Raw genomic sequence first — 72,089 nt, 5'->3', positions numbered from 1 at the left:
TGATTACAGAGAATACCTAGTGATAATGAAGTTTTCTCTCACCTCCAATCTTTGGCATGGTGCTTATACTACCTTCGATTAAGTCCTCTATGGTGGAACCCCACCTAAAAGGAATGCCAGGATGGTGGGAAAATGGCTATTTGATTATCACATGGGATCACTGCACATAGGAGATGAATATAAATGTTGTGAACCCTGCCCCCAAGAAGCTTATACTCTTACCTTTTGGCCTGAGTAGCTTGAATAATAGATTTTCCATTTACTGGACAAAGACAGTGATATGAGCAAGTTTGAGAGTGAAATCAAGAATTTGGATATATATACATGGGGGCATGATGTGGGTAAATGGATATATATAGGTCTAATATACAGGAGAAAATGTACGTATTTGGGAACTGCCAATGTCTAGAACCCGCCTTAAATTCATTAGATAAAGTGAGAATAGAAAAGGGAAGAGGTTTGAGAACTGACTCCTAGGAACACTTGAATGTTGAAGAGAAAAACCTAGTGCATGAGACTGGAGAAGCAGCCAGTCAGAGGGAAGGAAACCCAAAAGACAGAGCCAAGTGAAGAAGCTGTTTCAGGAAGGAAGACAGTGACCAACTGTGTCAATGCTGCTGACTTAGAATTTGCCTTTGGAGATTCTACTGTTGGTGAATTTACGGGGTCATAAGCCTGACAGTGAGTTGAAAGAGAGGAGAAGAATTGGAGGGAGCAAATATAGACAATTATTTCTAATGTTGTAGGGTATAGGGAAGCAGAGAACTCATGAAGTGGCTAGAAGAGGTAAGAGTAGGGGACTACGGACATTGGGGAGGGTATGTGCTATGGTGAGTGCTGTGAAATGTGTAAGCCTGACGATTCACAGACCTGTACCCCTGGGGCAAATAATACATTATATGTTAATAAAAATAACTAATAAAAAAAGAGTAGGGGATCCTAACTTCGTTTTTATGCTGATGCACTGACCTATGAGAGACAGAAACCCTGAAAACACATGTGAGAAAGAGGACAAATGCAGCAGTGCTGTCTGTCAACAGTTAAGAGAGGGGTTGGTCTTAGATAGGACCATTTATCCTTTGTAATGGGGAGGGAAGTCAGAGCAATGGGCCCAGATGCTGATATCTTGGTATATGGTGGTAAAAAATGGTGGCCTGGCAGTGCTTGTAGAAATTTGATTCTCACTGCCTGTTACTTTTTTCCCCCTGAATGAAATGTGAAGTCAGTTCAGTTGAGAGTGAGAGGTAGGGAGGAGGCCTAGAGACTTGAGGAAAAAACAGTAAGAATGAAATAGTGATCTAGGAAAAAGGAAGGAATTCTTCTTTCTTTTATTCTTCTATTGGTTTTTGTCGATCTTTTCCAAATGAACTCCCTTCACTGACCTTCCGGCAGGAGGTCTTCCCTAGAGAAAGGGCTTGAAAAACGTTGGCCTCATTAATTGACTAGAAGCTCTTTTCTTTATAGCCCTGGCCAAGGGGGTCATGGCTCAAGGCCATTTCAGAGACTTTAACTGATGAGATTACTCTCCCTTTTCAAATTTACCCACAACCCTTTCAATCTTTCTGTATTTTAAACTAGGAATTCAGCATACTTGCACATGAACCATATTCTACAAAAATATGTTTCTGTTGACATCAGATAAAAGTTGAGTTGTGAAATACATCTCTTTAGAGGATTAACCAAGCTTCCAAAAAGGCTCTTTGTTGTGGGATTTGCTACCAGATGGGAAACTCTAGGCTCTGGATGTTAACAGTATTCCGGTGATTGCAGAAAAATAGCTTCATTTTGTATAAGCAAAATGAACATATATATGTAAAACACGATGACATTGTAAGTAGATATGCAAATAAGAGTGGAAAAACATGGTTAAATTGCTTATGGTTTAGAGAAATGGAAATGGAAAAAGATTGCTTATTAATTAACTAGAACATACCTAGAAAATACTCTTTACTGCTTACTTTCCTCACATGGTTTGGGGTACTGTGCTGGCATGTAAAAGAATATCTGATGCAGACCCAACTCTCAAAGACGTTAGTATTGAAGAAAAGTGATCCTTGTATTAAAGAATTCAAAAACTGCTAAGTGACATAAGTTGTGGCTGCAAGTAGGAAGGCAATACAAATCTTGTTTGGGCCAGATGTTTTAGGGAAGGCTTGCTGGAGGAGGCAATCCTTATACTTCAGAGAACTCATTTCTTTGTGTGTGATTTTGCTTTGAGGGCTTAGATAAAGTGGGGATGCTCTGGCTTTCAACTCCTATCATGCTGGGCTGGCTCTCCAGTTGATTTTCTATGTGTGTAAATCATGTCCCTTCAACTAAAGTGTTTGTTATTCAACACAAAATGACAATCTACTAGGTTCCTTAGTGCCGTGGGTGACTTGGTGAACAATTGCGGTATCTACCATTGAGAAAATCATGGTGTAATGGACAAAGTCTGGTTCTTACACTTCCTCTTTGGTTTTTAATGTACCCACAGTAGGGTGTTTTCACTCCTTGCTGACCCATATACTAATCTTTCTACCCTCCAAGAAAAAATGTCTTCTATAGAAGATACTGGCATGAAATATATATCCAATGAGGCTCCTGAGCAGCTGCTCAGTGGGGAAAATTGAGGGGTTGCATGGGGTATTTGTTTTGAGTTTAGTGTTTGAGCAGGAGGTGATCTTCTTTCCAAAATGGGCTTCACTTCCTCCTGCCACTGCAGAAGATGTTGACAGATTTTCCTATACAAGATTCCAGGCTCTCAGGTATAAAAGGACAAGGGACGATGGCTGCACTTCCTTTAGCACATATTTATCAGTCATCTATGATGTGCTAGACACTAATTTAGACATGGAGGATGAATGAATGAATGACACAGGCAAAGACCCTACCTTCCAGAAGCTTATATTCTATTTGCACGAGACTGACAAAAAAAAGATTAACAGATAAATATATGACACATCATGCAGTGATTATTGTCATGAAGAAAAATAAAAATGCATAAAGCAGAATAAGGGGAACTGAGAGAAAGGAAAGGACAAGGTGTCTGTTTTAGATTGCGCAGGCAGAGAAAACTCCTCTGATAATGTGAAATTTAAGCAGAGACCTGAAGAAAGCAAGGAAGTGTGGAGCATGCCGATAGTAGGAGAAACTCATTCCAGATGGAGGGAACAGCAGTTGACTTCGTGAGGCTCAGAGATTTAGGACGGTACAAATGAGCAAGTATGAAGATTGAGGCCCTGCAGGAGGCTGGCATGAAAGCCCTACATGTAGTACTCACAGAAACCAAAGACAGTTGGATCCAGAACATTCTCTTTAGGCACCCAGACTACAAGTTTCCTCCTGCCTCATGAAGAGAACATGATCTCCTACAGAGTTCTGCCTTTGTCATTCTCAAAAAGCCCTATTGTCATTTTCATGAAGTCTTGTTGCTGTTATTACCCTCCTGCTTATAACCCTAGCACAGGTGCACTTGGGAATACATCACACTGCTTTTTTGACCCTCAGAGTCCTGGAGAATCTGGTTTCTACTTCTCACCTCAGTGGTTGGTCACCCCCTCCTTGTGCTTGGCCATGATAGTCACATTTCCTCCATCATGGCAGTATCTTCTCTGCTTCAGCTCTTTTCTTTCTGTTGCTCCATTTGAACCCTCATCACCAAGCAAACTCAATAACTTACTTCTGCTTCAGGTCTCACTGTCAACCTCACCTTCTCAGAAAGACCTTCTTGGACCACGCCATTTAAGGTAGCCAAACTCCCTCTCAACATCACTTTATTTTGTTCCTTCATAGCTCTTAATGTTCACAAAATCATGAATTATCTTACTTACTTGTTTATTAAACCTCAGATCTGTGGGAGCAACCTGTCTATCAGTATTAGTATTTAGTAGTAACCTGATGACTTGTCAGGGTGCCTGCCATAAAGGAATATCCTTACATTAACTATAAATATTGGTTACATGAGAGAATTAATATAGATACTCTGAGTTCAGTTGACCTTGCCTAAAGACTGTGGTCAAGATTCTGGTGGGTAAAAGTAGGCAAGCAGTATCCTTGAAGAATTTTACCTTACCAAGTCTTCTGTCTCGGTTCTACATTCTACCTTCCAAGTTTGATCCATTGACCCATTTCTATTTCAATGGAGAGAAATAATTTGGTTCCGAATATTTTTATTTTAATGTCTAACTCTAGTGTGTCTGAATGAATTAATGCAGACCCACTGTGGAATTGCTTGGGGGGAAAGGTACTGGCATCTTGAAGCTGTGAGACTCAGATTTTGTTTAAACGAAGCATTGTTCAGACTATTCATCATATGACAATATGAGAAATGATTGCTCCAGCCTCTGTTGTCAGGTGGCCTGATTCCTAATTCACTGAGCTGTGGGGGTGGGGGGGTGGGGGGGAAGGCTACACCTATGTGGAGAGAATTGAACTATGAATGCACTGGTTTCTCTGGAATCAGGTGAAAAAATGAACTCTGATTTTGTGTTTATTCAGGGGCTGAGAAAGAAGACAGCTATAACATAATCCCTTGGAGAAAGACTTTCGACTTGACGACTTTCTCACTTCTGTGAGCTGTGAAGTGGGGACTTATCCCAGCCTGTCCCACTGCCCCAGGCCCTTCTCCCTTCAGTTCAGGGTGGGGTCAATTGACTGGCAGGAGCTGGGACTTTCACCAGCGGGGGTGGGAGAGGAACAGAGCCCAGGAGAAGAGGGTGGTCTGCTTTAAAAGCATGTGAGAGGAAGTAAATTGCGATTCATCTTTCAGTTATCCTATTGACAGGAAAAAATTGCTACATTAGAAAATCACCTGTTCGTAAATACCAAGATGAATATAAAATAACTTATGGAGACAAGCAGAGCTTCTGTTTCAGTGCAGGCAAAGAGCTATGCAGGGAACACAGATATCCTCAATTGTAGCTCTCTCTCGCCTGCATATTATAATGATGAGAACAGCCATTTAATCAGCTCTAGGAAACAACTACAAGAACAAACAGTAATAGAAGACACACTATCTGATTCTTTCTTTCTTACTTATTTTCTTTCTTTTTCTTTTTTTTTTTTTTTTTGAGGTGAAAGCTCTTCAGCTTCTCGTTACCTTTGCCAAATGGTGTTTAAGCTTAAAGTTTTGTCATTATCATAGCTCAATTTTGGTTAACCCTAGGGCCTTCCCTCCTCATCTATTGCTGTAGATTACTGTACTGTCTGATATAGTAGCCACTGGCCACATATGTCTACATAAACTTAAATTAATTAAAATTTAATAGAATTAAAAATTCATTTGCTTTTAACACTACCCCCATTTCAAGTGCACTATAGCCACAAATGGCTACTGGCTATTGTACTGAACAAGGCAGATATAGAATATTCCCACATCACTAAAAATTTTATTGGGATAACACTGCTTGAGAAACTAAAGGCATATGTTGGAAGGCAGTATAATCTAGGAGAGGTTTTCAATGTGTTTTTTGCCTAGAAAATAATTTCTTGAACAAAGTTATGTCTGAAATGTCAATATATACAAATGACCGTACAGAGCTACTCTCGCTGAAGCCAGAGTGGAAGGTTCTAGATCCCTACTTATTTGCCACTTCCATCCCCATCCCAATACCTGGCGGATGACCGCAGAGCACAGGTTGAAAACCATTAGTACAGAATGTCATCCTGGAAGTGAGCTGACCTGAATTTGAATTTTGGCTCTTTTCTTACCAGCTTTGTGAACTTGGCAGTTCTTGGAAATTTCTGAGAGTTCAATGTTTTTGTCTATAACATATACCAATGATCTCAGAAGGCTGTGAGGGCGGGTTTAGTTTTCTTATTTCTCAGATGGGGAACTGCAGCTTGGCAAGGCTACATGCCCCCCCAGGCAGCCACTCTGCCAGGGAAGGCCAGACCCTGACCAAACCCACTCCTTTCTCACAGCTATTTTACTCTACTGCTCTACAATTTCCTCATCAAGTTGAAAGTTTTCAAGCCAAACCACTTTTTAAAAACCAGCTGTCTAGATGTCACTTGTGATTTTTTTTATTTCTTGGATCAATGTGGGTGAGTACTTCCAAAGCATTTAAACAGAAGTTGCCACCCTTGAACTAGCAAACCGTGTTTGAGTCAGATCTCCTCTGATGCTCTCCCTGCTTCTTTATATGCTTCATGCCCCTCTCTGCAGAGGGTGGAAAGGAAAACTGATGGTCAAACAAAACTCCCTAATTACTAAAAAACGAAGGGTTATTTTTCAAAAATACTCATTTTCAGTGGTGGAATTAGAAACCAACCTGAACGTGTGTTTGGAAAACAGGCTCCTGTTTCATAAGGCTGAGCACAAACACAGCTTGCCTGTGACCTCAATCATCCCTAACAACAGATATCCACGCAGAGAAAGTTTTGACAGATGCAACATAAAGTTTGATGGTTTTCAATACTGAAGTGACTATTACATGATTTTAGAGTCGGATATCCAGGAATTGCAGGAACTTCATGATTATCAGTAAATCTAGGTAGTAACTGAGGGACTGCCTTTTGATACCCTCTAGTTCCTCCTTTCCCTATCCCCAGGTGAAAATCTCTATCCTATAGTGAACTTGGATACTTTGTCACTGGAAAAGTGCAACTTGCTGGCAGGAAGCTCTTGGTGGAGCCTGAAAGTGGCACTCGAGAAGAAGCCAGGAGACTGGGCTTATTCTTATTTTCAGTGTGGGACTTCGGACAAGACTTTCAACATCTCAGTCATTCAGTTACCTCTTCTGTACTTTGAGGACATTGGTTGAAGTGATTGCTCAGCTCTGTCACTTACCATCTTGTCCTTTTGTTATAATCAAATTAGCTCACTGTTAGTAGAAAATAGTAAATAGTAAAGAAATACTTCTCTGTTGGAGCTGGTATCTTCACACTTCCTGTGTTTCTCCTGGGCCTGTGTGCAAGTATTTCTGAGGTTCTTAGACCTGTTTCTGAGGACCGACCAGGCAAAAATGTGTGTGGGGAAACAGATAGCAGGGGTAGCCAAAACATCCTGAGAACAGGGAGTCAGAGAGATGCCTATGTCGCTCTTAGTTCTCCTGTATTGCATAACCACCAATCTGCTCAGACCTCCATGCTATCTTTGAGTCAGATGGAGAGAGCAGAGGCAAAGCTAACTTGTCCTCCTACTTCCATGCTCCTAAGTACAACTGATTTTGTACTCTACTTCTGGATACCTTTCCTAGATTACAACTCTGGTTATAAAACTCTTCCCTTCCAAACCTTCAGCAATTCCTCTGTGACCACAAAATGAAACTTCAACTATGTTGTATACATTTAACATGCATTCTACTTTACTTACACTCTAAATGCCTAGAATTCTTTGGCTTTCCTCGGTGTGTAAAAAGTCTGTATTCCTTGCCACAGCTCATCTCTCCAAGTCATCAAGAAGAGGAGGCTAGAATTATCTTTCTTTAATTTGATCCAATGCTCCTTCCTCTATACCCTCAGCCTCCAGACAATAACTATTTTTGAATCAATGAAATAAGTATCAATCTTTAACATCTTAGTATGAAATACTTTATTAAATTATCTAGCCTGGCCCCAAAGTGTCACAGGATAGGAGATGGGGGCAGGAGTCTTTGACAGGGCACTGCCAAGAAGGGTATGGCCAGCAAGACACTGGGTGAATGGATCCTGTGTGCCCCAGGTATGTGCTGAGAGTTGGGGGACAGGACATGGCACTCAATGTGAGTAGAACAGTGTCATAAGGAAAGAAGGGAGGCGAGCTATCTTTCATAAAGCAATACTTCTCCTATGTGGAACACTGCTTGCCCAAGACATTTTAAATCGTTACTTTGCTGAGTGCAGCTATAAGAGGGAATTTCTAGGCAGAGAAGCAGAAGAATTGGGGAAAAATCCTTCCAATCATGTATAGACAATTTTGATGCAGTATCATCTCCTGGGGTCTTTAAAGAAAAAAAGTGTTTGTTTTCATGATTAAAATCAAATGAGTCTTTATTTAGGGTTTTCAGAAGCTTATGTTGGTTCAAATTCTAGAAAGAAAAGAGAACTAGAACTTCCCCAGGACTGAGCAGAGAAATGGGTGCATGGAGTTTCAAGTCACGCTGGGAAAATATTGGGGAAGTTTACTCTTCTAAATCTTAAGGATTGTTTAACTTCTTTTCCTTCCTATCGGCTGGCTATGTAAATGTTACGGATTATATGGAAGGTTTTTTTTTGTTTTTTTTTTTTTCTTTTTTAAGATGTATTTGTTTATTTTAGAGAGAGAGAAAGAGCATGACTGGGAGAGAGAGAGACTCCCAAGTGGACTCTGCACTGAGTGCAGAATCTGATGCAGGGCTTGATCCTACATCCCCAAGATCATGACCTGAGCCAAAACCAAGAGTTGGATGCTTAACCAACTGTGCCACCCAGGCAACCTGAAGGTTATTCTGATTGAACCTTGTAGAGTCCTTTCAAATAGATTAACAGTTAAGTGCAAGTGCTTTACAATGTTTTCTGGACTAGTTGATGAAGGAAGAGAAAGATACCTCCTAGTGCAGATGGAAGGAGTATATACTTTTTAAGTCTTTGTTATCTCTGTCATGAGTACTACTCCGATATAAAAACAAGGACCTCTTCATATCGTGAATTAGGGGACTTGGGCTTCATAATACAAGCAAAACAAAAATCAAAATTCCATCATCAACAAATTGCCCTATCAGTGGATGGCACCATTATCCACATCCTTTGTTAAGTGATGGGGATCAGGGTAGTTTACCCCAGAATGTGCCACTTTGCCACGTGGATTATTTTGAGCTGAAGTTGATTAAGGCCCAACATACTCAAGAAGAGTTTTTTTTTTTTTTAGTCTCCCCATTAACTGCCTAGAAGAATTTAGATTAAAGAGCCTGTATCAGGAAGAGAACTAAGACCAGAGATTTTTTTTTTTTTTTAACATGAGAAAGTCTTCTCACTTGGCACAGCAAACATTTGTTAACCAAACATTTACTCTTCTCATCTTCCTGTGAATTGTCTTCCTCTTATTTGAAGTCCCAGACTTTCTACCCCCTTCTGCTTAGCTCAAGATGTCATATAAATCTCAATTGCCTATCAGGAAGCCTCTCATGTCTTTGTGGAGCTCAAGTCCATATGTAATTAAATTGGCTTTTCTCTCATTAACCTGTTTTATAAAAATTTAATTATTAGGTCAAGCCAAAGAACCTAGAAGAGAAGACGGGGAAAGGTTTCTTCCCCTATATCCTCAGGACAATATTAATAATAATGCTAAATTTAGTGAAGTTTGGTGAAAGTGACTATTTTGGGGTTCTTTTTTTAAAGATTTATTCATTTGAAAGAAAGTGTGTATGTGTGCATGAATGTACACAGGTGAGGGTAAGTTGGGGAAGCACAGAAGGAGAAGGAGACAAAAAGATGCCATACTGAGTGGGGATCCTGATGTGGGACTTGATCCCAGGACCCCAAGATCATGACCTGAGCTGAAACCAAGAGTCAGACACTTAACTGACTGAGCCACCCAGGCGCCCACCCTGATCTGTGGCTCTTTATAAACTATTCTTCCCCTTTAGCTTGTTTTTAGGTCACAGTGATCATGCAGAGCTTTAAATTATTCCCAGTAGTAGTAGTGGTAGTAGTAGTTATCATAGTGGTGTTAGTACTGATAGCAATAACTACTCTTGCACTTGTGCTGCTGTGATTCTACTAAACCTACCATTGCTACTTCCCTCCAGTGCTAGTTTTGTTATGTCATTAACTGTGATGGTATAGTATATCAGGGATTTTAGATACACACATCTAATGCTTATGATCATTCTGTAAGGTGAGTACTGTAACTCTCATTTTATAAAAGAAGGAACCAAAGCTCAGAAAAGTTTGTGTACCCAAACTAGTGAGATTCTGAAGTGAAATTTGATTTTAGATGCATCTGTCTCCAAAGCCCACATTTCTGCATCATTCTTCGTCCCTCATTTGCTACTCACAGTATGGCCACAGCTCCATAATCCCTACCTATATAGAATATACATTAAGATATGCACAGCCCAGGGAGTGTGAACTTCAAAGAGCTATGCAGGAAGTCCAGATGGTTGCCCAAAAATGGTCTGTTTCCTTTGTGTTCACTGACTCTGGCTTGTCTCAAATGCTTCAAAGTTATCTTAATGTCATTTCAAAGGCAATTGAGGGAGCATCCATGGAGATAAATTGCGTCTGCAGCCTGTTGCTGAATGCATATTAAGTTCTATTCATGGATTTCCTAGCAACCGGAGCCCGATGACGCACGGAGTCAGTGAGCTTGCGTTATACTCATCTAGAGAAATTAAATCACTTGGATTTTATTATTAATATTTTTAGAAAGCCTCACTGGATTAGCTGTTTGAAACACGTTGTTATCTGAGTTACTATCAGCAGCTGGTTCTAGTCACATCGGAAGTCACTGAGGACTCTGTAATTTTCACAAATGCTCCAGTGAGAGATTATCTCCATTTTAATATTTTTGACAATTAAGGACTTAGTTGGGGAAAGAAGGAAATTAAAAAGAGAAAGGTTGGTCTAGCAGTTTGTGATCTTGGTTAAGTTCTCAAACTTGAGACAAACATATTAGAAATAAGCAGTAGGCACCCTGGTGAGAAGAGACAAGAGGCTAGGTAGTCGGGCTCATTTGCATGAAAGGGACATATTGAAACCAAAGAACATAACTTTAACAAACCTGGCTCTCTACAAGACATTCTATAAGGTTAAAGGCAGAATATTTTCACATAGGGTTCACTGAATACACTGTTTTACAGATTCAAAGAACATTCGAGTTTGTTTTTCATAGTTCTAAACAGCCAGGAGTGGTAAAGGTTTCTCACAAATTTTCCTCAAGAAAATTAATTTGTGCTCATTGGACATAAAAATCGAATATATATGTGATCTGCTATAGTAGTGTGAGCATGGCATGGAAAGGCATGGGTAGGGTAGATAACCTAAATGAGCATGATATATTTTAAAGCAGTCAATATGAGAAGATAAGATACTTAGCCCAATGATTCTACTTTGCTTAGATTTTTTTTTTTTTTTTTTTTACTAAGACGATTTTTAGAGCAGTTTTAGGTTCACAGCAATACTGAGGGGAAGGTTCAGAGATTTCCCATATATCACAAATTTCCCCCACATGTGCATAGCCTCCCCCATTATAAGCATCCCCCACCAAAGTGGTATCTGTTTGTTATGATTAATGAATCTACAATTATGCATGATAACCACCCAAAGTCCATAGTTTACATTATGCACCATTATATAGGTTTGGACAAATGTATATTGACATGTATCCATCACTATGGTATCATACAGAGTATTTCACTGTGCTCAGCCTATTCATCCCAACCCACTTTCCAAACTGATCTTTTTACTGATCTTTTACTGATCTTTTTACTGTCTCCATAGTTCCGCCTTTTCCAGAATGTCATATAGTTATGCTCACATAGTATTACCTAACCTTTTAGATTGGCCTCTTTCACTTAGTACTATGTATTTAAGGCCCTTCTACATCTCTTCATAGCATAATAGTCTATTTCCTTTTAGTGCTAAGTAATATTCCATTGTCTGGGTGTACCATAGTTTATCCCTTTCCCTAATGAAGTACATCTTGGTTGTTTTCAAGTTTGGAAATTACAAATAAAGCTGCCATAAAAATCTGTGTTTAAGTTTTTGTGTAGATATTTGTTCTCAACTCCTTTCAATAAACACCAAGGAGTATGATTGTTAGATATTATAAGAGTATGTTTAGTTTTCTAAGAGACTGCCAAACTGTCTTCCAAAGGGGCTGTACCATTTTGCATTTCTGCCAACAATGAACGAGAGTTCCTCTGGTCCCAAGTCCTCATTAGCATTTGGTGTTGTCAGTGTTCCAGATTTTGGCCATTCTAACAGGTATATAGTAGTAGCTCATTGTTGTTTTACTTTGCATTTCCTGGATGACATAAGTGGTGGAACATCTTTCCATATGCTTATTTGCCATCTGTATATCTCAGGTGTCTGTTATCTGAGGTGTCTGTTAAGGTCTTTGGCCCATTTTTTAATCACGTTGTTTGTTTTCTTATTCTGAGTTTAAAAGTTCTGTGTATATTTTACATAATAACCGTTGATAAAAGTAAGGCATAGTGCAAACCAGAATCAACAAAGGCACAGATATAAATTCTTCAGGATAATCTTTGATTTTGTCTTGTGCCCCAACCCATTTTGAGTTCAGATCATGGCTGACTGAGTGTGCCAGATATATGGACTGATGATGTGTGTAAGAGCTGAAGCCATTATTCATTAAAGCTTCTCACTCATAGTGTCGAGGGTATGAGCTGCCCTCTGCCTAAGTTCCCTCGCTACCACATTTAGAAGCCTGGTGAGCCCAAAAGGTTTCTTCAGAAGAGTGACCAATAAAATGTGCCCCAGAGAGCATCTACTAGGGCTACCATTATTGTGACGGGCTATCACAGAGCTTACTCTGCTCTTAATGAGAAGGATTCCAATTCTACATGTCACTTTTCCAGGTGATTTAAGTTCTATAAATGCAAAAATTTGGAAACCACTTCACTATAGCTGATACCCGTGGCTCATTCTCTCTTTTTGAAGAGTTTGGAATGAAGGCTTGCTTGTTTAAAGAAACGAACAGTTTTCAGACTTTCAAACACTCTGTCCTCTCCAGAATCACTGATTATGCATGGATTTCATTTCAGGGTTAGTATAACATTTCATATTAATGGCCACCTGTTGCCAGATGGGAAAGCAATGATGGTGCCCAATGAAGTATGCCCTTACCAGTGAAGCACATGGCTCATAGGACTGCTTTGGGAAAACAGACCTCTGAGTGTTTTCAGCAAAAATTAATTATTTTGGAATGAATCTGCCAGTTTTCCTCCAAGTTACTAAATGTCAATTAACTTAAAATAACTTTTCCTATGGACTTTGATATTAGTGCAAATCCATATGTATGTTTGTGTGTGTGTAAAATTAGATTTATATATTGAGATTTATATTTGATTGTTATGTATTTACATATACATATATATGTGTTTGTGTATATATATATTTTTTTAATTTCTTTTTTTGTTTGTTTGTTTTGAGTCTACAACTATCAAGAATATCGGCCCATTTCTGGCCATGTGCCAATTCAAAGGGACTTAAAAAAAAATCTCAGTGAGAGATTGATCTCACATAAAATGTAATTCTGGATCTGAGCCATTATAGGGGTTATCTTTACAGCTGTCCTGTGGCTTTTATTTGACAGTATGTATGGGAATAACTGAAATCATGATTCATTGCTGAAAGAAGGGAATCTAGGAGATGGAGTCCAGGTGGTCTTGCTGATGGCAAGAAAAACATGACCAGCATTTGCTAGCCAAAGCTGATGAAAAACACTAGGGGAAGTGGTGAAATCCAGTGTTTATTTGACTTCTAAAATATACCCAGACTTTTTGGAAAATATTTCTCAGTTTCAAAAAATCCTTTAGAATTAACTCAGAACTTCAGATCTTAATCTAGACCATACAAAATTCATTGTTGTTGTTTCTCTTTATATGTAGTACTACCATTCATTTGAATATATTGGTTGTTTTATAATTTCCATCCTCTAATTTTCGCATTGTTGACACACTGAAATGATTTCATTCCTTGTTTTAGTTTGTGAATACACAGAATTATGTGTTCTTAAAAAATTGTCAGGCGACTAATTTAAACATCTAATATTCACACACTGCTATTCTTTTACATCACGAAGTCCTTCAATAATCTTTGGTAATCTCTACATCTCTATTTAAAATTATAATTAGGTTATTGTGTTTTGCCATTTTCACCTTATGTTAGTTTTTATATCTCTTTGAATCATTATGACCCACACATATGAGATTAAAATATCTATATAGTATATGTTCAGGTTAATAAATCTTATTTGCTCAGTCATAATAAGGTTTTCTTAAAATAAGGATTAAATGGTAATATTCATATAGGGCTTAGTATTTTATCTCTCACAGTAGTGCTAAATAAACATATATTAATAGATAAACTGCCCTATTATTAATAATTTTTGTTGTTTAGTATTTTTATATTATAAATAGAACTTCACTGTCTTTAAATATTAACATTAAAGTAAATATTCTAGAATATTTCCTTGGGTTACAATTCCCCCCAAAGAAATACCAGGCAACAGACTCTGGTTGTTTTGACAGTTTTTGCTGTGCATGTTGTCTAATTTATTATAAATTCATTGTGCAATTAGTAATGTTCCTGTTCACGGTCCCATCAACTGTGGATTTTATAATATTTTATTTTTTTAACTCATCGGGCATGTTTTTGGACTACTAAGGAATTTTTCTCAAAGCATGGGAGATGAAGATTCTGAATGAGAATCACTAGGGATACTTGTTAAAAATTTCAGAAATCTAGCTTTCTTGCAGATCTTCTCAAAGTGTTTCTTGAGATGGGATCTGGAAATCCCCATGCTGAACAAACTTTCAAGGCAATTCTTAAGCACTCTAAAGCTTCAGAACTACTGCCTTACAATTATTTTAATTTGTGTTTCTTTAATGAGAGTACGGCTTAGCATAATATCCTAGACCTATAGGTACTGTAGGCAGCTGGCAAGTTTTCATAGTAGTAAACAAATCTCTCAAATCCTGCTCCTGCTCCATGATTTGTTGGCTGTGGTCTGATACATAGCTTTGAAGAGGACTGGATGTTAAAGAAATTCAAATGTTAATATTTTAGGGAACACACAGATTGCAGTTGCACCTGCTGTAGCTGTTACAGACCACCTCTTATTAGGACACCCACCTAAGCTAATGTTGAAAAATGAAATGGATGGTGTGGTCATGAGTTTGAAAGAACTGATTGGCTGTACCTTGGCAGAAGGAATAGTAGTTTCCTGGGAAAGAAACAGGAACCCAATATCCTAGATAAATAAAGTAAGACAATGAAATGAACAAAAGTCTTCTCATATTTTTATGAACAATGGTATATTGTAACCCACTCAGTCCACTTCAGTTTGCTTACCTCTAAAATTTACTCTATGCCTGAAACATCTTCATTTTTTTTAATAAGAGATCAATTGAAAAAAAGAAGAAAAAGAAAAAGTATAGAAGGACTGAGGAATAAGTGTGTGTGTGGGCAGGGTTGTGTGTGTCAGAAATAAAATTTAGCATTAACAAGTAGATTATCAGTGGACTCAGAAAAATGCTTAATGACTTCAAGAGATATAGATGAATAAGTGAGTTATAAAATCAATATATTATGCAACCCTATGGTAGGCACAGATAAAAAGTAGTGCTTTGCTTTCACATCTCATACAATCTTTCTCCCAAAATGTGTCCAGATAACAAACGTGTAGCGTTAAACCAAAACAGAATTAGATAGACATGGAGTAATAAACTACTGTTCCCAGCCTCTACAATCAAGAGGGAAGTGCATTTATTTAGAAGCCTTTTTCAGGAGGCCATTTTGAGAAAAGAGATTAAATTACGGAACAAGAATGAAGGATTTTTTTTTTTTTCCTTTTGCCTTTTCTAAGTAGAGCCTCACACAGAGAATCCAAGGGAATTAGCTTTTCTTCAACACTTAGTGTGGACAGGCACAGGGCTAGAGGCTTTAGTATATATTTTCTCCCTTAATTTTCTCAAAAAATTGTTGAGTAAGCAATAGCTCCCACATTTATAGCTTCCAAACAAGGTATAGAATCAGAGGTATTAGAGAACTGTGCACCTGTAGAGAGACACTTAACTCAATCCATTAGTCTGACCCTTAGAGCTTTTAATATATTTTCAATTTCTTACTATATCCCCCATCTGAATGAGTTTTCATGTCCTTTCATGCCCAGAAACTGCCATTATTACTAATGTGTGGAGTGGGTGTGTTCATGTGCCTGTGTTTTTGTCCCTAATGGATATTAATATGTTCATTTGGGGACAATTTTTCATCAATATCTTTATATCTAATTAAAATTTTCTACCAGGTCATTTTAGTGAGTCTATTGTATTCCTCTGCAGGTGCCATAACTTATTTAACCAGGAGAATTTTAAATATAGAATCAGTTGAAACTCAGTAGAAAAGTATATTTCTAGGGGCACCTGGGTGGCTCAGTGGGTTAGAGCCTCTGCCTTCAGCTCAGGTCATGATCCCAGGGTCCTGGGATCGAGCCCTGTATCGGGCTCTCTGCTCCGTGGGGAGCCTGCTTCCTCCTCTCTCTCTCTCTCTGCCTGCCTCTCTGCCTACTTGTGATCTCTCTCTCTCTGTCAAATAAATAAATAATCTAAAAAAAAAAAAAAAAAGAAAAGTATATTTCTGAACAGGGCATGGGCATCTCTTGGTCTGAATCTGTGTCCTCCACCACTGACTTTTGTTAGACTAGGGACTGGTCACACAGCATTTCAGTTTACCCATTTCTAAAACACCTGTTGACTACTCATCTCCCTTAGAGAGATAGGATAATGTTTTATAGCCATATTCTCAAGCAAGAGATAAAAATTCAGACTGTATAAATAACAGTGATTTAAGCTTATACAATTTTAGACACAGAATTGATTTGAAAAATGATCTAGACTACCATCTTATTTTCTAGACAAGATGACAGAGACCCAGGATATTTATGCTCCTTGTCTAGCGTTAGGATGGTGGAACCAAGATTAGAACCTGGTTCTCAAACTTCATTTTGATGCTCATTACACTTTGTTCCTACAGTTTTCCCAAGAGATTCCTTTTTTTGGACAGTAAAATGATAACATTTGTGCCTAGCATTTGTATTGTATTTTCAAACTCACTATCTTCTCTGATTGAATTTTTTTACTCCTCTAAGGTAAACCTCATGACCCTCCTTTTTTCCACCATGTATTAAGGTAAAGAGGGATAAAAAACTATGTCGAGGCAACATAGATAGTTAGAGGTGGGACAACTCATGCACGTAACATCTTTGATGCTGTTACTACGCTAAGTCTTATGTGCATTACCTTGTTGTTTCCTCACTTCAGCCCCACATTACAGAGGAGGAAAAGAAATTTAGTGAAGTGTGGACACTCACTAGGATGTGACGTAACTGGGATCTGAATCTATGTTGCCTGATTGCAAAGCCCGTACTCTTAATAGCTTTCTCGTGTTGCATTTATATGTTAGTCAGTCTTTTCATTCAGTCCTTTATTTACTCACCAAACAATTGTAAAGGTTCATTTTGTGCCAGTTTCCATGCCAGGTGCTAAGAAGAAAGACAACAACACATAAGATATGGTCCAGGGCCCAGGAGAGAGAATTTGATATATAAAAATATAATACTATATTATTTATAGTTTATAGGTCATTTAGGACCTATAGTTTATAGGTCATTTATAGGTCATTCATATAGGTTTATATTTATATTTTATATAAATTTATATATATTTATAGTTTATAGGTCATTTAGGACCTATAGTTTATAGGTCATTTATAGAAAAATGACCAGGGTCAAGGAGGTAGGGGCAATTTAATTTGTACCACTTTCCTTAGTATTGAATGCCCTTTTCAGAAATCTATGACTCATAAAGGATGAGTTTGAGTGAGTCTGAAGAAACAAACTTTGGCCCCCAAGTTGAAGTCTGGTCACTGTGGTTGGCTCAGTGGCTAATCTGGCAAACGATCACGATATTTTAATAGCCCGGCCTGCATCAAGTTAGTTTACAAAAAGGAGGTGAGACTCCTGACATGTTACCTGTGACACTGGTAAAGATTAATAATGACAATGACCAGGAAACATTTGCTAAATGTTTAAAGGCCTACAACACAGTCTTAATCATGTCATTAATTATGGACTAAATATAATTTAGATTTTAAATTAAAATTCTTGGCAATGGCTGCTATAATAAAATACCATAGACTGGGAGGCACAAACAACAGACATTTATTTTCTCATGATTCGGGAGGCTGGAAAGTCCAAGATCAAGGTTCAGGCTGGTTTGATCCTGGTTCTATAGAGTTCTTTTCCTGGCTTGCAAGTGGCAGCCTACTTGCTGTGTCCCTCTTTACATGATAGAGAGAGAGGTATCCCACCTCTCTCCTCTTCTTATAAAGCCACTAATGCCATAATGAAGGTCCTACCTTCATGACTTTATCTAACCCTAACTGCCTCTCAAAGGTCCCGCTTCCAAATGTCATCACACTGGGGGTTAGGGTTTGGACATAGGAATTTTGAGGGAATACAGTTCAATCTACAACAGTGGGATTGCACAATCAACAACAGTATGAAACGAATAGTATCAGCATATAAGTTATTGTTCACTGTTAAGCCTGAGGAAACTACATTATCTTCCATGTATATGTCTTGCATCTTTAAGTATTCTTATTTTCACTATATTTCTGAGACGTTTGAATGAAAAATTCAGTTATTTGCTTAGGAGCTAAAATGAGTGACATGGAGAAACTGGCAACAATAAAAAAGTAAGGAATCATGCCCCTTTGATTTGAGTTGCAAATGAGAAATTTCTGCTCAAAGCCTTGGAAACAAATTAAGAATTAGCATAAAAAGTTAAAATACCGAAGTCATGCCTTAAAGCCGCTAGTAACACTCAAAAATGTTGGTCTAATTTTGGGATATGTTTGCGGCTAGAGTTAATATTTCATTACAGTGAGTAGAATAATAATAAAAATTATTAGAATAAGATACTGGTGAAGAAATGAAATCAAGTGTTATCAGTGAACAACAATTTGGAGATCACAAATAATGGTATTATGATTTTCTAGAAAGTGCAAAATTTTATTTTATATACAAGGCAGAGCAAAAGCCATTTTGAGCAATAAAGAACAGTGGATTTAAAGACTTCAGGTTATTCCCACCAGCCCAATATGCTTTGACAAATCACTAACTCCTCTGAATTTTCTCACATGTAAAATGAACCTTTCTCTCCCTCCCTTCCTTCTACTCTTCCATCTTTCCTTCCTTCTTCCCTTCCTTCCTTTTCTGCCAATGAGTACTTGTTAAGGCTCTATTATATGCCCACTGAGGGTACCTGCACTAGGGGAAAAACTCTCAAAGCTAAAAAAAAAAAAAAAAAAAAACAACCAAAAAAACCCCAAAAAACCTTTCTCATAAGATAGGTTTAAATAAGACTTTGTATGAGAAAGGGCTGTAAAAATGATCAACATTTTAAGTATATTAAGTACTATTCCCTTTGGAGTCAACTTCTGATTTCAGGATTAATGAGCCAGGGGAGTTCTGTTCATGCCCTTATTAAAGAAAAGAAGATTAGTGACTTAGATAAGTTGAAAACTGAGTTCATTAAACTAAATAATTTTGTATAGTTCCTTAAGTCCTCTATAGTTTCAGAACAATTAAAGTAAGCAAGGTAATACTAATTATACATTCTGAATTTTAGAAAAAGTTGAAAATGTACCTCCTTCAGCCTTATCATGTATTCTGCAAACCAACCATAACAATCAACTAAGCCTCAGACGGTTTGATGATTTGGCAGGTCGATAGCAAAATGATCAAAACGACACACATTTTGTTCTCTCACCCACCACCACTGCATCACATTAATTGCATGCCTCCCAGGCATGGCAGTACCAGCCACTGGACTTTGGGTTTCTGGGTACTGAGCCTTCAGGGAGGCTATGATCACAGTGACACGTAAAGCCCATGTCTTTTCCAACCCTGTCCTTATCTTTGCTCCTTGCAGTTATCTGATTTAGCATATCGGATGAGAAAAGAGAGCATGATGGAATGACTGAAAGAAATCACACCTTACAGTTTCCTCCAAGAAGCCTCTTGGGAAATGGGGTTGCGGGGGGAAGGGAAAAAGGGGGAGACTCTTTGCTTATTAATATGTATTTTCCATAAATGCCTCAGAAATGAATGCTGTTTCTGAATCACGGAAGCCAATTACACCAACCTATCACAAAAAAGTTCTAAAACACATCTCTTCTTCAGAAACACAAAGGGACATATCCCAAATGTATACTAGAAAAGGTTCTCCCTCATAGCAGAGTTGCTTAGAATTAAGAGCCACTTGGGGCGCCTGGGTGGCTCAGTGGGTTGGGGCCTCTGCCTTCGGCTCGGGTCATGATCTCAGGGTCCTGGGATCGAGCCCCGCATCGGGCTCTCTGCTCCGCGGGGAGCCTGCTTCCTCCTCAGAAAGAAAGAAAGAAAGAAAGAAAGAAAGAAAGAAAGAAAGAAAGAAAGATAGAGGGAGGGTGGGAGGGAGGAAGGAAGGAAGGAAGGAAAGAGAAAGAAAGAAAGGAGAGAAAGAAAGGGGAGCCCTGTCTAGATTGGTGCAGCCCGGGGTTGGGGTTGCCCAGGGTTTGCATAGGTGGGTCATGACCTTGCAAAGAGTTTTGGTGCCTTAAACTTTGAGAAGCCCAGACGGGAGTGAGATCTGAACAACTCACTCACTTGCTACAGTTCTATAGGGGGTGGGAGTAGGAACTAAGGGGGTGGGTGCTTTTTGCCTATCAGAATTATTGTTGATCTTGTGGTGGATTTCTCAGCATGGGAGATCCCAACACTCTGGCCTTCCTGAACCCAACACTCTGGCCTTCCTGAACCCAAGCTCATCCACCTCCCTGTCAGAGCTAACGTGGCAGAGGTGGCTGGGCAGTGGTTACTGGCTCAGGGCCCTGAAACACTGAGTAATTCCTAGGATGGCTAGGACTGAAGGCATCATTCCAGACACTTCCACGTTGTCTAAAAGTATAAAAAAAAAAAAAAAAAAGCACACAAAAAAAACACCCTACCACCGTGCAGCCCAAACTGTCGGAGGCAGATCCTTTGGCTCTGAAACAAGACCCATCCCTTTTATGGAAGGACATTGCTGGAAAGTTCCACAATATAGGAAAGCCAGAGTTCTTTTTCTAGTTTTTACAGAGCAGGGCACAACCGAATCAGGAGTGAGGAATGAAGAGGGATGGCTGAAGAGAATCACAGCAACTTTCCAGAAATTTTTGAAATTACATTATCACTCTTGGCTTAGAAAAACAGAGACTGAAGAGCCTCCTTTCAGAGCTCCTCCAGTGAAAGAACCCCGGAGGCCCCGATGCTGTGGACTTATTGAGGAGTCAAAAAGCATGGAGTTTCTGATTTCAGAAGAAACAAGACAAGATATGTTGCACATCAAATCCTATAAATGACAACCTGGCATAACCAACAGAAATAGGCCATTGTGGCTGCACTCTAGCTGAGGGTGTATTTATTGGAGAAGAGAAAGGCAGAATCAAGAACAAGGGGAATCATGTCAGGATGTTATTGGAGTCAAGCAGATTGACTGCCTGGAGTGACATCCCTGGCTGTGTGGAGCAGGGAGGCTAGCAGTTGGGTCAGTTCCATGAGAACATCTGAGACATGGACTTAGAGCCCCCAAATCGATTTTAAATTGGATTCCAGGTTTTAGTGCAATTAAAAGCCGCTGCATAGTTTCAAGAAGAGAAATGGTAGGGTCAACTATTAGAGCAGTAGGGTTTTTATTTTAATTAGGACAAACCACAGGGATCGGGATGGGGCTGGGGGTGAGAGGATCAGCAAATGTGGTAGTTCACTAACCAGATCTGTGTAGGAGCTGACAAGGTCTTTCTGAAATCAACAGATTAAAGCTATAGAGTGACACTATAGACAAGAGGATTTTTTTTCCCCTTTAATTGTATTTGATTCAGTTACTGTGTAAGTTCTGACAGACTTGGATCACCAGCTTGATTAGTTCTCTTATGCATCCATAAACACTAAAATTATACTGTTTCATCCATTTATGTCTTTTTTCACTTCCACAATTTAGGCGAAGTGAAGAGGAAAAATGTCCAGATTAAGGATGACTGAATTATTTCTCTATCTTATTTTGAAAAAAAAAAAAAAAAAAGGAATTCATGATTTTCTTACTTTGCCGTTGTCAGCCCTACTCCTTTTGGAGGTTTATTAGTTTGAAATTTGAATGTGTTTACCAGCTGGGAAAAATCTGACATTTACTTGATTTTGTCCCTTGGAAGTAAAAAAAAAAAAAAAAAAAATTGGCAGCCTTATTAAACAACAAGTCTGCTTATTTATTCCTACAATCCCTCCCCAGGTTTCGAGGTCTTTTCAAAGCTCCGATAGACCTCTAACCAGTTTTCTAAAGGTAATTTCTTAAAGTGCTGCCGCTAGCCAGGGAAAATGCCACGTAGGTTTCTGGGTTTATAAAGGCTGAGAAAGCCATTTTGGTTACATTTGCAGCTTTTTGTGTGGTTCTGGGTGGTAACACCCTATTGCCAACATTATTCTTTCCCTCTTCTGGGAAGAGCCATAATTGTACTTGGCTTGGTTAACACAAAGCCCTCTGAAAAACATGAAGCTGATCCCTCTAGTGTTCTTTTGTGAAGACTACAGTACAGAGCGCCGAAAGGAGGAAAACAGCAGCAAAATAGCACAGACAATAGCTCCTGAAGTCAATCTGGTTTTCAAATGACATTAATAAAATGACTTGCCATGACAATTCTGTGTGCTGTGTGCGGGGATTTACAAAAGCAAACACTGTGATTTTTCTACAATCTATCTACATATGGTGAGTGTGCAGTTGGTTAACATTACTGGAGGATGCGCTATCCTGAGAATTACCTGAGCAAATAGTAAACAATTTAAATAACACTGGTCAGAGTTATCAGGGGTGCAGAGACAATGTAAACTTGCCTCGTTTCCAGAAATGAATTTACTACACTGGTTAGGATTATCTGACTCTATTCATAGGCTTTTCGGGTCAAACAAAGAGAAGAGATTTCCTATATTTTTACATCCCTTTCCTGATGCTCCCTGATGTTCAGTAAAAAGAGTATGCTATCCTCACGTTTTTCTTTCTTCTACATTCAGACATTATTAAACAACTATTCTATTCTAGGCACTGAAGATAACAAAAGTGATTAAGATAGAGTCACTTTCCTCAATGAACTACGTAATCTCACTGGCAGGCAGCCTCTTAGACAACTGAAGTTAAGATGTGTACAAAGCACTTGGGACTCAGGGGAAGTGATATTAATTATTAATCCTAGTAAGAAGGATGGGATATTTAACCTGGGTTTTGAAGAATGAGCAGGATTTAGGGACCTCATATGGCAAGCAGCTCATGGTTCGTCGGTCTTTGACCCTCAGTTCCCTCAGTTTCCAAGGACAGCCACAGCACACTGGGCAGCTAGTCCTTGGAGTTGTGCAATCTTAATTTCTCGTGCAAATTGCCTCAAGGTTTGTCCCGCTTCTGTTCTGTGGCTCCCATTCTTCACATTAAATAAAAAGAGCTATGCCATAGAAATGCTAGCTTTCAGTTTAATGGACATGAAATAAAATTTGAAGCATTCACAGGGGTAGGTATTCAGACTGTTGCTACAGCTCCGGATTGTGAACAGGAAGCGGTACTGCCCAAGCAAAGCTAAGTGAAATAGTGAGGGTAGAACCAGATCCATGTGTGTCTAGAAGTAGGTCCCAATTGCCGGAGTTTGGTTGTACAAGATGATCTCTAAGAGCCTTTCTAGTTGTAAGAGCCCATGAACCCATTTTCAGAATTATTATCAAAAGGGCTGATTGCCTCAGAGAGTCTAGGTAGCCACGCAGCTACTCAAGACCCTGCTACGATGATATTTGCACCAGACGTTGCCTAACAAGTTCTTCTGTAAAAGGGCTGCCAACTGACAAGATGATATTAACAGTGATGTTGATTTAAAAAAAAAAAGTTCCCTGGCTGGAAAACACTGAGTTAGTTTTCACTTTTTTTTTTTTTTCTTGGTCTATAGAGATCGTTTGATTCACTACATAGAACAGATCATCTGTAGTCACTGTATTTATATTTTATGTATACAGTTAAAATCAAATCACAGTCATAGAGCTAAAAACATATTGAGGGTCTTAAGAAATTGTACAATGCAAAATTGTGCTGTAATTCAATGTGAATGTCACTATAGTAAGCAAATTGTATTTTACAGGCAGTTAAAGTAAGCTTATTATTATTTTGTAAAGACTGAACTCTAGTATTTCAATAGTTCCCTAATGTTATAACAACAATATGGTATAATAGCAAAGGCACCAGATACACACACACATACACACACACACGTTAACATAGGTATATGTTATTCAAGTGTAAAATGCCATGGGAGGCAGTGTTGAACCACAAACTAAATAGGAGAACTAAGAACTATAGATTTAAGACAGGCATGTTTATTTCTAGCAGTCCTTAGGACACACAGAGTTTCTCTTATAGAACCTTCGTTGTAAACTAGGAGTTGACATTGGAATATTGAAATTATCCCTATGTCTTCAGCCTCTTTATTCCTGCATTAATCACAATACACAGTGTTGCATTCATCCTGTCACTGTAAGATAATTTTTATATATGCTCTCAGAAAAACTGGAGTCCTAAGTTAATTTGGGAATCAAAATTTCAATATTTAAAAGGGAATCTGCATTTTGCAGTGAATATGTCCAACAATTATAGAAGGGATATGGCAAAGGAAGAACACATTATGAAATAGGGCACAAATGTTTTTAGGCCCCTGAAGTCTAAGAATGTCCTAACACCTGAATTTCCCTGGGCTTTATAAGACTTGGCAAATGAATGAGGTCACATCAATGGCCACGGCTCAAATTTCATTGGTTCATTTTATTTATATGACTGATACTGGTCTTGAGCAACTCAAAATGTTTATTCTTCTCCCAAATATTTGGACAGTATCTCAAGGTGATGTTTCCTATATGTGCAGGCATAAGCAACTACCCTTAAATCCTGCTACGCTTCACACCACAGCCTCTGTTTTGCCTTGCATTCTAGTTCTCCACCCAGAGACGCTTATGTCCTCCCAGGTATATTAACTACTGTGGCTGGCACTGCTACTTTTACTGGGAACTGACACAGGGTCTAGGCATGCCAAATCTGGGTAGAGAAGGAAGGGAGGGAGGGAGGATCAGAGGGAAAATGGAAGGAGGGAAGACAACATTTTTCTCTCTGATTTTGTTTCATGCTTAAAAGTGCTGCTTATGCCTTAGTGTGTTACAGAGTAAACCAGCCATTGAAGGTTTTACTTAGCGCTCTTTCTCCTTGAGATTCCAGAGCATCTATATACATAGGGAAAAGATCCAATGGTAAGAAATCTGGGATTCTAATTCATTTTCTCTTCCTAACACTTGATATTTAAAAAAAAAACAAAAACAAAAAACCCAAGTAGGTGTTAATTTTACTTAAGAAAGAAAGAGAAACATCTGTAACTCAAGGTTCTGGGCTTCAGCATTATGTCCAAAGACTGCAACACAACAGAGAAAATCAAAGGGTCAGTTTCTGAGTTAACAATTTAATCAATTATTTATTGATTCATATCCCATTTATGTATGAAGATCTGAAGCCACCTAAGATAATTAGAGAAAAGCCAAGATTAAAAATGAAAGGTGAAATCCAAAGAAAAGGATAGTAGAGAGAGTGCTTAGAGAAGAAATGAAGGAAATTTACTCTGATAAAAAGGAATTAAAAAAGATTAATGGAAAAAGACCTTTGCCACTGAGGAGAATGAGAAGGAAGGAGGCACTGTTTATATCAATAGGTAGTTCTCTGTCTTTATTTTCAATGGCACTATAGTGTTAAATCCTGCTAGCTCTTTGATAGCTCACCTCGAGGGCTAAACTAAGAAATCCAATTACTTTTCTAGAAGCTGTAGTGATGACCAACTAAACTGTGGCCCTTGGGGACAGTATTTGTATCCTTTGACAGCAATTAATGAAACCAATAAATCAATTAGTTAAATTAAATTAAGGTCCACCCAGCTGTTTCTACAGCCCATCCATGTGTAACTAAATGTGATTATAAGGGTGCCCTTGACGTGAAACGGATACAATTCAAGTGATCTTTGCTGTCTTTATGTCCTTAACGTCTCTCCTTTACAAAATTATAGTTATTCTACCTTTGTCTTGACTCTCTATTGGATGAACTTTGCTTGGGGGAGAGTTCTTGATGGAGGCAACGGAAATACTCTGTACTGCTGAGTGAAAACGAATAACACTGGGGACTGCAGTTCTTTCTATTTATTCTTTTCTTGGATTTAAGAAATCCAATTTTTCTTCCAAAATAATCATTGCATCCAGACCTATTTCCTCTTTCAAAGAGGAGGCTTTTCTCTCTTCTGACAATGCTAACTCCTCCAACTTCCGCCTTCTTCTGTGGGACCATTCTGATTTCACTCATTGACTGTTCCCCGAGGTAAACCTCATTTCATTGCCCTACTTCACAAAGAAGTAACCTGTTTCTCTTTCTTCTGCTTCATTCCCACCTCCTCACATAACAGCATTTTAACCTCTCTAGCCACTGTTCTTCATATTATGAATATATCATAACCATTGCCTCTTCACTGAATTCACTGACATTTCCCCATGCTGAGTCCTCTTTTTTTTTTTTTTTTTTTTTTGAACTTCTGCCCAGTATTGGACACTGCTGACCAAATCCTTCTTCTTGGAATGTTTTGAGATTAAGCATGCTACACACCGGTCCTCTCTATACCTCTCCCCAAATGTCTCCTTTATTCCCTTCATTAATTCTTACATCCACCATTTTTCTTAACTATTTACCAAGTACCCACTGTTGGAAGGCATTGTGTTAGGTCCTAAATATAAAGATAAAGAAATAAGACATGCTCTTGAACAGCTCATAGAACAGAAAGGGAGGCAGAGGTGAGCAAACAGCTGTACTATGTTGAAATGTAATAGAAGACTCTGCTGCAAGAAAACGAAGGATGAAGAGAACAGTTTTGCCCAGTTAAAGCAGGGAAGGACAACACAGATGTCACCTATGTTGAATGACCAGGGTAAAAAGAAAAGAAATATCATTTCAAACATTGGGGGCAGTGGATGTAGAGACCTGGAGTCCAAGATCTGATCTGAAATCGAGTCTGACCACTTTGACAGTATTATCTGTGATTGATAATGTTGGAAAGGTAGATTGTGGCCAGACTCTTAAGAGCTCTGAATGCTGAACTGGAGAGTTTAAATTTTTTCACTAGAAACATGTGGGGTAAGATTTTTGAGCTGATGAATATGATCTTACACAAGTTGCAAAAGACACTTGTCAACCTTGTGAGGAATGGATTAGAGCCTGAAGTTAGTTCATTTTGATGGTCTATGAAGAGAAGGATTAAGACCTGAACCAGGATTGCTGCAGTGGGAATGGATACTATACATCTTGGGCAGACAAAATGGATAAAGGATAGTGTTGATTTGATGTTGAAGACTGGAGATAGAGGAAAAATGTAAAGACAACACTAATGTTTCTGAAATGATTTTTAGATAATGTCATGCCTCTGTGCCAACATTTCAATACTTTCTCACTGTCTCATTTCAGTGTTTGAAGTACAGTTTCTATATCAGTCAAAGTTCTTTTGGTTACAAGTGAAAGAAATCAACTCTGGCTAGCCAATCAAAGAAAAGAGAAAAGGATATTGCAAGGATACTGAGGCTATCTCACAGAATTCAAAAGAGATTTGAACAATTTAGCACCATGCTCTGCAAGCCAAAGTTTTAAAATCTGGATTTGTGCATAATTTTCAAGGAGCCCGTTTAACTCCCTCTGTATCATTGTGATTGTGCTTTTTTTCCTCCTGGGAACAAAGCCATTAATTTTTGGTTTGTTTGTTTGTTTGTTTGTTTTTAGAGATTTTATTTATTTATTTGACAGATAGAGATCACAAGTAGGCAGAGAGTCAGGCAGAGAGAGAGGAGGAAGCAGGCTCCCTACTGCGCAGAGAGCCCGATGCGGGGCTCAATCCCAGGACCCTGAGACCATGACCTGAGCGGAAGGCAGAGGCTTTAACCCACTGAGCCACCCAGGCACCCCTGTTTGTTTGTTTTTTAATCAGATTCTCAAGTGAATCCATAGCTCAGAACAATTTAGAACATAGAGAAGACCCCTCTCTTAGGGTGTCTGCCCAGCTCACAAAGTCTCCCCTTTTTCTGGATATTGACCTTGACATATAAGAATGTGGCCTCTAGTGGCCAGAGCTGTATAGTCTGACCTTGCTACAATGGTCACAGTTGAATGAAGCTGGGGAAGCAACTGATCCAGGCTGACACAATCAGATCCCAAGAGTATACAGATGTGAACTGAGAAACCTGGAGGCAAGAGGGTGTGGGAATTAGAACTCTTAGATAAAATATTCATGATTTCCTTATTTTCAGGCATCCATCCCTACTTTTATTTCTGCCTTTCATGGTGCAGTCTACACTTCTTAGCCTGACTTTCCAAGGCCTTCATGATTTGATTTTTAAGAGCCTCTCACCAGCCAGGCATCCCACTCCTTTTCTCCTCAAGCACTCACAGTAAAAACAAATTATTTTCCCAACTCTGAACCTTTAATCATGTCATTTCTTCTTTCTATAAAGAATGCCCAAATCCTCTTATTGAAATCCTACTCATCCTTTAAGGGTCAAACTGAAAACCTGTCCCTTTTATGAGGTCTTCTTTGACGCATCCATCAACACAGGGACAACTCCCCCTCTTCGTGTCATATGTAATACTTGATACCCATTTCTCTCACGACATTTATTACTTTCTTCCCTACAATGTCATTTCTATGTGCCGTATTTCTGCTTTTAGATGCTAGATTCCTGGAAATCGGACCAGGTGCCATTCAGCTCTGTGCCTGCACTTCTAGTGTTCTCTGCAAGTGTGAGGCACTCAAGAATAGCTTGTCAAATGAATGAAAGGCTACTTACTGGGAGAGAAAGGTCCCTGTATAATTTTATCCTGCTTGTATTTTTACAAGCTCTTCTTTTCAGAGGAACGAGTTCTTTTCTTATTTTCCTTTTTATTATACTCATTTTCTTGGGCTTTATGTTTTATCTCTGCTTCCCTCTTGGCAAATCCCATCTCTCTCTCTCTCTTTTTTCATTTTCCCTTGGAGATAAATTTTCCCCCTTCAGCTTTTTATTATTATTATTATTATTAATTTGAATGACTGTCTTGTTTTCATTTGCTTTTCAGCCCCCAGCCTTTACTCTGGCCTCATTATTTACCAGAGGGAAAATTCTGATCAAGTCAAGAAGCACCCTCCCTTCATTGAAATGCATTGTTTTCAGATTCACTCGTGGGAGCTAGAAATTCACAGAAGAGAAAACAGTGGCTGATATTTATATTTTAGGCAGCCACATGTACTTCATTCCCACTTCCCTCCATTATTTTCATTTTCTTACAAATAACAGACCTAGAAATCACTACGAAAATATTTAAATTAACTTTAGCTGAGAGAAAGATTCTCTTCTCTTTGTTTGAATTGCAAAATCACACTTACGAAATGGCCTGATAGGAATCCCTTCCTGTGCGGATGGTTTTCTGGATGGGATTGGACGACTTGGGGGTGGGGTGGGGTGGGGGGGTGCTTCCTATGTATGGAAGAACAGCATCCTCTACTGGTGAGAGGGCCTCTGACGCTTGCGAGGCCTGAGTGTGGAGAGCCAACAAAGCTTTGGAAAATTCTTGGCTGGCATATTCACTACAGATTGAGAATCAATACAAGATTTCTTATGCTCATCACTCATGATGTAACTGAAACTTATTTAACTTCATACTATTGAAGATCGGCAATAAATCTCTTCCTTCTTTCCCTTCTCCAATAGGACCTTTCCAACTGTTAAGAATTACTCTTATTCTTAATTGCCTTGAAAATTCTTATTATGCAAAGTTTTTATTATGATTCCATAAAAATGTATGTTGGTTCAAATGGAGAACCTTGACATCATCATTACTGTCAAATATTTCATTAGAAACCAGCTCTGGTGGTGTTCTTGGGGTCTCTATGTGGCTGCTTTTTTAGTGAGGCTGTCTTATACAATAAAGTCTTGTTGGTATTTATAAGCCCTTGGCCAGGGTCCACAACGAGCCATCATGAAATGAAATTTCCATCTGCAGCAAATATGTGTGAAAATGAATATATCTTGTGTTTCTTTTAAAAACGTGGTGCTTGACATTTTCTTCTATCTAATAAAGATCATGTTGGTTCAGTCTGTCCTCTTCTACCTTGGATGCCTAACAGTGAACTAATTCACTCCAAGTTACCAGCTTTCTTATGTTATTCATGGAATTTTTACAAAATGACACCTTTCTGGGATAGAAGGAAAAGTAAGGTGAGATAGAGTTCAAGACAAATAATCACTGGGCAAGTATACTGATTTTTATAAGATTTATGAATTGCAAAATCTCACCCATCCATCTCCATAATTATTAGGCACATACACTTCATTGTTCTCATAAGACTGACACGTCCCCTAGAGCTTGTAGGAATGGACATGCAAAGACAAGAGTGCTTTAGGAGTCTTTTCAATAAAAATACCCCCCAGGAATTTCCATTTGTAGGTATTTTAATATGATCTTGATGGAGGGGCAGTTTCTTCCATTAGTGGGCTTCAAGGATTATGATCTATGATATTTTCTTTCTCTAGCCCACTCAGAATTAAAGAAGGTCCCAATATCTTTTCAGGACATTCCCTAAATCTCAAATCAGTTTCAGTGTAAGACATTTAGTTTTAAGAATGATTTTTTTCCCCCCTCAGGAGACCTACAGCAGATCTGAACCAAGTCTGGATTCACCAAAATTTTTCTTTGTTCCAGTTTCATGGAGAAGGCTAATCTCTAGTAATTAATATCCACATATATTCTTTTGCATTACAATCATAAGTATATTCACTTACAGTTCTATATTCTCATTTCTTTATGATGGAGTAATTAGCATTAAACTATCCTTGAGGTTATTATGATTACAATGACTGCTATAATCATAGTTAGTCATAACTATAATTATCATCACAAATATAGTGGCTATTAAACTAAATTTTAATAACTCACTCTATTATTAATATAATTTTATTGTTAACTTCATGCCCTCTTAGAAGCTGCATAATAACGAATAATCGACAGAGAAGTGGAAATACAAATCACAAAGAACAGAACAAGAAATCCTATTTCCTATGTTAATGGATGAAGTACTAAAGTTTACTTACAAATTTGTAGTTTGAAACGCAACACATTCTTCTCAATACTAATAGTTCTATGAATGATGTTGAGTTTTCCAACTAGCTTCTACCTCCAAATCTCTTTAATCCATAATAGAGCTTAATATAAAACTAATAGGACAAGCAAGAATTGAGGATCAGGGCAGAATTGAGGCATGCAGTGCAGGGGGGAGACAGTGAATTTTCTTTTCTTTCTTGAAAGCCAGGCTGATTACAGAGAATACCTAGTGATAATGAAGTTTTCTCTCACCTCCAATCTTTGGCATGGTGCTTATACTACCTTCGATTAAGTCCTCTATGGTGGAACCCCACCTAAAAGGAATGCCAGGATGGTGGGAAAATGGCTATTTGATTATCACATGGGATCACTGCACATAGGAGATGAATATAAATGTTGTGAACCCTGCCCCCAAGAAGCTTATACTCTTACCTTTTGGCCTGAGTAGCTTGAATAATAGATTTTCCATTTACTGGACAAAGACAGTGATATGAGCAAGTTTGAGAGTGAAATCAAGAATTTGGATATATATACATGGGGGCATGATGTGGGTAAATGGATATATATAGGTCTAATATACAGGAGAAAATGTACGTATTTGGGAACTGCCAATGTCTAGAACCCGCCTTAAATTCATTAGATAAAGTGAGAATAGAAAAGGGAAGAGGTTTGAGAACTGACTCCTAGGAACACTTGAATGTTGAAGAGAAAAACCTAGTGCATGAGACTGGAGAAGCAGCCAGTCAGAGGGAAGGAAACCCAAAAGACAGAGCCAAGTGAAGAAGCTGTTTCAGGAAGGAAGACAGTGACCAACTGTGTCAATGCTGCTGACTTAGAATTTGCCTTTGGAGATTCTACTGTTGGTGAATTTACGGGGTCATAAGCCTGATAGTGAGTTGAAAGAGAGGAGAAGAATTGGAGGGAGCAAATATAGACAATTATTTCTAATGTTGTAGGGTATAGGGAAGCAGAGAACTCATGAAGTGGCTAGAAGAGGTAAGAGTAGGGGACTACGGACATTGGGGAGGGTATGTGCTATGGTGAGTGCTGTGAAATGTGTAAGCCTGACGATTCACAGACCTGTACCCCTGGGGCAAATAATACATTATATGTTAATAAAAATAACTAATAAAAAAAGAGTAGGGGATCCTAACTTCGTTTTTATGCTGATGCACTGACCTATGAGAGACAGAAACCCTGAAAACACATGTGAGAAAGAGGACAAATGCAGCAGTGCTGTCTGTCAACAGTTAAGAGAGGGGTTGGTCTTAGATAGGACCATTTATCCTTTGTAATGGGGAGGGAAGTCAGAGCAATGGGCCCAGATGCTGATATCTTGGTATATGGTGGTAAAAAATGGTGGCCTGGCAGTGCTTGTAGAAATTTGATTCTCACTGCCTGTTACTTTTTTCCCCCTGAATGAAATGTGAAGTCAGTTCAGTTGAGAGTGAGAGGTAGGGAGGAGGCCTAGAGACTTGAGGAAAAAACAGTAAGAATGAAATAGTGATCTAGGAAAAAGGAAGGAATTCTTCTTTCTTTTATTCTTCTATTGGTTTTTGTCGATCTTTTCCAAATGAACTCCCTTCACTGACCTTCCGGCAGGAGGTCTTCCCTAGAGAAAGGGCTTGAAAAACGTTGGCCTCATTAATTGACTAGAAGCTCTTTTCTTTATAGCCCTGGCCAAGGGGGTCATGGCTCAAGGCCATTTCAGAGACTTTAACTGATGAGATTACTCTCCCTTTTCAAATTTACCCACAACCCTTTCAATCTTTCTGTATTTTAAACTAGGAATTCAGCATACTTGCACATGAACCATATTCTACAAAAATATGTTTCTGTTGACATCAGATAAAAGTTGAGTTGTGAAATACATCTCTTTAGAGGATTAACCAAGCTTCCAAAAAGGCTCTTTGTTGTGGGATTTGCTACCAGATGGGAAACTCTAGGCTCTGGATGTTAACAGTATTCCGGTGATTGCAGAAAAATAGCTTCATTTTGTATAAGCAAAATGAACATATATATGTAAAACACGATGACATTGTAAGTAGATATGCAAATAAGAGTGGAAAAACATGGTTAAATTGCTTATGGTTTAGAGAAATGGAAATGGAAAAAGATTGCTTATTAATTAACTAGAACATACCTAGAAAATACTCTTTACTGCTTACTTTCCTCACATGGTTTGGGGTACTGTGCTGGCATGTAAAAGAATATCTGATGCAGACCCAACTCTCAAAGACGTTAGTATTGAAGAAAAGTGATCCTTGTATTAAAGAATTCAAAAACTGCTAAGTGACATAAGTTGTGGCTGCAAGTAGGAAGGCAATACAAATCTTGTTTGGGCCAGATGTTTTAGGGAAGGCTTGCTGGAGGAGGCAATCCTTATACTTCAGAGAACTCATTTCTTTGTGTGTGATTTTGCTTTGAGGGCTTAGATAAAGTGGGGATGCTCTGGCTTTCAACTCCTATCATGCTGGGCTGGCTCTCCAGTTGATTTTCTATGTGTGTAAATCATGTCCCTTCAACTAAAGTGTTTGTTATTCAACACAAAATGACAATCTACTAGGTTCCTTAGTGCCGTGGGTGACTTGGTGAACAATTGCGGTATCTACCATTGAGAAAATCATGGTGTAATGGACAAAGTCTGGTTCTTACACTTCCTCTTTGGTTTTTAATGTACCCACAGTAGGGTGTTTTCACTCCTTGCTGACCCATATACTAATCTTTCTACCCTCCAAGAAAAAATGTCTTCTATAGAAGATACTGGCATGAAATATATATCCAATGAGGCTCCTGAGCAGCTGCTCAGTGGGGAAAATTGAGGGGTTGCATGGGGTATTTGTTTTGAGTTTAGTGTTTGAGCAGGAGGTGATCTTCTTTCCAAAATGGGCTTCACTTCCTCCTGCCACTGCAGAAGATGTTGACAGATTTTCCTATACAAGATTCCAGGCTCTCAGGTATAAAAGGACAAGGGACGATGGCTGCACTTCCTTTAGCACATATTTATCAGTCATCTATGATGTGCTAGACACTAATTTAGACATGGAGGATGAATGAATGAATGACACAGGCAAAGACCCTACCTTCCAGAAGCTTATATTCTATTTGCACGAGACTGACAAAAAAAAGATTAACAGATAAATATATGACACATCATGCAGTGATTATTGTCATGAAGAAAAATAAAAATGCATAAAGCAGAATAAGGGGAACTGAGAGAAAGGAAAGGACAAGGTGTCTGTTTTAGATTGCGCAGGCAGAGAAAACTCCTCTGATAATGTGAAATTTAAGCAGAGACCTGAAGAAAGCAAGGAAGTGTGGAGCATGCCGATAGTAGGAGAAACTCATTCCAGATGGAGGGAACAGCAGTTGACTTCGTGAGGCTCAGAGATTTAGGACGGTACAAATGAGCAAGTATGAAGATTGAGGCCCTGCAGGAGGCTGGCATGAAAGCCCTACATGTAGTACTCACAGAAACCAAAGACAGTTGGATCCAGAACATTCTCTTTAGGCACCCAGACTACAAGTTTCCTCCTGCCTCATGAAGAGAACATGATCTCCTACAGAGTTCTGCCTTTGTCATTCTCAAAAAGCCCTATTGTCATTTTCATGAAGTCTTGTTGCTGTTATTACCCTCCTGCTTATAACCCTAGCACAGGTGCACTTGGGAATACATCACACTGCTTTTTTGACCCTCAGAGTCCTGGAGAATCTGGTTTCTACTTCTCACCTCAGTGGTTGGTCACCCCCTCCTTGTGCTTGGCCATGATAGTCACATTTCCTCCATCATGGCAGTATCTTCTCTGCTTCAGCTCTTTTCTTTCTGTTGCTCCATTTGAACCCTCATCACCAAGCAAACTCAATAACTTACTTCTGCTTCAGGTCTCACTGTCAACCTCACCTTCTCAGAAAGACCTTCTTGGACCACGCCATTTAAGGTAGCCAAACTCCCTCTCAACATCACTTTATTTTGTTCCTTCATAGCTCTTAATGTTCACAAAATCATGAATTATCTTACTTACTTGTTTATTAAACCTCAGATCTGTGGGAGCAACCTGTCTATCAGTATTAGTATTTAGTAGTAACCTGATGACTTGTCAGGGTGCCTGCCATAAAGGAATATCCTTACATTAACTATAAATATTGGTTACATGAGAGAATTAATATAGATACTCTGAGTTCAGTTGACCTTGCCTAAAGACTGTGGTCAAGATTCTGGTGGGTAAAAGTAGGCAAGCAGTATCCTTGAAGAATTTTACCTTACCAAGTCTTCTGTCTCGGTTCTACATTCTACCTTCCAAGTTTGATCCATTGACCCATTTCTATTTCAATGGAGAGAAATAATTTGGTTCCGAATATTTTTATTTTAATGTCTAACTCTAGTGTGTCTGAATGAATTAATGCAGACCCACTGTGGAATTGCTTGGGGGGAAAGGTACTGGCATCTTGAAGCTGTGAGACTCAGATTTTGTTTAAACGAAGCATTGTTCAGACTATTCATCATATGACAATATGAGAAATGATTGCTCCAGCCTCTGTTGTCAGGTGGCCTGATTCCTAATTCACTGAGCTGTGGGGGTGGGGGGGGGGGGGGGAAGGCTACACCTATGTGGAGAGAATTGAACTATGAATGCACTGGTTTCTCTGGAATCAGGTGAAAAAATGAACTCTGATTTTGTGTTTATTCAGGGGCTGAGAAAGAAGACAGCTATAACATAATCCCTTGGAGAAAGACTTTTGACTTGACGACTTTCTCACTTCTGTGAGCTGTGAAGTGGGGACTTATCCCAGCCTGTCCCACTGCCCCAGGCCCTTCTCCCTTCAGTTCAGGGTGGGGTCAATTGACTGGCAGGAGCTGGGACTTTCACCAGCGGGGGTGGGAGAGGAACAGAGCCCAGGAGAAGAGGGTGGTCTGCTTTAAAAGCATGTGAGAGGAAGTAAATTGCGATTCATCTTTCAGTTATCCTATTGACAGGAAAAAATTGCTACATTAGAAAATCACCTGTTCGTAAATACCAAGATGAATATAAAATAACTTATGGAGACAAGCAGAGCTTCTGTTTCAGTGCAGGCAAAGAGCTATGCAGGGAACACAGATATCCTCAATTGTAGCTCTCTCTCGCCTGCATATTATAATGATGAGAACAGCCATTTAATCAGCTCTAGGAAACAACTACAAGAACAAACAGTAATAGAAGACACACTATCTGATTCTTTCTTTCTTACTTATTTTCTTTCTTTTTCTTTTTTTTTTTTTTTTTGAGGTGAAAGCTCTTCAGCTTCTCGTTACCTTTGCCAAATGGTGTTTAAGCTTAAAGTTTTGTCATTATCATAGCTCAATTTTGGTTAACCCTAGGGCCTTCCCTCCTCATCTATTGCTGTAGATTACTGTACTGTCTGATATAGTAGCCACTGGCCACATATGTCTACATAAACTTAAATTAATTAAAATTTAATAGAATTAAAAATTCATTTGCTTTTAACACTACCCCCATTTCAAGTGCACTATAGCCACAAATGGCTACTGGCTATTGTACTGAACAAGGCAGATATAGAATATTCCCACATCACTAAAAATTTTATTGGGATAACACTGCTTGAGAAACTAAAGGCATATGTTGGAAGGCAGTATAATCTAGGAGAGGTTTTCAATGTGTTTTTTGCCTAGAAAATAATTTCTTGAACAAAGTTATGTCTGAAATGTCAATATATACAAATGACCGTACAGAGCTACTCTCGCTGAAGCCAGAGTGGAAGGTTCTAGATCCCTACTTATTTGCCACTTCCATCCCCATCCCAATACCTGGCGGATGACCGCAGAGCACAGGTTGAAAACCATTAGTACAGAATGTCATCCTGGAAGTGAGCTGACCTGAATTTGAATTTTGGCTCTTTTCTTACCAGCTTTGTGAACTTGGCAGTTCTTGGAAATTTCTGAGAGTTCAATGTTTTTGTCTATAACATATACCAATGATCTCAGAAGGCTGTGAGGGCGGGTTTAGTTTTCTTATTTCTCAGATGGGGAACTGCAGCTTGGCAAGGCTACATGCCCCCCAGGCAGCCACTCTGCCAGGGAAGGCCAGACCCTGACCAAACCCACTCCTTTCTCACAGCTATTTTACTCTACTGCTCTACAATTTCCTCATCAAGTTGAAAGTTTTCAAGCCAAACCACTTTTTAAAAACCAGCTGTCTAGATGTCACTTGTGATTTTTTTTATTTCTTGGATCAATGTGGGTGAGTACTTCCAAAGCATTTAAACAGAAGTTGCCACCCTTGAACTAGCAAACCGTGTTTGAGTCAGATCTCCTCTGATGCTCTCCCTGCTTCTTTATATGCTTCATGCCCCTCTCTGCAGAGGGTGGAAAGGAAAACTGATGGTCAAACAAAACTCCCTAATTACTAAAAAACGAAGGGTTATTTTTCAAAAATACTCATTTTCAGTGGTGGAATTAGAAACCAACCTGAACGTGTGTTTGGAAAACAGGCTCCTGTTTCATAAGGCTGAGCACAAACACAGCTTGCCTGTGACCTCAATCATCCCTAACAACAGATATCCACGCAGAGAAAGTTTTGACAGATGCAACATAAAGTTTGATGGTTTTCAATACTGAAGTGACTATTACATGATTTTAGAGTCGGATATCCAGGAATTGCAGGAACTTCATGATTATCAGTAAATCTAGGTAGTAACTGAGGGACTGCCTTTTGATACCCTCTAGTTCCTCCTTTCCCTATCCCCAGGTGAAAATCTCTATCCTATAGTGAACTTGGATACTTTGTCACTGGAAAAGTGCAACTTGCTGGCAGGAAGCTCTTGGTGGAGCCTGAAAGTGGCACTCGAGAAGAAGCCAGGAGACTGGGCTTATTCTTATTTTCAGTGTGGGACTTCGGACAAGACTTTCAACATCTCAGTCATTCAGTTACCTCTTCTGTACTTTGAGGACATTGGTTGAAGTGATTGCTCAGCTCTGTCACTTACCATCTTGTCCTTTTGTTATAATCAAATTAGCTCACTGTTAGTAGAAAATAGTAAATAGTAAAGAAATACTTCTCTGTTGGAGCTGGTATCTTCACACTTCCTGTGTTTCTCCTGGGCCTGTGTGCAAGTATTTCTGAGGTTCTTAGACCTGTTTCTGAGGACCGACCAGGCAAAAATGTGTGTGGGGAAACAGATAGCAGGGGTAGCCAAAACATCCTGAGAACAGGGAGTCAGAGAGATGCCTATGTCGCTCTTAGTTCTCCTGTATTGCATAACCACCAATCTGCTCAGACCTCCATGCTATCTTTGAGTCAGATGGAGAGAGCAGAGGCAAAGCTAACTTGTCCTCCTACTTCCATGCTCCTAAGTACAACTGATTTTGTACTCTACTTCTGGATACCTTTCCTAGATTACAACTCTGGTTATAAAACTCTTCCCTTCCAAACCTTCAGCAATTCCTCTGTGACCACAAAATGAAACTTCAACTATGTTGTATACATTTAACATGCATTCTACTTTACTTACACTCTAAATGCCTAGAATTCTTTGGCTTTCCTCGGTGTGTAAAAAGTCTGTATTCCTTGCCACAGCTCATCTCTCCAAGTCATCAAGAAGAGGAGGCTAGAATTATCTTTCTTTAATTTGATCCAATGCTCCTTCCTCTATACCCTCAGCCTCCAGACAATAACTATTTTTGAATCAATGAAATAAGTATCAATCTTTAACATCTTAGTATGAAATACTTTATTAAATTATCTAGCCTGGCCCCAAAGTGTCACAGGATAGGAGATGGGGGCAGGAGTCTTTGACAGGGCACTGCCAAGAAGGGTATGGCCAGCAAGACACTGGGTGAATGGATCCTGTGTGCCCCAGGTATGTGCTGAGAGTTGGGGGACAGGACATGGCACTCAATGTGAGTAGAACAGTGTCATAAGGAAAGAAGGGAGGCGAGCTATCTTTCATAAAGCAATACTTCTCCTATGTGGAACACTGCTTGCCCAAGACATTTTAAATCGTTACTTTGCTGAGTGCAGCTATAAGAGGGAATTTCTAGGCAGAGAAGCAGAAGAATTGGGGAAAAATCCTTCCAATCATGTATAGACAATTTTGATGCAGTATCATCTCCTGGGGTCTTTAAAGAAAAAAAGTGTTTGTTTTCATGATTAAAATCAAATGAGTCTTTATTTAGGGTTTTCAGAAGCTTATGTTGGTTCAAATTCTAGAAAGAAAAGAGAACTAGAACTTCCCCAGGACTGAGCAGAGAAATGGGTGCATGGAGTTTCAAGTCACGCTGGGAAAATATTGGGGAAGTTTACTCTTCTAAATCTTAAGGATTGTTTAACTTCTTTTCCTTCCTATCGGCTGGCTATGTAAATGTTACGGATTATATGGAAGGTTTTTTTTTGTTTTTTTTTTTTTCTTTTTTAAGATGTATTTGTTTATTTTAGAGAGAGAGAAAGAGCATGACTGGGAGAGAGAGAGACTCCCAAGTGGACTCTGCACTGAGTGCAGAATCTGATGCAGGGCTTGATCCTACATCCCCAAGATCATGACCTGAGCCAAAACCAAGAGTTGGATGCTTAACCAACTGTGCCACCCAGGCAACCTGAAGGTTATTCTGATTGAACCTTGTAGAGTCCTTTCAAATAGATTAACAGTTAAGTGCAAGTGCTTTACAATGTTTTCTGGACTAGTTGATGAAGGAAGAGAAAGATACCTCCTAGTGCAGATGGAAGGAGTATATACTTTTTAAGTCTTTGTTATCTCTGTCATGAGTACTACTCCGATATAAAAACAAGGACCTCTTCATATCGTGAATTAGGGGACTTGGGCTTCATAATACAAGCAAAACAAAAATCAAAATTCCATCATCAACAAATTGCCCTATCAGTGGATGGCACCATTATCCACATCCTTTGTTAAGTGATGGGGATCAGGGTAGTTTACCCCAGAATGTGCCACTTTGCCACGTGGATTATTTTGAGCTGAAGTTGATTAAGGCCCAACATACTCAAGAAGAGTTTTTTTTTTTTTTTAGTCTCCCCATTAACTGCCTAGAAGAATTTAGATTAAAGAGCCTGTATCAGGAAGAGAACTAAGACCAGAGATTTTTTTTTTTTTTTAACATGAGAAAGTCTTCTCACTTGGCACAGCAAACATTTGTTAACCAAACATTTACTCTTCTCATCTTCCTGTGAATTGTCTTCCTCTTATTTGAAGTCCCAGACTTTCTACCCCCTTCTGCTTAGCTCAAGATGTCATATAAATCTCAATTGCCTATCAGGAAGCCTCTCATGTCTTTGTGGAGCTCAAGTCCATATGTAATTAAATTGGCTTTTCTCTCATTAACCTGTTTTATAAAAATTTAATTATTAGGTCAAGCCAAAGAACCTAGAAGAGAAGACGGGGAAAGGTTTCTTCCCCTATATCCTCAGGACAATATTAATAATAATGCTAAATTTAGTGAAGTTTGGTGAAAGTGACTATTTTGGGGTTCTTTTTTTAAAGATTTATTCATTTGAAAGAAAGTGTGTATGTGTGCATGAATGTACACAGGTGAGGGTAAGTTGGGGAAGCACAGAAGGAGAAGGAGACAAAAAGATGCCATACTGAGTGGGGATCCTGATGTGGGACTTGATCCCAGGACCCCAAGATCATGACCTGAGCTGAAACCAAGAGTCAGACACTTAACTGACTGAGCCACCCAGGCGCCCACCCTGATCTGTGGCTCTTTATAAACTATTCTTCCCCTTTAGCTTGTTTTTAGGTCACAGTGATCATGCAGAGCTTTAAATTATTCCCAGTAGTAGTAGTGGTAGTAGTAGTTATCATAGTGGTGTTAGTACTGATAGCAATAACTACTCTTGCACTTGTGCTGCTGTGATTCTACTAAACCTACCATTGCTACTTCCCTCCAGTGCTAGTTTTGTTATGTCATTAACTGTGATGGTATAGTATATCAGGGATTTTAGATACACACATCTAATGCTTATGATCATTCTGTAAGGTGAGTACTGTAACTCTCATTTTATAAAAGAAGGAACCAAAGCTCAGAAAAGTTTGTGTACCCAAACTAGTGAGATTCTGAAGTGAAATTTGATTTTAGATGCATCTGTCTCCAAAGCCCACATTTCTGCATCATTCTTCGTCCCTCATTTGCTACTCACAGTATGGCCACAGCTCCATAATCCCTACCTATATAGAATATACATTAAGATATGCACAGCCCAGGGAGTGTGAACTTCAAAGAGCTATGCAGGAAGTCCAGATGGTTGCCCAAAAATGGTCTGTTTCCTTTGTGTTCACTGACTCTGGCTTGTCTCAAATGCTTCAAAGTTATCTTAATGTCATTTCAAAGGCAATTGAGGGAGCATCCATGGAGATAAATTGCGTCTGCAGCCTGTTGCTGAATGCATATTAAGTTCTATTCATGGATTTCCTAGCAACCGGAGCCCGATGACGCACGGAGTCAGTGAGCTTGCGTTATACTCATCTAGAGAAATTAAATCACTTGGATTTTATTATTAATATTTTTAGAAAGCCTCACTGGATTAGCTGTTTGAAACACGTTGTTATCTGAGTTACTATCAGCAGCTGGTTCTAGTCACATCGGAAGTCACTGAGGACTCTGTAATTTTCACAAATGCTCCAGTGAGAGATTATCTCCATTTTAATATTTTTGACAATTAAGGACTTAGTTGGGGAAAGAAGGAAATTAAAAAGAGAAAGGTTGGTCTAGCAGTTTGTGATCTTGGTTAAGTTCTCAAACTTGAGACAAACATATTAGAAATAAGCAGTAGGCACCCTGGTGAGAAGAGACAAGAGGCTAGGTAGTCGGGCTCATTTGCATGAAAGGGACATATTGAAACCAAAGAACATAACTTTAACAAACCTGGCTCTCTACAAGACATTCTATAAGGTTAAAGGCAGAATATTTTCACATAGGGTTCACTGAATACACTGTTTTACAGATTCAAAGAACATTCGAGTTTGTTTTTCATAGTTCTAAACAGCCAGGAGTGGTAAAGGTTTCTCACAAATTTTCCTCAAGAAAATTAATTTGTGCTCATTGGACATAAAAATCGAATATATATGTGATCTGCTATAGTAGTGTGAGCATGGCATGGAAAGGCATGGGTAGGGTAGATAACCTAAATGAGCATGATATATTTTAAAGCAGTCAATATGAGAAGATAAGATACTTAGCCCAATGATTCTACTTTGCTTAGATTTTTTTTTTTTTTTTTTTTACTAAGACGATTTTTAGAGCAGTTTTAGGTTCACAGCAATACTGAGGGGAAGGTTCAGAGATTTCCCATATATCACAAATTTCCCCCACATGTGCATAGCCTCCCCCATTATAAGCATCCCCCACCAAAGTGGTATCTGTTTGTTATGATTAATGAATCTACAATTATGCATGATAACCACCCAAAGTCCATAGTTTACATTATGCACCATTATATAGGTTTGGACAAATGTATATTGACATGTATCCATCACTATGGTATCATACAGAGTATTTCACTGTGCTCAGCCTATTCATCCCAACCCACTTTCCAAACTGATCTTTTTACTGATCTTTTACTGATCTTTTTACTGTCTCCATAGTTCCGCCTTTTCCAGAATGTCATATAGTTATGCTCACATAGTATTACCTAACCTTTTAGATTGGCCTCTTTCACTTAGTACTATGTATTTAAGGCCCTTCTACATCTCTTCATAGCATAATAGTCTATTTCCTTTTAGTGCTAAGTAATATTCCATTGTCTGGGTGTACCATAGTTTATCCCTTTCCCTAATGAAGTACATCTTGGTTGTTTTCAAGTTTGGAAATTACAAATAAAGCTGCCATAAAAATCTGTGTTTAAGTTTTTGTGTAGATATTTGTTCTCAACTCCTTTCAATAAACACCAAGGAGTATGATTGTTAGATATTATAAGAGTATGTTTAGTTTTCTAAGAGACTGCCAAACTGTCTTCCAAAGGGGCTGTACCATTTTGCATTTCTGCCAACAATGAACGAGAGTTCCTCTGGTCCCAAGTCCTCATTAGCATTTGGTGTTGTCAGTGTTCCAGATTTTGGCCATTCTAACAGGTATATAGTAGTAGCTCATTGTTGTTTTACTTTGCATTTCCTGGATGACATAAGTGGTGGAACATCTTTCCATATGCTTATTTGCCATCTGTATATCTCAGGTGTCTGTTATCTGAGGTGTCTGTTAAGGTCTTTGGCCCATTTTTTAATCACGTTGTTTGTTTTCTTATTCTGAGTTTAAAAGTTCTGTGTATATTTTACATAATAACCGTTGATAAAAGTAAGGCATAGTGCAAACCAGAATCAACAAAGGCACAGATATAAATTCTTCAGGATAATCTTTGATTTTGTCTTGTGCCCCAACCCATTTTGAGTTCAGATCATGGCTGACTGAGTGTGCCAGATATATGGACTGATGATGTGTGTAAGAGCTGAAGCCATTATTCATTAAAGCTTCTCACTCATAGTGTCGAGGGTATGAGCTGCCCTCTGCCTAAGTTCCCTCGCTACCACATTTAGAAGCCTGGTGAGCCCAAAAGGTTTCTTCAGAAGAGTGACCAATAAAATGTGCCCCAGAGAGCATCTACTAGGGCTACCATTATTGTGACGGGCTATCACAGAGCTTACTCTGCTCTTAATGAGAAGGATTCCAATTCTACATGTCACTTTTCCAGGTGATTTAAGTTCTATAAATGCAAAAATTTGGAAACCACTTCACTATAGCTGATACCCGTGGCTCATTCTCTCTTTTTGAAGAGTTTGGAATGAAGGCTTGCTTGTTTAAAGAAACGAACAGTTTTCAGACTTTCAAACACTCTGTCCTCTCCAGAATCACTGATTATGCATGGATTTCATTTCAGGGTTAGTATAACATTTCATATTAATGGCCACCTGTTGCCAGATGGGAAAGCAATGATGGTGCCCAATGAAGTATGCCCTTACCAGTGAAGCACATGGCTCATAGGACTGCTTTGGGAAAACAGACCTCTGAGTGTTTTCAGCAAAAATTAATTATTTTGGAATGAATCTGCCAGTTTTCCTCCAAGTTACTAAATGTCAATTAACTTAAAATAACTTTTCCTATGGACTTTGATATTAGTGCAAATCCATATGTATGTTTGTGTGTGTGTAAAATTAGATTTATATATTGAGATTTATATTTGATTGTTATGTATTTACATATACATATATATGTGTTTGTGTATATATATATTTTTTTAATTTCTTTTTTTGTTTGTTTGTTTTGAGTCTACAACTATCAAGAATATCGGCCCATTTCTGGCCATGTGCCAATTCAAAGGGACTTAAAAAAAAATCTCAGTGAGAGATTGATCTCACATAAAATGTAATTCTGGATCTGAGCCATTATAGGGGTTATCTTTACAGCTGTCCTGTGGCTTTTATTTGACAGTATGTATGGGAATAACTGAAATCATGATTCATTGCTGAAAGAAGGGAATCTAGGAGATGGAGTCCAGGTGGTCTTGCTGATGGCAAGAAAAACATGACCAGCATTTGCTAGCCAAAGCTGATGAAAAACACTAGGGGAAGTGGTGAAATCCAGTGTTTATTTGACTTCTAAAATATACCCAGACTTTTTGGAAAATATTTCTCAGTTTCAAAAAATCCTTTAGAATTAACTCAGAACTTCAGATCTTAATCTAGACCATACAAAATTCATTGTTGTTGTTTCTCTTTATATGTAGTACTACCATTCATTTGAATATATTGGTTGTTTTATAATTTCCATCCTCTAATTTTCGCATTGTTGACACACTGAAATGATTTCATTCCTTGTTTTAGTTTGTGAATACACAGAATTATGTGTTCTTAAAAAATTGTCAGGCGACTAATTTAAACATCTAATATTCACACACTGCTATTCTTTTACATCACGAAGTCCTTCAATAATCTTTGGTAATCTCTACATCTCTATTTAAAATTATAATTAGGTTATTGTGTTTTGCCATTTTCACCTTATGTTAGTTTTTATATCTCTTTGAATCATTATGACCCACACATATGAGATTAAAATATCTATATAGTATATGTTCAGGTTAATAAATCTTATTTGCTCAGTCATAATAAGGTTTTCTTAAAATAAGGATTAAATGGTAATATTCATATAGGGCTTAGTATTTTATCTCTCACAGTAGTGCTAAATAAACATATATTAATAGATAAACTGCCCTATTATTAATAATTTTTGTTGTTTAGTATTTTTATATTATAAATAGAACTTCACTGTCTTTAAATATTAACATTAAAGTAAATATTCTAGAATATTTCCTTGGGTTACAATTCCCCCCAAAGAAATACCAGGCAACAGACTCTGGTTGTTTTGACAGTTTTTGCTGTGCATGTTGTCTAATTTATTATAAATTCATTGTGCAATTAGTAATGTTCCTGTTCACGGTCCCATCAACTGTGGATTTTATAATATTTTATTTTTTTAACTCATCGGGCATGTTTTTGGACTACTAAGGAATTTTTCTCAAAGCATGGGAGATGAAGATTCTGAATGAGAATCACTAGGGATACTTGTTAAAAATTTCAGAAATCTAGCTTTCTTGCAGATCTTCTCAAAGTGTTTCTTGAGATGGGATCTGGAAATCCCCATGCTGAACAAACTTTCAAGGCAATTCTTAAGCACTCTAAAGCTTCAGAACTACTGCCTTACAATTATTTTAATTTGTGTTTCTTTAATGAGAGTACGGCTTAGCATAATATCCTAGACCTATAGGTACTGTAGGCAGCTGGCAAGTTTTCATAGTAGTAAACAAATCTCTCAAATCCTGCTCCTGCTCCATGATTTGTTGGCTGTGGTCTGATACATAGCTTTGAAGAGGACTGGATGTTAAAGAAATTCAAATGTTAATATTTTAGGGAACACACAGATTGCAGTTGCACCTGCTGTAGCTGTTACAGACCACCTCTTATTAGGACACCCACCTAAGCTAATGTTGAAAAATGAAATGGATGGTGTGGTCATGAGTTTGAAAGAACTGATTGGCTGTACCTTGGCAGAAGGAATAGTAGTTTCCTGGGAAAGAAACAGGAACCCAATATCCTAGATAAATAAAGTAAGACAATGAAATGAACAAAAGTCTTCTCATATTTTTATGAACAATGGTATATTGTAACCCACTCAGTCCACTTCAGTTTGCTTACCTCTAAAATTTACTCTATGCCTGAAACATCTTCATTTTTTTTAATAAGAGATCAATTGAAAAAAAGAAGAAAAAGAAAAAGTATAGAAGGACTGAGGAATAAGTGTGTGTGTGGGCAGGGTTGTGTGTGTCAGAAATAAAATTTAGCATTAACAAGTAGATTATCAGTGGACTCAGAAAAATGCTTAATGACTTCAAGAGATATAGATGAATAAGTGAGTTATAAAATCAATATATTATGCAACCCTATGGTAGGCACAGATAAAAAGTAGTGCTTTGCTTTCACATCTCATACAATCTTTCTCCCAAAATGTGTCCAGATAACAAACGTGTAGCGTTAAACCAAAACAGAATTAGATAGACATGGAGTAATAAACTACTGTTCCCAGCCTCTACAATCAAGAGGGAAGTGCATTTATTTAGAAGCCTTTTTCAGGAGGCCATTTTGAGAAAAGAGATTAAATTACGGAACAAGAATGAAGGATTTTTTTTTTTTTCCTTTTGCCTTTTCTAAGTAGAGCCTCACACAGAGAATCCAAGGGAATTAGCTTTTCTTCAACACTTAGTGTGGACAGGCACAGGGCTAGAGGCTTTAGTATATATTTTCTCCCTTAATTTTCTCAAAAAATTGTTGAGTAAGCAATAGCTCCCACATTTATAGCTTCCAAACAAGGTATAGAATCAGAGGTATTAGAGAACTGTGCACCTGTAGAGAGACACTTAACTCAATCCATTAGTCTGACCCTTAGAGCTTTTAATATATTTTCAATTTCTTACTATATCCCCCATCTGAATGAGTTTTCATGTCCTTTCATGCCCAGAAACTGCCATTATTACTAATGTGTGGAGTGGGTGTGTTCATGTGCCTGTGTTTTTGTCCCTAATGGATATTAATATGTTCATTTGGGGACAATTTTTCATCAATATCTTTATATCTAATTAAAATTTTCTACCAGGTCATTTTAGTGAGTCTATTGTATTCCTCTGCAGGTGCCATAACTTATTTAACCAGGAGAATTTTAAATATAGAATCAGTTGAAACTCAGTAGAAAAGTATATTTCTAGGGGCACCTGGGTGGCTCAGTGGGTTAGAGCCTCTGCCTTCAGCTCAGGTCATGATCCCAGGGTCCTGGGATCGAGCCCTGTATCGGGCTCTCTGCTCCGTGGGGAGCCTGCTTCCTCCTCTCTCTCTCTCTCTGCCTGCCTCTCTGCCTACTTGTGATCTCTCTCTCTCTGTCAAATAAATAAATAATCTAAAAAAAAAAAAAAAAAGAAAAGTATATTTCTGAACAGGGCATGGGCATCTCTTGGTCTGAATCTGTGTCCTCCACCACTGACTTTTGTTAGACTAGGGACTGGTCACACAGCATTTCAGTTTACCCATTTCTAAAACACCTGTTGACTACTCATCTCCCTTAGAGAGATAGGATAATGTTTTATAGCCATATTCTCAAGCAAGAGATAAAAATTCAGACTGTATAAATAACAGTGATTTAAGCTTATACAATTTTAGACACAGAATTGATTTGAAAAATGATCTAGACTACCATCTTATTTTCTAGACAAGATGACAGAGACCCAGGATATTTATGCTCCTTGTCTAGCGTTAGGATGGTGGAACCAAGATTAGAACCTGGTTCTCAAACTTCATTTTGATGCTCATTACACTTTGTTCCTACAGTTTTCCCAAGAGATTCCTTTTTTTGGACAGTAAAATGATAACATTTGTGCCTAGCATTTGTATTGTATTTTCAAACTCACTATCTTCTCTGATTGAATTTTTTTACTCCTCTAAGGTAAACCTCATGACCCTCCTTTTTTCCACCATGTATTAAGGTAAAGAGGGATAAAAAACTATGTCGAGGCAACATAGATAGTTAGAGGTGGGACAACTCATGCACGTAACATCTTTGATGCTGTTACTACGCTAAGTCTTATGTGCATTACCTTGTTGTTTCCTCACTTCAGCCCCACATTACAGAGGAGGAAAAGAAATTTAGTGAAGTGTGGACACTCACTAGGATGTGACGTAACTGGGATCTGAATCTATGTTGCCTGATTGCAAAGCCCGTACTCTTAATAGCTTTCTCGTGTTGCATTTATATGTTAGTCAGTCTTTTCATTCAGTCCTTTATTTACTCACCAAACAATTGTAAAGGTTCATTTTGTGCCAGTTTCCATGCCAGGTGCTAAGAAGAAAGACAACAACACATAAGATATGGTCCAGGGCCCAGGAGAGAGAATTTGATATATAAAAATATAATACTATATTATTTATAGTTTATAGGTCATTTAGGACCTATAGTTTATAGGTCATTTATAGGTCATTCATATAGGTTTATATTTATATTTTATATAAATTTATATATATTTATAGTTTATAGGTCATTTAGGACCTATAGTTTATAGGTCATTTATAGAAAAATGACCAGGGTCAAGGAGGTAGGGGCAATTTAATTTGTACCACTTTCCTTAGTATTGAATGCCCTTTTCAGAAATCTATGACTCATAAAGGATGAGTTTGAGTGAGTCTGAAGAAACAAACTTTGGCCCCCAAGTTGAAGTCTGGTCACTGTGGTTGGCTCAGTGGCTAATCTGGCAAACGATCACGATATTTTAATAGCCCGGCCTGCATCAAGTTAGTTTACAAAAAGGAGGTGAGACTCCTGACATGTTACCTGTGACACTGGTAAAGATTAATAATGACAATGACCAGGAAACATTTGCTAAATGTTTAAAGGCCTACAACACAGTCTTAATCATGTCATTAATTATGGACTAAATATAATTTAGATTTTAAATTAAAATTCTTGGCAATGGCTGCTATAATAAAATACCATAGACTGGGAGGCACAAACAACAGACATTTATTTTCTCATGATTCGGGAGGCTGGAAAGTCCAAGATCAAGGTTCAGGCTGGTTTGATCCTGGTTCTATAGAGTTCTTTTCCTGGCTTGCAAGTGGCAGCCTACTTGCTGTGTCCCTCTTTACATGATAGAGAGAGAGGTATCCCACCTCTCTCCTCTTCTTATAAAGCCACTAATGCCATAATGAAGGTCCTACCTTCATGACTTTATCTAACCCTAACTGCCTCTCAAAGGTCCCGCTTCCAAATGTCATCACACTGGGGGTTAGGGTTTGGACATAGGAATTTTGAGGGAATACAGTTCAATCTACAACAGTGGGATTGCACAATCAACAACAGTATGAAACGAATAGTATCAGCATATAAGTTATTGTTCACTGTTAAGCCTGAGGAAACTACATTATCTTCCATGTATATGTCTTGCATCTTTAAGTATTCTTATTTTCACTATATTTCTGAGACGTTTGAATGAAAAATTCAGTTATTTGCTTAGGAGCTAAAATGAGTGACATGGAGAAACTGGCAACAATAAAAAAGTAAGGAATCATGCCCCTTTGATTTGAGTTGCAAATGAGAAATTTCTGCTCAAAGCCTTGGAAACAAATTAAGAATTAGCATAAAAAGTTAAAATACCGAAGTCATGCCTTAAAGCCGCTAGTAACACTCAAAAATGTTGGTCTAATTTTGGGATATGTTTGCGGCTAGAGTTAATATTTCATTACAGTGAGTAGAATAATAATAAAAATTATTAGAATAAGATACTGGTGAAGAAATGAAATCAAGTGTTATCAGTGAACAACAATTTGGAGATCACAAATAATGGTATTATGATTTTCTAGAAAGTGCAAAATTTTATTTTATATACAAGGCAGAGCAAAAGCCATTTTGAGCAATAAAGAACAGTGGATTTAAAGACTTCAGGTTATTCCCACCAGCCCAATATGCTTTGACAAATCACTAACTCCTCTGAATTTTCTCACATGTAAAATGAACCTTTCTCTCCCTCCCTTCCTTCTACTCTTCCATCTTTCCTTCCTTCTTCCCTTCCTTCCTTTTCTGCCAATGAGTACTTGTTAAGGCTCTATTATATGCCCACTGAGGGTACCTGCACTAGGGGAAAAACTCTCAAAGCTAAAAAAAAAAAAAAAAAAAAAACAACCAAAAAAACCCCAAAAAACCTTTCTCATAAGATAGGTTTAAATAAGACTTTGTATGAGAAAGGGCTGTAAAAATGATCAACATTTTAAGTATATTAAGTACTATTCCCTTTGGAGTCAACTTCTGATTTCAGGATTAATGAGCCAGGGGAGTTCTGTTCATGCCCTTATTAAAGAAAAGAAGATTAGTGACTTAGATAAGTTGAAAACTGAGTTCATTAAACTAAATAATTTTGTATAGTTCCTTAAGTCCTCTATAGTTTCAGAACAATTAAAGTAAGCAAGGTAATACTAATTATACATTCTGAATTTTAGAAAAAGTTGAAAATGTACCTCCTTCAGCCTTATCATGTATTCTGCAAACCAACCATAACAATCAACTAAGCCTCAGACGGTTTGATGATTTGGCAGGTCGATAGCAAAATGATCAAAACGACACACATTTTGTTCTCTCACCCACCACCACTGCATCACATTAATTGCATGCCTCCCAGGCATGGCAGTACCAGCCACTGGACTTTGGGTTTCTGGGTACTGAGCCTTCAGGGAGGCTATGATCACAGTGACACGTAAAGCCCATGTCTTTTCCAACCCTGTCCTTATCTTTGCTCCTTGCAGTTATCTGATTTAGCATATCGGATGAGAAAAGAGAGCATGATGGAATGACTGAAAGAAATCACACCTTACAGTTTCCTCCAAGAAGCCTCTTGGGAAATGGGGTTGCGGGGGGAAGGGAAAAAGGGGGAGACTCTTTGCTTATTAATATGTATTTTCCATAAATGCCTCAGAAATGAATGCTGTTTCTGAATCACGGAAGCCAATTACACCAACCTATCACAAAAAAGTTCTAAAACACATCTCTTCTTCAGAAACACAAAGGGACATATCCCAAATGTATACTAGAAAAGGTTCTCCCTCATAGCAGAGTTGCTTAGAATTAAGAGCCACTTGGGGCGCCTGGGTGGCTCAGTGGGTTGGGGCCTCTGCCTTCGGCTCGGGTCATGATCTCAGGGTCCTGGGATCGAGCCCCGCATCGGGCTCTCTGCTCCGCGGGGAGCCTGCTTCCTCCTCTCTCTCTGCCTGCCTCTCTGCCTACTTGTGATTTCTCTCTGTCAAATAAATAAAATCTTTAAAAAAAAAAAAAAAGAATTAAGAGCCACATAAACTGAATTTCAAATTAAACAGGACTACTAGTAATTGCTCAAAATGGGATTCCAGGCTTGAGGCTGGCAATGTTGTGGCATATTTACAAGGTCTGAGCTTGTCCTTGATGCTTGACTACTGTTTTCTTTTAGGAGATCTAAGGGCCAAAACCCTGTTATAAAATCTACATCTATTTCATTCAGGTTTTGACAGTTAAGAGGGAATAAACACTTCTAATAGGATTAGACTACTTAGTCCAATATTCAAAATTGTAAGACTGGCTTATTTACTAATAAGGGTTTGGATCATCTTCAGAACTTAGTTGGGAGAAGAGAAGTTTAAATAAACTAAGTTCAGTGTAAGTGGGAAACCTGCAAAGTCAAGGTTTTTGTTTATTAGCTTTTTACACCAAGCTTTTGATTAAAGAAAATAGTTGTGTAAAAGAATTCCATTTTAAGCAAACACCTTTATTATTGATAGCAGTCTCAGGAGAATGAATCAGTGTGTTTCTCTGAGCAATTGGTTTGTTTTTATCTCGATGGATTCTGTATATTTTATAACTGATGTTTCCCTCCGCATTTTATCTGCTAGAAAGATTAGAGCCCAAATTCATAGCTCGCCTTTTGCAAATATATCAGACCTTATAGCAAGTACTCTGAATACAAGCATCACTCCTAATTCTATCTTTTCTTCTTTTACTTTTATCTAGTTCATCCCACATACACCACAAACATTTTATCTTATTGCATGGGACCTTTTTGGAATTTTCCTAAGCATTTTTCTTGAAACAAGGTAGAGTGCACATAGATATGACACAGTTATCATAATAACATTTGAGTCAGTGAATGCATAGAAAATGACAAATACGAATATTCAAAACTAAGTGCCCTTAGGGAATACTAAAATAAATTACTGCAAGTTGTGATTTAGAAACAAATTTTATGATAGTTTCAACTAATTCTAAAGTACCTGTAAATTCTGGCTACACAAGGCTAGGAAAAAGGATGGGAATTCTTGTTTTTTTTTTTAAACCTCTACACCTAAGAGTGGGAACTCAATTCTCTACAGATGCCTGATGGCTGCTTATTTTCCCTGTTTGCTGTTGCTGCTTTCAAAGATTTCAGGGCCAGGCCAAGGCTGGTAATTATTAGTTTGCACCATTCTAGCAATACTAGTTGTTAAACTATTGAAAACTATTAAAATACTTCCATTTCTGTTGGTAGAGAGAGACCTTGCCATGCTGGTACCTTCCAGTGGTTCTGGCCATTCTGGGCCATCCCCTTACATCCCTGAGCCTTGCCTGTAATTCATCAAAGGGTTAATGCCTGACACAATAGGTGGCCACCGGGAAACTGCTGCATTCTGATTGGTCTGTACCCCAATGTATTTTAAATATTTTGAATATCATCCCTGGTCTACGTGTGTAAACCAAGGCAAAATCATGTACAACTCCTGAGTAAACTGGAAAGCCAAACTGGTAAAGTAAAAAAAATCCAGATCCTCCCTGCAAAGAAAAAAGACTGAAGGTTGGAGGAAGTATTTTAAATGATTTTGGATAAAACCTTCAACCAATTGATTATCTAATCAGTATGTATTTTTGAGTTTTTACTATGTCTTTATCACTATGCTAGGCATTTTAAAGGATATAAAGAAATGTAATACCTGGTTGGGAAGGTGACAATATGCCTGTGACAAGATAATTGCTAACCCAGGCAAGTACTATATGTTATAGACTTCAGGGGATGAAGAGAACACTGATTGAGTATAATTAAGAAGATTTGTTTGGGGGAGGTAGAACTGGAGCTGAGTCTTAAAGAATGAGAAAGATTCACAAAGGTGAAGATAAAAAGTTAATTTCACTCTGCAGAATCAAAGCTAAGGATGCTGTATCACTGTCTTTATATGTGGTTAACATATCTCTTATCAAATTAATAACTCCAATGATCACTTTCAGCCTGTGTCCTTGTGTGACATCAACTCTAGGTCAGTGGACATGTGGGTCTCCAAACTGGCCATGGTGGCCTAATGTGTTGGTAAGAACTTTAGGGAAAGCAACAATTGCCCTCCAGGTCAGTTGCAGGTTGGCTCTGAATTCACAGGCTACTCATATAAGATTCCATTTTTGCTTAAATGAAGAAGTGTAACTAGCAACCCAAATTTTTTTTTCTTTTAGAGCATGTGAATGGGGTTGGGGGTAAAGTAGGGAGGTGGGGAGGGGCAGAGGGAGAGTGAGAGAGAGAATATCAAGCAGGCTCCATGCCCAAGGCAGAGCCTGACACAAGGCTTCATCTCACAACCTTGAGATCATGACTTGAGCCAAAATCAAGAGTTAGATGCTTAACCAGCCAGGTGCCCCACTAACCACCCATATTCTTAACAAATCTGTGGAGGTGCTGATTAAATTCCCTCATTTTGCATTTAGCTATGTTCTGCTTTTGGTATGCAGACCTGACTTCTTGACAGCAGGTCTCCCAAACTAGCATTTGGCATTCTCTAGGCAAGTTTTAAGGCAAACTCAAAATTGAAGCCCACTGTGTTAATAAACAAAGTGAACCATACCAAAACAAAATTTCAAAGAGCCATCATATGTAAATGTATTATAGAGATGTGGAAGAATCCATTTACCAAAGGATGCAAACAAGCGGTGAAACTTCTTTATACCATACAGTATGTTAAGAAACAGCTGTTCAGAAATGACATTATAATGCTAGTTCTTTGGTTGGGTCTTGTCATATCTGTATTTGTAAATATTTATTGGATGAAGGGTATGGTTAAAATTGCACAGAGATTTATCTTTAGGCTCTGGGGTTTGAGCTCAACTTTAGCTGTTTTGCATTGCACTTTTCCCCCATTGATTTCTGATTTAAACTTCTTGGTGAAAACTGAAATTTCCCAACAGATTTTCAGGGGGCAGAAATGTTTCCCAAAATCAAATGAAAGTCTTATGATGGGCATAAATTCTAAACTGCTTTTAGGGAATTACAGCACTTAGGGAGGTAAGGGGTTGATGACAGAAAGATGGAATGAAAAGAAGGCAAGACGTGTGACTTTTTCCTTCCCCTTTATCTGTGTTAATTATTTACATTCAGAAACTTCCTGAGGGGCCAACACATGACATTCAGATAGCCTTTGAAAACATTGAACATACATGTTATTGGGGCTTTTATAACTAACTATCTTTACCTCGAAGGGCCACTGTTATTTGGGAATTTCTCATGACTTGAATACTATGAGGTACTTCTGAGCTAAGAGGAAAAGGCCAACCAAACTTATATCACAGAACTTAAAAGCTGATATTCAGAGCACTGGAGTAAGTGCATGGATTTGAGGAGAAGACTTTATGGAAATTAGTGGGAAGTGTGATACACACACACACACACACACACACAATATTACTCAGCCATCAAAAAGAATGAAATCTTGCCATTTGCAACGATGTGGATGGAGCTAAAGGGTATTATGTTGAGTGAAATAAAGTCAGTCAAAGAAAGACAAATACTCACTCATTTCACTTATATGTGGAATTTAAGAAACAAAACAGATGAACATAGGCAAAGGGAAGGAAAAATAAAATAAGATGGAAACAGAGAGGGAGGCAAACCATAAGAGACGCTTAACTCTAGGAAACAAACTGAAGGTTGCTGGAGGGGAGGAGGGTGGGATGAGGTGTAACTGGGTGATAGGCATAAAGGAGGGCACTTGTGATGGGCACTAGGTGTTCTATGCAACTGATGAATTGCTAAATTCTATCCCTGTACTACACTTTATATTAACTAAATTGAATTTAAATAAAAATTTTAAAAAGAAGAGGGGCAGCATCCAGGAACACCTGCCGACCAGAAGAAGGTCTCTGTGTTTTCATTTTCACTTTTCTGTTCTATTTTAAACATGATTAGAGAGTTAGTCTCCCTCAGCTATCTTTGGATATTCCTGACTGGACGTTTACATAAATGCGATACTGAGCAAGGAAATCTCAGAACAGTGTTACACTCAAATATTAGAAGAATTTTTTTTTTTTTTAAAGAGTTGTGCTTCCAGTTTCCAGAGTCTTTGATATCACACACTGGCTAGTTCGCCCCCCTGATGACACTCTACTATAGAACCCTGCATGATTTCTTAAAATTACTTACTTCTCATATTGCTTTTGGTGTATTAGATAGGAGGCAACAATGTTAGTCAATTGTCATTTGTATTTTTCCAGGCATTTTTGAGATTAATTTCTGGGTCATTGATTTGATCTCACAGGGAATGGGATTGGTCTCTGTTGCTTCTGGAGTGGAATATTAAACCTAGCATAAGGATGTTCCAATGCACAGTCCTCCTCTACCTTTCTATTGATTGTCAGCTGTTGCTAGAAGCATTGAATCTTGGGTTTTGAGAATATTAAATTGAATCTCTTCTTCAATTGTCCTATTCACTGATCTTCCCAGTTTAGGATTCTGCTGACGGTCCGAAAGTTCTTTGTCATAGAAAAGGAAGTTCAGCTTTGCCAAGCTGTCCTGTTTTGGACCCCTTAGTTTTACCCTCTTGGTATCTAGTACTATTACAGATTCTCCACCACATGACAGGTCTTGGAAGACTAAAGACCTCTACTTTTAAGAAAATGAGAGATTCCTTCCCTCATGTTCTCATTAAGACTTAAAACAATAGTTATAAGCTTTATGTTTTAGTGTTCCTCACTCCAATCCCTTTAGACCACCAACTTGCCTTATTTCTTCACATATCCTCTCATTTTTACTTCTATGTCAGGGTATAGTTGGGAAAACCAAAAACATGCTAAGGTATTTCACAAAATAATTTAATATAGGGAACTGGTTAAACCAGAGTTGGAGGACTGAAAAAAAGCGAACACACAGAGGTAATCCCTACAGGATGCAGCTATCTTTCTAGGGCTGGGGATCCCCAGGGGATCCAGTGTTTGGGAAGGGGACCTTGCAGAGCTGGGATTGAAGAGAGGATGCCGTTCCCAGGAGCCTAAAAGGGAACTCTGCGCAACTGGCCCTCAGACTTCTGAGGAGAGGTGCTAGGCTGCTGCCACAGCTCACTGGCTCAAGAAAGAGCCCTGTGATGCTGGCAATCAGAGACAGGGAAGGCCATAGTGCCCACTGGTGCTGGCCCCACAGCAGTTTGGACAGCCTCTGCTTAGCTGGGGCTCAGTGATTGAGTTTGAGGAACTGCCTCCCTCATGCTCTTATCCCTGGGAAGAGGATGATGACCCCGGTTCTAAGAATTGCCAAAGGAAGCCTCAGACTGAACCCAAGAGAAAGAGGAAATAACTTGCTCCCCTTCTCCAATCTTCAGCTTCCCTCCATGACCTCCTAGCTGAGGAACACAGCAGGAAGGCAGCCAGCAAAGGAGAAATATGTTTTGCAGACCTCCAGCCCTAGTTTCCCAAAACAGTAAAAAATAAAGAAGGATACATTTGGAACTGAGAGAAAACGGCCCAGAAAATTACTTTTAGATAGTCATTTTTCTTAACTTTGGTTAGAAACGCAAATAAAGATGAATCAATTTCAATTGCATTTTCAAAGTAGGATTAAATTTCTAATATGAATGTTAGCTTATTTATTCATATGTAACTGCACAGGCAGAGTTGCTCCCGTCATCCCTATTTATTTTGCTTGGGGTTTTTGTTGTTGTTTAACTTTCCTGTAAATCAAATTTTCTCTAGCTTGAAGATTATGAATTTCTTCTTTGGAGACTTCTTCATGTCTCAAATGTATTCCCTCCAGTGTCTAATTTCAGGGAATACAGAATATCAGAGTACAACTTAACTGCTAAAACTCAAATTACCAAAATAGAAACTCTACAGACTAACTCAGGAAGTTAAAATTAAGTAAAATTAATCTCACTGACCTCATTCGAAACTTTCCTTGTCAGAGCTAAGGATGAAAAGAAAAATATATTGATGTCAAAATACAGCCTTCTCTGAAAAGTGACACAACATTTTCTAATAGCTTTGATTTTCTCCTTCCTGGTGAGAGAAAGCACTAACTATAAACTCAATGCATTGGGTGTACAAAGAAAGAAAACTTTGCCATTCTCCAAATTATTCTAGGGTTTCTGGACTAATGATTATGGAAGCAGGTGAACAAGCAGGAAAGCAACTTCCTGATTTTGAAAATGCTTTCTTCTTCTTTTTCTTTTTCTTCCTCTTCTTCTTCTTCTTCTTCTTTTTTGGTAATGAAATTAAGAGTGCTGCTCTGGGAATATGAATCATCTATTTCTAGTCCTGGCTCTGTCATAAGAGACTGAGACCATTTTTAAGTCTCAGCTTTCTCTATTTGAAAGAAGAATATGGGCAACGATCTTCAAGGTTTTTCAGTTTCAGTAGTCTGAGCAGAAGTCACTCATTCTAGAATGTTCTTGATTTTGTTTTCTCTTTTGGAAGTAGGGGTTTGGGGAAAGAGAAGAGGAAAGGAGTATATTGCCTACTATAATATTAGTGGTATTACGGTTTCAGTGTTAGTCTTCTCTCTTCTGAGTTACAATGGACTCTGGAGTTGAAAGTCTTTGTGACATTTTGGCATCAAACTTTGGTTCTAATTCCAGTTCTGTCTTATAAGTTGTGATCTTTGATATTACATGACATTACTGTGCCAAAGTAGCTCATCTATGAAAGAGGGATAATAAAATCTGTCCAAAATCTTTTTGAAGAAAACATCAGGTGACAAATGAAAGGTCACCAACATAATCCTTCATATCAATAATATTAATAAAATGGTTAATAGCAATCACGAAGTAACTGTCTTGCCTGCACTTCTCTGGTCTATTGGGATGCAGTGCTATCAAAGCTATTCTTTGCCTACTTACTTCCAAGCTAGCATGTGTCCAACTCACACAGACTGCAGGCCAAAACGTGCATAGGTGCTGCTGCATTTACATCAGCCTAGATTTCGTGTGTGCAGGTATGCGTGCGCAGGCATGTGCCCAAAGCAGAACCGGCAAGGTCATCTTCCCACCCCGTTGTGTTTCAACTTCTAATGTATAAGAATTTGATGATAAGACTCGTCTTTTTCTGTTGCAGAACAAAAGATAAAGCCAATTCTCCTTAATCAGACTAGGTATCCACATGGAAGGACAGAGGAAAAAAATTATTGGCATTGTCATTTTGGAGATTGGTGAGGCTGTGGAATAAATTATGGGAGTTTGAAAGTAAGAGGTTCATTCTACCTCTTCTAAACGACATCGTCAAACAACACAAACTTATAGGATGATTTACTGATTTATAGGATGATTTACTGATGAAGCTTCATTAGATGGTAACTTTTTTTTTTTTTAATTAACATCTAGAAACAGTATTACGTAAATATTTAGGAAACCAAGACCAAGAAGGTTTAAGTGCCCTATTTCAGGGCACCAATGAATTTAGATGACACGAAGAATGGAGAGTACTTCTGGGTTTACTTTTCAAGTTCCAATGGCTTAACCTTTTTGAGGTAAGTGGTATCTCTCCCAGCCACTTTGGCAGCAGGCCCCCAGGCTCACAGCACTTTGTGTTTCAGCACGACAGCTGGCACCACACAACTTGTGCCTTTCTGATGAACCCCCTTCCCAAGCTGATACCAGGCTCCAGAACAGCAGGCACCATATCAGAGACCACTGTGTTGATCACAGCTCTCCAGGGCTCCTTGTTCTCTTAAAGCACGATGTCTCTTGTCCCCACCCCCCATTTATTCTGAACCCTTCAGCAGCTCGGCACAGCAAGCTTGACAGGACCTGTCTTCCTCAACTGTTAATTTCACAGCCGGATGAGTAGAGAGGTAATTTATATGGGTCAGTCAGATTTAAAATGCTGCTGTGTCTCCTGACGAGGTGGAATGAGAGGATTTATAAGAATTATTAGTGTGGTCCAGAGCGGCGGTCTGTGGTTTCTTCGACACAGTCCTATACCTTTTCCATTTGGTAAATGCCCCACGTGGCCTCCACATGTTGATTGTGGATTACAACCAAGATGAGAAGCAAGCCACTGGGGGAAGATTTTTGTTTTCATTTATTTTTAATTAATTGCAAACTTCCTCTTTCATTTGGCTTGCCACGCTCTGCAGATCCTGGTGACACAGGAGCTCTGCCAGCATTAGGAGCCACTGTGCCGAACTGTGAGCGGCTTAAAAGTACCAGCCAGCTGCTTTGCACTCAATCCTCAGGGAAGGTTTGAAACAAATTTGAATGTTTGGAATTCACCTTCAAAATGATCCAGCGGATGTTGTTGAAATCCATGCTTCTCTTTCCTTAATTCTCTCCTTAAATTATAATATTAATAATTATAAATTATTAGTATTCAAAGATTGTTATTAATTTTTTAGGGGATAAAGAGAGTGTCTAGGGAGCACTTTAAAATGAAAGTCATAGAGAATTTTTCCTGCCCTTCAGATTTTTACTGAAATCCCTGAAACTAGTAGATGTATATAAGAAAGGAGTGATGCTTAACAATAGAAGAGCCCCCCCCCCCCAAAAAAGGCAGCCTAAGATGGGAGAAAACCCCAGCGGTTTGAGAATCAGCTATATCTCTTTTGAGGTCAAACAGATGTGAGTTGCATCCTCTGGTGCTGAATAATTGTGTGAACTTGGGTGAAATGATTTAATAACCCCAGTCCTCAGTTCTTTCACCTATAAAATAGTTCTTCTAAAAACAAAATACAACAATCAAAATGAAGTATCTTGCATCATTGTTGCATGTTCTATAAATGGTAGTACTTAATAATATAATCTAACAGAAAAATAGAAGTATGAATTCTCTAAATATTGAATTTATGTGTCTTAAAATATAAATTGAAAACTTTCTGTTTCAACAAGCTAGTCAACTAGGATAACAGACATACCCTCATGCTATAAACATCTGGAAAATGGGAAGATATAAAATAATAATGACAACAAAATTATTGGATATCTGAACCCCAAAAACAGAAATGGAATTCTCCCCATGAGTTACAACTGAAGAAAGAACTAGAAACCTGAATGGCAACTGAGGGAGGCTAATCCTGCTCGGGAAGAGGTATATGGGACCCTGGAAATCCTGATGTTTTGGTTCCAACACCTAGATGGAATCAGAAGAGGAGGCCTTGGGTCCAGACAAGGAAGGGAAGGTAACACTGAGAGTACTGCTTGAAGTCAAGTCTCTTGGAGAAATGAAAAGACAGCCTTAATAAGACCTACCAAGGCAGCGTGGAAAGATAAAAAGAAAATGTAGAAGCTGAGTAAAAATGAAGACATCTCCCCTGGAAATCACAACCCCTTGCTTTTGCTTCACTGGAGCTTAGATATGATTTTGCAATACTCTGGGAAACTCCAAGCCTAGGAGTTTATACACAATTTGTCCAAAAAATGACTAGAATGTTAAAGAATAATGAAATGAATAAAACAGAAAAAAAAAAAAAGAAACAGTATTGTCAATAAAGCTGAACAGTGGTAAAGAACCAAAATAGAAGATTTTGAGCAACAATAATAAAGAAATAAAGAGTGTGGGCACAGATAAGTCATATTTGGAATATAAAGTTTTTTTTTTTTAATTGTTGAACATTTTTTTGAAGATTTTTAAAATTTATTTATTTGACAGAGATCACAAGTAGGCAGAGAGGCATGCAGAGAGAGGGGGGGAGACAGGCTCCCTGCTGAGCAGAGAGCCCGATGCGGGGCTCAATCCCAGGACCCTGGGACCATGACCTGAGCCGAAGGCAGAGGCTTTAACCCACTGAGCCACCCAGGCGCCCCTGGAATATAAAGTTTAATTGCAGACTGAACATGTGTATCTGTGTGTATGTATGTATTCAGAAACTATACAGAGATAAATTTGAAAGCTTTAGAAATAAAAAATTCTAGAAAAATTACCAAATCTACCAAAATTCCTACACAAAAGATGAATAGTTTTATAATTGTTAAAGAAATTGAATCAGTAGTTACAAATAAATCCAAATAAAGTAAATTAAAGAGAGGGTTTTACAGCCAAGTTCTACATATTTAAGAAAGATATGTAATTACTTTTTAAACAAACTCTTTCAGAGTAGAAAGAAGAAAATACTTTACCACTCATTTCATGAGTAAAACATTTGAAACCCCAACTTGTCAGAACTGCAGTATCACAAAGGAATACTGTTGGCTTAATATAATTTATGACAATGGTGTAAAATCAAAAATAAAATATTCATAAAACAAATCAAACAATGTATTAAAATATGTAGCATGAACAGGTGGGATTCATTTTAGAAATACCAAGATGGTTTAAATAAACAAATCTACTAATTTTATTCATTATATAATGAAATTGAAGATGAAAGGCATAATTATCTCAACAGATTGAATTATTTGACAAAATTCAATACCCATTCAGGGTTAAAGAAAAAAAGAGCAATCCACACACTTACAGTAAAATTAGAATAGGAAGAGAATTCCTTAATCTGATACAGAATAACAACAAAAAACTTACAACAAAATGATATTCAATGGAGAAACATTAGAAGCTCCATTTAAATCCCTTGTAAAATCACCACTTCATTTTAATATTGAACTGGAGATTTTAGGCAGTGCAGTAAGACAAATTAATTAATTAAAACTTTTAAACTGTGAACAAATAAGAAAGAAAAAAATAAGACATCACCGATGATATGATTGTCTCATAAAAAAGTAGAAAAATCTATAAACTATTAGTACCAAAAATGGCTCAGCTAGATTTCTAGATGCAAGACCAACGTACAGAATCAGCAGTGTATCTTCATATCCTCGATAAAATGTAGCAAATATACATAAAGGTAAATATAACAAAAGAAGTGCAATATCTTTATCAAGACAATCACAACATTCTACTGAAGGACCTAAAAGAAGAGTTAAATACACTGAGAAAAAAACATCTACAAAGACTGAAAGACTTAAAAGGATGACAAGTTTCTAATTAATTTATAAAGTAAATTTAATTTCACAGGACTTTATAAAATGACCTAAATGTCATACAAAAGTAAAAAACACTAAGGATGGACTAAAATAATTTTATAGAAAGAGATGAAGAATAAGACTCAGGAGGAGGAGAAGGAGAATAAAAAGCAGAGACACAACCCTTCAGAAGTAAACTTTGATATAATCATATTGAATAAGGCAGTATTATTGATATGGGGAGAGACAAAGAGATCAACAGAAGAGAACAGAGTACCTAAAGACAGAACCATCTCTATGTAGGAACTTTGTGTGAAGTGGAGTGGCCTTATAAATGCATGAGGGAAAGTTGGGCTGCGCACTAACTGGTGCTGTGACATCAGGCTAATTCATAGAGGAAAGAATGGCAGACTCCTACTTAACACCATACACAAAACAAACTGCAGATGGATTGAACAAGTGCAAATATCATTTTATATAACTTTAAGAATGTGAAGAAAGAATACAGGACAATATTATATGACTTCAAGTGAGAGGTATTACTTAAACAACACCAAAAAAATAGCAAAATAAAAGAAAATGATGATAAATTTGACTTCATTAAATTAAAAAACTGTATGACAAAATATACTATAAATAGAGCAAAAAATAAGATAAAACAAAAAAAAAACCACTCTAAGAAAAGATATTTTCTATCTATATAAGTGCAAGAGGAACGGTATTCAGAATACATAAAGTATTCTATAAATCAATAAGGAAAAGAAAAATAACTTTTAGAAAATAGATACAGGATATTAAAAAGCAGTTCACAGAAGGGGAAACTGGAGTATTTCATACGTATATGAAAATATACTCAACTTCATTGTTATATAGAGAATATAAATTAAAATAATATGAGAAACCACTTCATCCTCAAGAGGTAAGAAGGATAAGTCTGATATTACCAAATGTTGGTAAGGATGTGGGGAAACAAGACTCAGGTAATTTTAGCAGTAGGATAAATTGGCACAATCACTTTGGAAAACAATGTTTCATTAATTAGTACGCACGGACACTCATGTATCCTAAAATTCTATCTCTACTTATACATCTTAGAAGAACTCTCACACATGTACACAACAGGTCGTATGTCAAGATTTTCACTGCAGCACTGTTTACAACAGTGAAGAAGTAAAAACAATAAAACTGTCCCTTAGTAGGGGACTGGACAGGTAAGTTGGGTTTACGTACACAAGAACTACTACACAGCTGGTCAAATGAATTACCTAGCTCTACAGATGTCAGTATCAAAAAACAAAACAAAACAAAACAAAACCCTCCCAAGTAGTATATGTAATGAAAAAAAAAAGTTGTAAAAAGATGTAGGCACTAGTAGTATCATTTAAATAAACCTTAAAAATATATCAAACAATAATATGCGTTATTTATGCATCTATGCATATGTGTTAAAAGAGAATAACTTAAAAGGTAAAAATACATACACACTTGATCAAGGAGCCTGTCGCTCAAAGAGAGGGGAAGGAAGACATACTGCTGGTGGATTTTTATCTGTGCCTGTACCTATTACTTCTTTAAAAAAGTTAAATTATAAAGAGACCTATTAAACAAACGTGATAGAACAATATATTTTGAATATGGTGGGTAGATATGTGAAATTATGCTTTTTCTGTATTTTTGTATTTGAAACATTTCATAATTGGAATCACAACTTTCAAAAGATAGTCAAACTAATTTCTATATTTCAGATAAAGCTAGATGCCTCATTCTTCCTGTGGAGGGTTTGATGTGCCCCTTGCCTACCATCATCAGTCTTTGAGAATCACTGACATGGATAGGATGGAATTGTTCCCTGCCAGTATCTTGTTACAAGTTATTTCTCCTAATTCTTGTTATTGAAGCAATAGCATTTTCCTTTTCCTAATTTGGAAGTATATTCTGATATTAATTATGGTTCTTAAGTCTGAACATGCCTTTTGGAAACGCTTATATATGCTCTCTCCAACCCAACTCCCCTCATCCCATTGGAAATCACAGACAGAATTAGCTGTGCACATGTGTTTTTCTGGAAAGCTCATCAACAGAGTCTAAGAGATAAGGGGACAAGCGTCAGAACTGGAGCCAGTAGTGCCGGCTTCTCTCTCTGTTCAGTGACTGTAGGACTGTTTTCTTAACTTTTCTGTGTTTTAGTTTCTTTATCTTTGAAGCGAAAGTGTTGACTAATCCTTTTCACCTCTAAGGTTTTATAATTTTATGAAATATGTGTGTGCAGCCAGTTATAAAACTAAGTGGTAATTGGAATATATAAACTGAGGAAGAGCCAAAGGGCTTCTCTGTGTCACAATATCTCTTCCTCTGTCTTTGCCAGAGTGTCACTGTTTCAGATTTATGTAGTGAAGGCTGGACTATGACAGCAAATGTTTTCTGAGAAAGACAGGCCATTGTTGTTTATTATGTCTTTGTAGAAATACATGTTGAAATAAGCATGTCAACTTGCTGGCTTCCTGAAAGATTTTGGGACACAGGGCATTTAGTTTTGAGGAAAAGGTGAGCCAGGATTGGGCTAGAGTGTCAAAATCACTGCCTTTGGAGTGATCCTTCTTCCTTCAGAAGGGCACCGTAACTTGGAAATAATGGACCCTGAATAGGGGAAAGAGTGGACAGGGAGGGTGGAGCAGAACTGAAGACTGAGAATTGCCATAAGTTCACAAGGGCAGCTCCCAGAATCACCTTTTAAATTCCAGTTGCTGAAAGAACTGCTTCTCAGAGACAGGGGGAGTTTAGAAGACCACCCCCCAAAGATACCGGCATTGCTCGGGTACCACTTGTTGGAGCTGCAGGAGGCCCTGGGGTTGGTGGAGGAGTGCCAGCTAGCTGTCCAACTCCCCAAGTTCCTGCTGGATTAGCAGGTCTTGTCCAAGGGGTTTTGGAGCCATCCCAACAGGTAATGACTCCAGAGGGAAAAGGCACTGTAGCAGCTGCTACAACTCAATACCCACTAGTAGGAGGTACCCCACTCACTCCTGTGGGTTGGGTAACACCACCTCCAGGCATTATGGCTCCTCCACCTGGTATGAGATCACCCATGGGCCCGCCAACTGGGCTTCTCCCTGCTCGAAGGATGCCAGTAGGCATGCCCCCTCCCCCTCAGGAATGAGACCCCTTCCATCAGGAATTAGAGGTCCACCTCCTCAGGAATGCATCTCCCAAGACCCTAGAATAAGTCACTTTTCCCCCTACAATGTGTCTTGTAAAACTGTGTAGGGTGTTTGTGAGCTTTTGTTCCCTTTTTGCTGAACTAATACTAGCTAATAAATGCACACAGCAATTTTAAAAAACCCAAGTTGATTGCTGTGTGTAATGAGGAAGCATGTTTTGAAATCTTTGGATTTGTGATAGGGGTGGATTCCTATTTTAGGACGAGCTGAGGAGAAGCCATTATTCATCAAATTGCCAAGGAAAATGTCCCAGTGGGTGGGCCTCTTTACCTGGAACTACACCTACCCAGAGCTTAGTGCTCAGTTAGAGTTACGTCCAAGTTGCCAAGTTGCGTTAGATTTCATAAAAAGGTGGAGAAAAAGGAAGTTCAAAAGTTTTAACAATGAACAATCTATTCTTTTATTGTACAGGAACTTCTGAATTGGTGTGGAAGTTTTCGAGGATGCTACAGGAGTGATTTAAATGTAATTTCCTGAAGTCTTAATTGCTGATTATTTTAACTAAGAGTTCTAAATTAAACTTTCTCTATTTTGAAGGCTTTAAGGAGTTTAAAGCAATTGCTGTCATTGAGAATGTGTTTAGTATCTGTTCTCAGAAGTGGAATCTAATCAGCCACGCAAGCATGGTGACCTCAGAAATACAGCCATTAGCAGCAGCCTTAATTATATTGAGAACTCAGTGCCCACTTGTGTGAGATACCTAACCTTTGACTTGTGGAAAGTTTTGGAACTTCAAGTTCAGTGGATTCAACAATCACCCTAAAATATATCTTTTTGAAAGGCTGATCTGGTCTATAAATCAACTCTTAATTTAAAAAAATGAGATTGGTGATTTGGACTGGAGAGCCACACAAGTCAATTTTCTTTTTGACTAATCATATCCTAAGTGCCTTTCTTTCAATTAATTATGCCTCTTTGCCAATCCCATATATACATTATACACATATACACACCCCCCACACACACATATGTGTGTGTCTGTATATATGTATACAGACACACACATATAATATAAAATATATTCTGTATGTAAATAAAGTACTTATGGAACTAGAGGGTATTGGGTTAATTATGCTAAGCAAAATAACTCAGTCAGAGAAAGGCAAATACCGTATCATTTCACTCATATGTGGAATTTAAGAAACGAAACAGATGAACATAGGTGAAGGAAAGGAAAAATAAAGTAAGATAAAAGCAGAGAGGAAGGGAAACCATAAGAGACTCTAAACTATAGAGAAGAAACTGAGAGTTGCTGGAGGGGAGGTGGGTGGTGGAATGGAGTAAGTGGGTGATGGGCATTAAGAAGGGCATGTGATGTAATGAACACTGTTATACGCAACTGATGAATCACTAAATTCTACCCCTGAAACTAACAATATACTATATGTTTACTAAATTGCATTAAATAAAATTTTAATTAATTAGTTAATTAAAGTGCTTATAATAGTCGCTGCCTACTAAGTGAGTAGCCACATTTAAAATATAAGCATTTCAGTGCTTGCTTTGGCAGCACATATACTAAAATATAAGCATTTCAATACTTAAGACAACATAGCCCAATCAGATGCTTTCAGAAGGTAGGTATCTAACCCATCCTGCCATTTCTAAAGTGTCTTGCTACAATTTTATATTCCCATATTCAGGACCTCAAGGAATTTTATAATAAAACATCTGAGTTATTATAACAAGAGGTTGAGCAGAATTTTAATTTTTGCTCTGAGTTGTAGCAAGTCCCAAATCTGTGCAGGAAAAGTACCAGGTACCCAGAATTCTGAATGCAAGGGACCAACAGTTGCTGGGACCAAACAACTTTCTGCAGAAAATAAGCCTTATAAATACAACTTCCCCGTTCCCCCAGTCAACAGAAAGGGACTTCTGGGTGGAGAGAAAGAGTTCTCTTTTAGGAAACTCAGTGTTTCTGAGATGGCTGCACGGCATTTACATTTTATTTCTCAGCTGGACTTCTGCTTAGCCAGTAGACTTGCTGCCTGCCCCTGTACTGTTGAAAAAAAGGAAAAAGGCAATTCAGGAGAGAAGTTACAGAACTCCCAGGTGAAAGGAAGCCTGGGGCTAAGACACATACCCTAGTTTTCCTTAATTCAACATTTCCTGGTTCTAAGAGTTGTCTGGAAAAAGTAGATGAGATGAGGGCTATAGGCTTGCCAGACCTGCTGTACTATAAGTGATGAAAGGACTGGGTCATGGCCAGTCTATTGGGCATCTGCCAGAAATCACAGAGTCCCCCTCCAAGTCTCATGGGGTAATCTACCATGGTGGTTCACTGATCTTTAATAGTGAGGCACATTGGAACTACCATACATTCTCACAGAACCCATAGGCAACAAGCCAGAATGGCAGTCCTGGCCAAACTGGTATAAAATGCACCCTCCCCAGTCAGGTGACATGGCATTTTTCCTCTCCCAGACATGACACCCTCTCCTCTTCCATGACCACTATCCTAGTTTAATCTCTGTCTTGCTCACCATGACAACAGATTTCTAATCAGTTTCTACGTATCTAGGTTAGTTGTTCTATGTGTCATTCTCCAAACTGTGACTAGAATGATTTCTTAAGGAAGGAAAATCTAATCAAGTCACTTCCCAGATTAAAATTCTTCGATGGTGCCTCATGTTACCATTAGGATAATTCCCACTCCTTAATTTAGCTTTCCTGGTCTCCCCAGTCTCACTTCTTGACCATGGTGAACTTCTTTCACTGTCTCCATATTGCCCAAGTATTCTCGTCCACTTCTAGGCTTTCACAGTAACTTCTACTCTGCCAGTGACAGTCCTCCATCAGACAATGTACCCTGCTTTGAGTCTGCTAAATCTCACTTGACTTTCACTTGTCAGATGAAATGTTACTTCCCCACAATTTACACCAGACCATTCATTCCTATGTCATTTGTTGCTCCCTCCAAGGTGGAGTTGAAAACCTACCGGTCTTATTCACCAGCCTATCCTGTTCCTGTCCCAGAGTATATATTCTATAGATATTTACTGAAAAAAATAAGAGTTAATTAGGGACCATTTAATCCTCAGGCACTAAAGAGAAAAAGTCAGTTACCTTGATCAGATCAAACCTGGGCCTTCTGCCCACGTCCTATTAACATCTGACTCAGAGCAGATGCTAACATTATATCAAGGTATCAACGAGAGAATAATGAATATAATCCATCATTTTTTAGACAACAAGCTAAAGCAAAACACTTAATTTTTGTAATAGAGAAACTTACCCTCACAGTCGTGCATCATATACCTTTTCTCAAACTCAAACTGTCCAAGTTGTGTTATTGTTTATTTCCAGCCTTTTCTTTATCTGCCAACTGCAAAATCATCTGCTTGTTCTCCTCAAAATTTTAGACTGTGACTACAGGGAAAATAAGCATTTTATGAAATATTCATATCTAAATTTAGAGCTCAGCCTATTATCTTCCTATGTAGATTTCCCCAGTTTAACAACTCCTCTCCTCAGACCACCCAGGTCTTTCCTAACCAATAACTTAATATGAATATGCTCCCTTAAACTCTTTAGAAACATTCATGTTTAAAAAAGAAAAGTCAGGGGCGCCTGGGTGGCTCAGTGGGTTAAGCCGCTGCCTTCGGCTCGGGTCATGATCTCAGAGTCCTGGGATCGAGCCCCGCATCGGGCTCTCTGCTCAGCAGGAAGCCTGCTTCCTCCTCTCTCTCTGCCTGCCTCTCTGCCTACTTGTGATCTCTCTGTCAAATAAATAAATAAAATCTTTAAAAAAAAAAAAAAGAAAAGAAAAGTAAGGTTAGGTGTTTTGGTTACTCTATTAGCTGGCTAGGGCTGCTGTGACAAAGCACCATAAACTGGGTGACTTAAACAACAGAAACTTCTTGTCTCAGTTCTGGAAGCTGGAAGTCTGAGATCAAGATCAACATCCTAGATTTCTTTGACCTGCAGAAACTTCACCCTGACCTCTGCCTTCATCTTCACATGGCATGTTTTCTGCATATGTGTCTGCATCCGATTTTCTTTATTTATTAAGATACCTAGTCATACTGCATTCAGAGCATACCCTACTCTGGTCTGACCTCTTCTTCTTCTTCTTTTTTTAAAATAAAGATCTTATTTATTTATTTGAGAACAGGAGTGGGAGGGAGTGGGAGAAGCAGGCTCCCCACTGAGCAGGGAGCCAGACTTTGGGTTCCATCCCAGGACCCTGGAATCATGAGCTGAGCCAAAGGCAGACACTTAACTGACTGAACCACCCAGGTGCCCCTGACCTCTTCTTAACTAATGACATCTACAATGATCCTATTTCCAAATAAGGTCATATTCTGAGGTCCTGGGGTTTACAACTTCAACATATGAGTTTTGAAGGGACATAATTCAACCAAAACAGTTTCAAATAACTATTTTTTAAGAGAAAAATAGAATTTACTGAAAAAGGGGCAGTTTTGAAAAGTCTCAGTGATTGGAACTGCTTGACCATCCCAAGCGCTGCAGCTGGGAAGAGTGGACTCTATTTCTTCCATCTTTGGACAACTCAAGTCAAGATTCAAAATCCTAGGAAAGTTCAGTTGGTGAACCGTGGGTCATATGCCCACTCCTTGGTGGCATGGGACAGTGGTATGGTGACGAGAGGGAGTTTTGGTAGGAGGAGTCTCTTTGGTTTTCATAGCAAGAAGGCAGGCACTTGGACTTGCTATTCTGCCCGTAAAAGAGGGGTGAAGTTAATTCCTCTAAAGAAATCTGAGACCAGGGAATGTCAGAGCGGGGGAATGGATGCTAGGCAGCCAAAAAGAAAAGAAAAAAGCCTTTTTTTTTCCCCCCAAAAAAAGCCTTTTATTTTTTCCCCAAAAAGAGAAAGTAAACTCATAAGAGGAATAGTTTCTTTCTTTCTGGTGTGAATGTTAGACCCAATAATAATCAAGTTCAGAAATATTTCTAGGCAAATATGAATTGAAGCTTTGGGAAACATTTTGATCATACTACATAATGACTTTTTTTTTTTTTCCTGATGATGTCCCTTTAGAATAGGTTCTTTTCTATTAAAATAGGCCATCTTTAGTGGGCCTATAGTTATATGTTTAGTGGGACATAGTTTAGTGGGACATAGTTACATGTCCATCTTTTGTGATAAAGATTTCCTGGAAGAAGGGAGACAGGTATTAGGCTTTTGTAATTCTTTTGGTTTTTGCTTTTTCATACCCATCATTGGACCTAAGGGGGCACCTGTGTGCTTACATCTAGGAAGCAGAACCAATCCTTAGTAAAATGCAATCTGATTGCCTCCCAGGCCCAGTGACCCAAAATCTTTATCTACTGTGCTTGCTAACTTACTCACACCCTGCTCTAGCTCATCTTCTTAAAATAGCAGTGAAATTCAGGGTATGGGCTTGAAATTTCTTTGGTTCCACAGGATGGACCAAGCTGAGTAACATATTTCCTCTGAACCTCAAGATCCTCTAGTGTGAAATGGCAATGATACCTCACAGGGGATAACATGCTCACAGGGTTTGTGCGAGACTAAGACCAAGTGTAACTCTATCAACCTGAGAATATGGATTTCTGTGGTGACAAGTCAGGTTGTGTTAACATTTATCATCGGATTTTGCTGGCCAGTTACTTTCATCTTCAAAACCACTGTACCTCACACCTTCCAATCTCTCCTCCAAAAATCCATCCAAGTGTTTCGAGAATTCCCAGGGCAACCTCTCATGTCCCCACAACAGCTGCCAGCTGACATCTTGTTGGTAACATTTGTCTGTCAGCTTCTCTAGGAAGACATCTCTCCTCTGCTGCTTTTGCTGCTTTTGCTGCTTTTGCTGTAAAGACACAGCTTCTACTCTCTGCATATACACTGTCAGTCTGATCCTTGGATTCCTTGGACTTCTTCAATCTAGTTGAAAGTACTAAACACTCTCTAGGGAACAGTGGATTTGAAAAGTGAATTCGAATATGTGAGTTACAGCCTCTTGTACTGCCATGCTGGCCATGTCACAAACACCTGTGGTTGTCTGATAGGTCACTGGAGGAGCACCATCAACACCTGTAGCTCCCCAGAATGTGACTTGGCAAGACGAGAAGGTTTTATTGGATTAGCTCAAGGATCAGTAAATTCGAAAATTTACTTAGGAGATTAAATAATCTTTTATTGTGATTGCTCTTACCTTTCCACTCAAATCTTCTCTAATAAAATTTCACAGCTAGTGAAAGTAGCGAGAAAGATTATAGTTTTGAGAGTTTTGGAACTATGTTCACATTAGACACTTGCTATACACATCAAACTTCAAAACTTGGTAAATAACAGTGAAGGATTTTATGAGGCTCTTGGCTTTGCCTGAACTGAAAATCCATACTCTTTCCTTGTTTGTGCTTTCCCCAACAAGTGCCTGATGTGCCCAGACATGACCTTTCTGTTCCTTCCCCTCGCACTACCATGGCCCTCAGGCTACCCTCCCTGTGTACACTCCTCTGCCCTGTACATCTCGCTTCTCATCTTGTCGACCTGGTAGGTTACTTTATCTGATAATCTCTGTTAGGAGGACATAAGATGCTCCAGGCTAATAATGGAAGCTCTACCCTTTCTTTTTTACTTTTATTTTTTTTAAATCTAACACCTTCCCACTTCCCAAGCCTCCTTCATTCACCTACCACTTTCACAATTTTGTCATATCTAAGTAAGCCTTGCACTATATTTTTCTTTGAACCAACTCTCATTTTCAACTTAAATGCACATTTTAGCTTTTATCCTCAGCAATAA

General features: G+C 38.4%; 1 pseudogene; it reads left to right on the top strand.

Annotated features, from left to right (window-relative positions):
* The first annotated feature begins 31,644 nt into the window (after positions 1-31,644).
* Positions 31,645-65,356, top strand: LOC111147206 (annotated as a pseudogene).
* Positions 65,357-72,089: the final 6,733 nt, after the last annotated feature.

Source organism: Enhydra lutris, unplaced genomic scaffold, assembly GCF_002288905.1.
Source record: "Enhydra lutris kenyoni isolate GAN:26980312 unplaced genomic scaffold, ASM228890v2 scaffoldscaffold16, whole genome shotgun sequence".
Lineage (NCBI taxonomy): Eukaryota > Metazoa > Chordata > Mammalia > Carnivora > Mustelidae > Enhydra > Enhydra lutris.
Note: the sequence above shows the minus strand (reverse complement) of the source record. Positions and strands in the feature narration are given on the sequence as shown.